Genomic DNA, 72089 nt, shown 5'->3' on the forward strand with positions numbered 1-72089 from the left:
TTGTCAATGGTAGAGAAGGGAAAAACCATCACCTTTGAAACAGAGGAGGAGGAGGAAGATTTGGAAGCCCTGATTGCCCAAATTCAAGCACAGGACAATGAGGCAGAGAATGTCTCCCAAGTGCCTTTGGTGATAAAGTTACCCCCCTACATCCCCCCATGGAAGGGGACAGCCAAGATACCGAAGGACCTGGAGGCCACGAAGAGTGTGCTCTAAACCCCGTGCCTTCCAGATGAAATAAGGTTTGAAGGTCCACCAATGGGATGGGTACCTAATATAAATTTCAAAGACTAGGACCTCGTGGACAATGAGAAGTTCCCATAGTTGGCCACGGAGAAATTACTACAGCAGAAATGGTTACGCGGTGTGGAGAAGGCTAGGTTACTCCATCTGCGGTGGATACCCCACTACCACCATGTGCCCATCACAATTTTTGTCATCCGGAAGCTACTGTTCCTAGTACATGATGGGTATCTCTGGCTGGATGAGTCGATTCCCATCACGGTCGATTTAATTCAATGGATTTCTCGGTTGCCCATCAAAGGAAACAATCCCGCAACCATAACAGGAAAGAGCAGCAACTTGGCCCTTGCAGAAGCTATGAAGGCCGAATATAAGCTAGAGAAGAGGAAGCAAGGCTATGTAATAGTGAGCATTAATGAACAAGGGGTGCATGTAGCCACCCAACTACTAGCTGGCAAGCTAATGAGGAAATGTACAGACGAAGTGCCAGCATCTGTAATTGCATTAGCAGAGCAATGCGCAGAGGGGGTCCAGTTCATCTGGGCACAATTTCTTTGTGATGAGTTTTTGAAAAATTGCAGGAAGGCCCAAGAGCAGGGTAAGTCCTTCCACTACATGTGGTTTCTCTTATCCATCCTGCTAGTTGCAGGGGAGCTGCCGAAGAACAACCAGTTTCCCACCATTGAGAGGAACCTACACAAGGCCGTGAGGTACACCTCACTCTGGGCTACGAAAGATGCAAGGAGGATTTACGAGATAAATGTGTTCTGGGTGTTCATGGAGGCGAGCATCTAAACATGGATCAACCGCATGCCGCACTTGTCCCCTATAGTATATAACAGTTTGCAAAGCGTGGTAGAGTTCAAGGCAGATATGCATAATCTGTATATCTAGACACGAAAGGATCCAAGCCGAACATGGGTGAAGCTTCCATTCATTGCAATGGATGATGCAATCTTCAATGTGATGGCATCATGGTCTTTGGAGTGGCATGCTCCAGACTTGGCAGAACTGGAAAAGATTGCAGCACAACAGCGGAAAAAGGAGACCAAGCTACGCATCGTGAAGCTGGTGGAGAGAAAGCACCAGGAACAGGAAGCAGCCACGCAGAGAAAGGTGTCTGAGGTAGCAACGACAACGCAGACGACAGAAACCACACCCACACCCACTGAAGAGATCGAGGAAGGCAAGGAAATGTCAATAGAGTAGGACATACAGGGGGAGGCTGAGACTGAGGAACGCATGAACCCTACACCAAAATCTACCCAACTCAAGAGGCCGCACATCCAGGAGAAGCCAACTGCACAGAAAAAGACAAAGGCAACAAAGACCTCTAAGGGAGACCTTCTTGACAATGGTGAACCAATTCGCGATGTCACTAAGGATGCTCTTGAAGAATTAATGTCGAAGCAGACAACTGTGTTGGGGGCGCTCAGAGCGTAGTTGCAGGCATTACAGGTGTGACCCCCAAGAATGATGACACCGCACCTTGTGGAAGGTGCATCCGAAGCTGAGAAGATGTTGCGTGCCCGCACAACGAACACTTTGGTGTTACCAGAAGGCGTAGTCTTAGCAAAAGCTGAGGGTGACATGAGGGGTTTGGGGTTGAATTTGGCTGCCCTTCCTAGAGAAACCCTATACCAACTACAAGATGGGGTAACTGCTGAGCTTCACGCCAGGGAGGGCCGCGCCCTCCAAGTCTTGAGCGAGCAGAAGTTAAATTTAGAACAGCTCAGTCTGCAGCATGACAAACTGGTTGCACAAAACCAAGGATTAGAATAGGCCGTGGAGGAGGCCTATAGTAGCATATCGTAGTTGGCCACGCCGGTGGCACTCCCCACTGTGGAAAAGATTCACCAACTAGCAACCGGAGTCTCCAAGACCCAGGAGGAGGCCACGAAGGTTCAGTTGGAGCTAAACTTGCATATCGCGAAGCTGCGACTGAAGGCACAACCCTCTACACCCCCGAAAGTCAGAGAACAGCGCCAATGAGCCATTCAATCGGGGTTGGAAGTGATAGCGCACACTGTACAAGAATGCAAGAGATTGTTGGATCAGTCCCTCTTCAAGCTCACTTCACTGTAGGAAGACCCAACGCTACAACAGTTAGAGACATAAGCACGAGAGTTGCAGCAGGCCTATGAAAATGTTCAGGGGACCGCACAAATAGTCGCCCTTACTCAACAATTGGCCAAGATGAGGGAGGCCCAGGATCTGAAGGAACTGGTGGATGCCGCATGCCAGAAAGAAGTAGGGCTCAAAGCACGCATCCAGCCTTGGCTCGAGGAAGCGTTCACGGTCACCGCCACGATTGAGGGGAAGCTGGACCAGATGTAGGATACATATGCACTAAGGCATGAAGGCGCCTCTGACAATGATGCATCAGAGAGTCACGTACAACTGGTACATTGGACAATGGAGGAATGTGTGGTAGACGTTAGCGAAGCATAAAAGTTGTTGGATGGACTCTGTGCAAAGATCACCACACCAGCTGAGTGACTCGGGACGAGTCACGATGATTGTGTTAAGGGCCTGTTGGGCAGCGGATCCCCCCATAGCAGATTTTTGGGGCTTAAAGCCGAGTTTTGGTCAATGTAATGTAAATACCCCGCAAAATGCAGGTGCGAAGTGTGAGATTCTAGGGTTGTCCGCCCAAAAATATTGTAATTTAATATAGAATGTGTCGGCCTACCCATGGTCCACGAACCATGGGAATGTATAAATAGAGTGAGGCTCTAAGGGTAGAGTTTAGTTTTTAGTCTTGATCTTAAGTAATATGGTTTTGGGCTAAGGAATTTGCTATGAGTTTGTAAGTCCGAGTCTTGGGTTATAGCAGTAGGAGGAGGCTCTGCAACTGAGTGCACAAAGGCTTGTTAGAGTCCACAACTGTGTGTGTGGACCCCTGTAGCTGAGTGAGCAGGGCGAAGTTGGGATTGTATTTGAACAAAGGCTTAATAAAAGATAAGTTGATTCTTAAATATTGTGCATCTGCTCATAGATTTGTGTGTTTATATCTATGCATCTCTTCACAGTTTATGATTTCACGCACTTGTTATGAATGTTGAATGATTGATGAGAATATTGGGCCCACAAAATTAAGTTAAGATCTATAATAATAACACAATAAGGATAAAGGATCTAGACAATGCCTCTTTGCGCTCTTTACAGAGCTATGCGAAGGTCAGACCGCTGTGTGGAGCAGCGCAAGCACGCAAGATCGGTTCGCGAACTTTCCAGAATTCATCAAGACATCCCTAGGGTGTGGAAACCTAGTTCCATCACACTCCCATACTACCTCTGGTGAGACCTCAGTCTGTGCTCCACGGATTGTTGCTGAAAGGGCCGGTAGTTCCGGGATTTGTTTGGCTAAATCACTTCTGAACCTAGGTTAGGCCCCAACAAGCCAACACTCAGTCTGCCTATTTTCAATAGATGCTAGGACATTTGAATCATTCCTAGCTGAAAATTTATTGAAGGGCCTTTGCTGTACATTCCTTCCATTGGTAACTTTTGTTTGCTTGTTTGGGGGTAAATTTCTCCCCCTTCGGTTCAAACCTCCTTTTGATTCCTCATTCTTCTGTTTCATTTTCTGATAACATATGCGGGCTTTCTTAACCACATCATCCATCATCTTTTGGTAATCAAATTACGGCTTTTCCTTCATAAAGTAGGTAGAATACTAATAAAACATTGAATCTTGGCCCTTTCCTCCTGCATATATGGTACATACCGTAACAAGGAGGTGAATCGTTTCACATATTCATCCATGGTCAAAGCTCCCACCCTTAAATCATGGAACTCTTTTTCCTTTTCATCATAATAACACTCTATTAAATATTTATCCTTGAAATTCTTTTGAAATTATTTCCATGTAACTTGCTCTTCGTCAATTTTCCTTACAGTGTTTATCTCTTCCCATCAAAGGGTGGCCTTACTTCTTAATTGATAAAATTCTAGTTGTGCCTTGAGTTTATAATTATAGTCACATATTTGGAAATATTTACTCATTTCGATTAACCATGCTTCCGCTTCTTCCTCATACTCACCTTCAAAGATTGATGGTTTTATATTTTTGAATCCCCCTTGTAGTTCAATTTTCTATCTATTTGTTTTCCGCTGGTCAGAAATATTGTCAGAATGTCCTTCTTCATCCTCCTCATGTCATTCCCCCAAATCAGCATTATCATCCACTTGATGGACCGTCGTGGTTTTCTCTAAATTACCAACATTGGGGTCTGGTTCCCATTGATTTTGTCGGTCAGAAAATTTTTTTAGGATTCTTTCTTGTTCTTGTAGTAACCTTCATTGTCTGTCCTGAAATTTTTCATTTCAGCACATAACTGCTAAACGGTTTCAAGTAGGGAAGCATTGGCCTATCGAGATTCTTCTCCTAGCTGTATATCAGGGTTAACCCCTACATAAGTCGTTCCTAGCTGGTTCGATGGTCTGGGACCCCTCTGCATTCTTCTCCTTCGTGCTTATCTCTGTGTTCAACCATTCACATTAACTTCATTTGTTTATATTATATTTATACATATCCCAGAAGCCTCAGTGTTGTGAATTGGGCTCTGATACCACTTGTAACAAACATTCTAGTAAAAAACTATTAACCCTAATACATACATATAAAAAAAAATATTAACTTCATTCTTTTACCATGTCACCCACTATGGCATACCATGGATTTGGGTTGAAAATACATGGTTCAATGGTTGTACATTGGTTTTACGGAATTTCTCGATTTGAGAAAAACCTGCAACTCTCAGTACACGTTTAAGCTTTGTGATTTAATGCTCTGGTTCTCAACTCCAGAAGAGTCTAATTTCTCGGGACACTTTGCAACATTTGCTCAGCGTGATTGTGGTTTAGGGATTTGACGGTCGTTGGAAATAAGGGTTTGTTGAGGTAACCAACTCCCTTGCCCTGTGCCACGAATGAAGTCATTTGGGTTTTCTGTGCCTCTATTTGCTTTCTCTGCAACTGGGTAAATTATTCTCTGCAATGATGAGGGTCTATGTCTATCCGAACCGTGCTTGTTGGCAAGCTGCAACATGTGCCATCCCTCAGGTACTACACATAATCGTTTTTTCTCCGCAAGTTGAATTCTCATTAATATCACTCCATCCTTCTCTTTTGAGTGCACAAATAAGAATTCTGACCAAATTTCATTGAACTGTGCAAATGGTTCCTACTTCTGCCCACTCGCTATCCCTGGATGGAGGTGAATTCGGAAATGTTTTCTCTCACCTAGCTAATGTTTGCGACACTAACAATGTTCTGGGTTTTAAGTCCCCATCTGAGATAAATGACATGAATCTAACTCTGGGTTTATGGCTTATCAGTGCAGGTGGGCCTTGCAACTCTAGGACTATCCCTCAGGTAACCTTTCAGTAAAGTTTTGTCTGCCACTTGTTACTGCTGTTAGTGGGGTTTCTTCTAATAACATTTTGATTTTGAATTTCAGGTACCTCCTCTTGTCGAACCTTCCTTGCTGGTGTATCGGTCTCAAGATTAATGTACTCATGCTTCGTTGGTCTCTACTGCCTTCCATGTTGGTTTTAATGATGAACCCATGATGACTCTGTCTTTCCACAAAACCTTTTGTTTTCCTCACTGCTTCATATGTGATTATCCAGTTGAGGCGTTGCCCTTGCTTTTCTGGGTAGAGATGTTTTGGAGGCTCTCACGCCTAGGGCCTAAATGGGTTTTTAAGAGTGGCTTGGAAGCCAACCGTGCTTGTAATTTTTAATTAATGTATTATTCTGACTACTTGGTGAACCAAGGCCAGATGCAATTCCCTCTGGGAACAATTCAATATATGGTGGATCACCTAACCAAGCAGAGGGTTTGATGTTGGTTTAATTTATTATTTTCTACATAGTTTTTCTAGTAAACTCTTCAAAAGTTGAATATTGTGTCTATGGCAGGGTTGAAAGTAGTTATGTCTTGGTTCATTTTTTATGATGTGTATTCCATTGAAACTTCTATGCTTGTTATGTTTGCCTGTCTCAGATTATCTCTGATCTCTGCAAAGTTTGATCATGGATTAATTTTTTGTTTAAGTTATGATTATGTGGAGGCTGCAACAACTTGTTATACTGGAACTTGACTGTGTATAGCTCAACCATTGATTCCACAATGATATTTTTTAATGTTGGTAGAAATGATTAGTTTTGCCCTTAACTTTCGACATAGTTTTCATGCATGCAGTTTCCCTTTTCCCTCATGTGATTGTTTGGGATATTTCAGAGTTTTATTTCGTGCTTTTAATATGTTATATAAATTTACAATTTGTTCAGTTTATAGTTGTGCACAAACTGAATGGTAATAATTCCTCATTCAAGTACATAGTATATTTCATTCTAGTCAAAGACACAGAACATATGACTCTTAAATACCTAACACGGACATAATCTTTACAATATTTCGTCTATTATTAATCATCTAAAACAATAATATCATCATTGTTTTATTAATCATTAAGACATAAAAGTTTGGATGCTTATTTGTTCACTGCCTTGTAGTTTGTAGTTCCTCTTTAGGAAGATCTCACCACCCATCCATGAGTCTGGCAATTACGTGAGACTCTCCCCCGAGCCCTTCCTCCTCCAAACAATAGTCATGAGCTCTATCACAGTCTGGTATCTTGAGGCATCAGGACTGGACTCGTCACATACCTTTATGACTGTACTCATATTTCCCACTGGTTTATTCCACCCAACTCAAGGAATCTCTAATGGCGGTATTCTTCTCTCTTGACCAATATGATATTTATCTCTCCTCCATTCTCCAACCCTTTAGGCCTTCCTTGAATTCCTCTTTTGAGGAGACAAGTGAGTAACCACCTTAATTGTCTCGGGGGGTTAACAACTATTTCTTTGAGTTCTTTTCAAAACAATCTAACTCTTAATATTCATTAATTGTAAAACAAAATGTTCTGGCCACCCAACCATAATTCTTTAATGTTCTAGATCGAGTATTTGATAACAAAGTCATCAATAGAAAATAAATTAATAAGTAAAAACAAGAACCCAAGTTAAATGTCCGTGTAACGTGGGGTGTTACAAACATCAACTTCATATATATATATATCTATATATATATATATATATATATATATATAATTTATCTCATCTTCTAAAGAAAAATAATAATTAAATTTAAAAATAAAATAAAAAATATTAAGTACTTCATAAAGGAATAATAAGAGGGATGTATCATTCATTCAATTTTCAATATAAAATTAATGAGACATTTAAAAATATTCATAAAACTCAAAAATTTGGATATGGAGGATTGAGTAATATTGACTTAAACTTAAAAATATATTAATAAAAAAAAACCATTTAATGTGGACAATGTAGTGCATAAATAAAATATGTGAATATACATGTTCATGTAAAATATATTAATGTCAACTATGTATATATTATATATTGTTTTAAAAAAAAATTATAGTTAAAATGTGTAGTTTCACTATCTTACAAGTATGTTTTTCCTTGTCAATTATCTTTGAAATCCAACAAAATGTTTTAAACTTACAAATTTAAGTTATGCGCCCTATATAACATTCAAATCTATCAAAAGATTAGAGAGATACAATTTATTTTGACCAAAAAAATAAAATATAATTTTACACTCTCAAATAAATAAAGTGCAAATATTTTCACTAAAAATAATTTATAATATTAATCATAATGAAGACTATTTATAACCGACTATATTCTTATTATTCACATTTTCTATCATTCAACACTATTACATGGTCACTTTACATTCAAAAATTTTATTTCATCATTTTTCATCATTAAAGTTAGTAACTAAGCAAATTTAAAATTAAAATGACCAGATTAATCTTAGACATATTTAACATATTTAAAATGATTATATTAATATTAGATGTATTTACATATTATTGATAAAATTAATCATATGTTTGTTAGATTTTATTTGGCTGCACACGACTCAAACCAACCTAAATCCATCTTAACTCCAGATATATCAAGCTCCTATCAAATCTCTCATTTGCACTCAAAAAAGAGGTTTGTACCTTGAGAGATTTGATCCCTGTAGATGCTTGATAGATCCATAGATCCAGAGTTAAGATGGATCTAGCCTATTACATCATTTTTTTATTTATTATTTTATGATTTATATAAAAAAATATTTAAAATTATTATTATTACTATTTTAATTTATAGAATTGTGTTTAATCATAAGATTCAAATTTCAAATCCTCTATAAATCAAGTCAAAAAACTAAAAAATTAAATATTTAAATGAAATTTCCTATATAAATGTAGCATGAAATTTAATTTCTTAAAAAAAGTAGAGAGTATAGTTTAACTATTAATGTTTTTGGTTAATCTTTGTATAATTTAAGTGGTCCAAAACTTTTTCAATTCTATCAAATCTATTTATTTATTCAAAGATTCTAATAATTAAATATACCCCTTATTCATACATAATTAGGCTAAGAGGCTTATCTTACAGCTATGAGATTCATGTGTGATTCAGTTTGTGCTTAATATCGAGTTGACATAAGTCCTTCTTAAAATAAAAATAAAATATTCTCTAAATATAAAAGAAATATCAACTATAATAAAATAAATATGCATGTTTAGTTGTGTTTAATATGGAGTTGACACATGTCTTTCTTAAAATAAAAATAAAATATTCTCTAAATATAAAAGCAATATCAACTACAACTATAATAAAAAACAAAAATGAATATGCATGCTTAGTTTAAGTCTAATTAAAAACATTCTAAAATATCAATAATCCCAACCTCACTATGGTCACTAGATTTGTTGTTCATATCACAATCTAAGGTGGTCAAAAACTTTGAGTCATAAATAAATTATTTCAATGTCCACATGACCTAATATAATTTTATATCAACTTTAAAAAGAGATAAAATAATTAGAAGTAAAAAAAATTGTGAATAGAATGTTTAAACCTTATACTTTTCAATAATATTTCAGCACAAAATTTAAATAAACTATTACTATTTGAAGATCTATGTTAACTAATATGTGAAGATGCCAATTTCATATATATATATATATAATAAAAAAAAAGTATTAAGAGAAAATCTGTTAATATTGTATATAATAAAATATTCAATGTGCGAAGAAAAAAAGTAATTGAAAAGTATAAATAAAATAAAAATATCTTGTATTTCATAATAAAAATAATAAGAATAATGTAATGTTGTATAAAATAAAATATTCAATGTCTAAAATAAAACATTATTGAATATTAAAAATAAAATAAAAAATAATATAAAAATAATAAGAGGGGATACATAATTCATTCAGTTCTTAATATAAAATTAATGTGACATTTCAAAATATTTATAATAATAAATTTTGTTAAATTGAGTTATTAATAAAATATTTTAATAGGTATGATTAAGTATTATTGATGTATACATAAAAATATATTAATAATAAAAAATACCATTGTAATATGAATAATGTAGTCAATAGATAAAATGTTTCACTACACATGTTAAATGAAATATTTTAATGTCAATTTTGCATATATTATATATTGTTTTAAAAAAATTATGCATATATGATATAAAAAAAATTTTTTTTTGTTAAAATATTGAAAGTAGTTTGACTATTTTATATCTTGGTCATTTTTTATTATATTTTTCTTTGTCAATTTTCAAATCTAACAATTCCTTTTTATTTTTACAAGTTTATGTTATGTACTCTATATAACATTCAAAAATACAATCTAAATAAAAAATTACACATTATATATAAATGATTTTTTTTTTTCAAAATTAACCCTTACAAATAAATTTACACTCTACAAAAAATTAGTAACACTCATACGGAATTCATAATCCTACGTGTTTCAATGTTTGTGAGAAGACTTGACATATTGTGGTTTTACGTTTTTATGATACACCATTACAAATCCGTCCTCGATGAAATATTCGTTCTCATTAAATCTCTCTAACTACCCCCATCGACCTCAAAATCTAAGGTCTGGTCATTTTGAATTATAAAGTTAAGTTAGAAAGCTAAGATTTATGTAAAACATTCAATTTCCTAAGATAAATTTCACAGATGCACACTATATTATATATTCATATCAAATAAGGTTACATATAAATATATTTAGTGTTGCTTCAAGATAGGTAAATTAACTTGGACACACAATTACTTGGTTGAGAGAATATCTCAACCACACACCAATCAAGGAAACATCTAGATCTTAACAACTCCTAAGAAATAAGAACATACTCCTTTACATAGAAAGAGTCACAACTGAGACAGGTAAGAATTAAATTTCCAAGTCACCCCCTTAATGACTACTTATCTCAATCTCAATATGCAAAGTCTAGTTGTGGTCAAACATGAAAAAGTAATATGTCAATGTCCATATAAAGAAACAACCATCCACTAGAATGTATGGGTGTCCATCCACTAGAATGTATGGGTGTCCAACTGCTACAACTGCTAGTCTACTAGGATGTCCTTCGTATACATGGTTCTCTCAATCGTTATCTATCTGCATACATGTACCTATACATGCAAATCCCCCTCCATCATCATGGGTTTTATGATATTACCCATAACCATTCTCTGGGTTTTATTGGTTTACCCTCAACCATGCCCATAAATGCTCTCAGCCACCAAGGCTCACCATAGACCCAACTCAACCAGGCCTAGGGTTTTCTCGGCTCACCCTTAACCATGCCAAGGGTTTCGTCGGTTGACCATAAACCATGCATACATGAATCCCTATCCACTTATCTCTCAAACGTGGTTTCCCGCTGACCACAAACCAACACTGAAAAATGGTTTCCGACTTACCACAAACCTGGAATTACAAAGTGGTTTTAAGATTACCAAGAACTTTATTGGGGTACACATGCCTCATCAGAATTTCATTACACACTCCAATTCTTGAAGTTACCAGGTATATACTTTCCAAAAAACACTACAAAACATCCTAGACTTGCTTACGATTAATATGTGTGTCTCATAATACATCATGCTAGTGAGTCTATTCCACAAAATCACACTAACTCACACAAACTTTCACCTAGTTGTCCATCATCCTTTAATATTTGATGCAGCTGTTGTGATGCCATATACAATGTCATGTCTTTAATATATATGGTAGTCAATAATTCCTACAATTAAATTTGTCTATTATTGGAATGACCAATTCCAACATAGACTCAAACTCATGATAATAGTTAGCGAGACTAAATATGACAACACCAAAGCTTACAATTCTTTCAACCAGATTTACACTAATGAGATGGCCAATTTTTGAACACTTAATCAAATTCAAATTTAAATTCAAACTAGTGAAGCCTTTAAATAGTTCCAATTCCGTGTAACTTATTAGGTTTGTATTAGATTCTTTCACAATCGAATTTGTGCACTTTAATAGCCTGCTTGCTTTGACACTTAGACGATAGATTGTTGGAATTCCTACAACATCGTAGACATCTCCAACACTAACATAAGTTTCCTTCAACGTCCAACTTTGATAGTTTGAAGATCTTTCCACTCAGCATTGTAAGGAGACAACTCAATTCCCCTGATGCAGCAGTTGAGCGTCCCTACTTCTGCATAAGGTGTTGAAGGACTGACGAAATTATTTTACGAACTTTCAAAGTGATCTCCAAGCATGAATTATGATTAACGAATAGTCAAACACTGACCGCTACATGTTAACCACAACAAACATGAACAACCCCACAACTGAGGCCAATTTTCAATGCATCGAAAGAAAATAACAAAGCCGTGCCAATTCTCTGGTGCAAAAACAGCTCTCTCTTGGCCTCAACGGACCTAAACACACCCCAAAAGTGATCCGCATTTTCATAAGTTCATTTGAATATTAATTGGGGAGCAAGTACACAACAATCCTTATCACATATGGTTTTTTTCTCCTACAGTGGTTAAGCAAATGGAGCCCAATCCAAATATTGCAGTCAAATCACTGGGTTTCACTTTTCTACTATCCCAGACATCTCTCGCGAATTTTTCACATTTCACCGACTTCGATGAGGTCAAATGATGAAGAATAGAACCACAACTGTGAAACACCTTTTTCCTCACGTTCTACGATCAATAAGACCACACCAGACATGACCATTGACAACCAGCATAATCGATGCCAACTAACAAAAACATCTGCTTCCATGCAAGCGAATCCTTGGCATATGATCCGGTCTCATAGATCAAAATGGGCCAACGTCCATTCCAAATGAAACCTTCTAGCTATTGTCATCAACTTGGATAAAAAAGAACAAAATCATGTAGAGCATCACAAACATGGCCTCTGAAACAACATGGCCTCTGAAACAACAGGTCCAAGCTTGATGACATGGCGTTTTTCAATCTTCACCATCATGCTGATAGCAATTTCTAACACAAAAATCGCTCACACAAATCGTATCTGACTGAAGAAGTCGCTCAATAGATCACGCGATCTTAGCCATAAACTTAATCACATGGCAGGCTTCCTCACTCACCGCACCAATTTTGATTTTGCGATCTTTATAAACAGAGATCAATTTCTCCACAACTTCTCCTCAGATCTAGTGACGGAGATGCCACGCGTAGACCACTTAAAGTTAGCCAATTTAAGACTAGGCACATGTTTTGATATATGATGGACAAACATACAAATTCATCAAACTCTTTATTTCCTTTGGCCGAGGAGGGGCCAAGGCCCGAGGCCCTCACGAGTTCTGATACCATGATAAATTTTATAAATGCATTCTATATTATATATTCACATCAAATAAGGTTGTTTATAAATACATCTAGTGTTGTCTCAAGATAGGTAAACTAACTTGGACACACAATCACTTGGTTGAGAGAATATCTCAGCCACACACCAATCTAGGAAATATCTAGATCTTAATAAATCCTAAGAAATAGGAACAAACTCCTTTACATAGAAAGACTCACAACTCATACAAGTAGGAATTAAATTTCCAAATAATCTAACTGCTAGAAAATATTAAAATTAGAAACAATATCCTTTGAATGTAAATTGAAACTTTGACCTCCCCCGACATGTATACTCATTTCCATCGGTTTCATCCTCAATCTATTGTCCTTAAACAAATGAAATTATTCCTTTCTAAATCTAGGTTGAGTTATTAAACATGAGGTCTTTAATATTTTTAAAGAATATATATATATATATATATATATATAAATGTTTTTTTTTTAAGTGTTTTTTATTACTATAAATTTAATTTAATTTTAATTTTATTATTTCACTGAGAGGCACATTATACAACTCAATATAAGGGTCATTTGAATATGTTGATTAAAATATAAATAAAATATTCTTTAAATAGAATATTCTTTAAAAGCAATATTAACATAATAAAAAAACGAAAATGAGTATGCATGTTTGGTTAGTTTTAATTGAAAGCATTATTAAACGACAATAATTCCAACCTCACTATGATCACTCTATTTGTTGATCATATTACAATCAAATGTGGTAAAAAAAATTCACTCCAATTTAGCCATAAATAAAATATTTCAATGTCCACATAACATAATTTAATTTCATATCAACTTTAAAAATAGATAAATTAATTAGAATTAAAAAAAAGGTGTGAATTCACGTTTAAATCTTATACTTTTCAAAAATATTTCAATGGTGAAATTAAATAAGCTATCTGAAGATCTATGTTAACTAATTTATGTAGACATTGTAACAAACATTACAGTATAATACATACATATATATATATATATAGATATATATATATATATATATATATATATATATATATATTAACTTCATTCTTTTACCATGTCACTCATTATGACACACTGTGGATTTGGGTTGCCAAGGCATGGTTCAATGGTTGTACATTGGTTTTATGGAATTTCTCGATTTGAGAAAAACTTGCAACTCTCAGTGCACGTTTAAGCTTGGTGATTTAACACTCTCGTGCTAGACTCTAGAAGTGTCTGATTTCTTGAGACACTTGGCATCATCTGCTCGGCGTGAGTGTGGTTTGGGGATCCGACGGTCCTCGACAACAAGGGTTTGTTGAGGTAACCAACTCCCCTGCCCTGTGCTACGAATGAATTCATTTAGGTTTTCTGTGCCTCCGTTTGCTTGCTCTGCAACTGGGTAAACTATTCTCTGTGGCATTGAGGGTTTTTGTCTATCTGAACCCTGCTTGTTGGTGAGAAGCAACAGGTGCCATCCCTCAAGTACTACACACAATATTTTTTGCCCCGCAAATTGGATTCACATTAATATCACTCCATCCTTCTCTTTTGAGTGCACATAAAAGAATTCTGACCAAATTGCATTGAACTATGTAAGTGGTTCCTACTTATGCCTACTCATTATCTCCAGATGGAGGTGAACTTGGCAATGTTTGCTCTCACCTAGGTAACGTTTGCAACACTAACATTATTCTGGGTTCTAAGTCCCCGTCCAAGATAGATGAGTATAATCTAACCTTGGGTTTATGGCTTATCGGTGCAAGTGGGCTTCGCAATTCCAGGACTATCCCTCAGGTAACCTTTTGGTTTAGTTTTGTCTACCACTTATTACTGTTGTTGGTGGGGTTTCTTCTAACAACATTTTGATTTTGAATTTCAGGTACCTCCTCTCACCAAACCTTCCTTACTGGTGTTTCGGTCTCAAGAGAAATGTACTCATGCTTCGTTGGTCTTTGCTGCCTTCTAGGTTGGTTTTAATGTTGAACCCATGACGACTTTGTCTTTCCAAAAACCCTTTGATTTGCCTGATTTCTTCGTTAGATATTATCTAGCTGAGGCATTGGCCTAACTTTTCTGGATAGAGATGTTTTGGAGGCTCTCACGCCTGAGGTCTAAATGGCTTTTTAACAGTAGCTTGGAAGCCAACCGTGCTTGTAATTTTTTATTAATGTATTATTCTGTCTACTTAGTGAACCGAAGATAGATACAATTCCCTCTGGGAACAATTCAATACATGGTGGATCACCTAACCCAGTCGAGGGTTTGATGTTGGTTTAATTTATGATTTTATGCATAGTTTTGCTGGTAAACTCTTCAATAGTTGAATATTGTGTCTATGGCAGGGTTGAAAGTAGTGCTTTCTTGGTTCATTGGTTAAGATGTGAATTCCATTTGAACTTCTATGCTCGTTATGTTTGTCTATCTCAGATTATCTCTGATCCCCACAAAGTCTGTGCATGGATTATCTTTTTATTTAAGTTATGATTATGTGGAGGCTACAACAACTTTTTCCACCAGAACTAGAATGTGTATAGCTCAATGATTGATTCTGCAATGATGTTGGTAGAAATCATTAGTTTCGCCCTTGACCTTTGACACAATTTTCATGTATGCAGTTTTGTTTTTCCCTCATGCAACTGTTTGGGAGATTTTTGTGTTTTGATTCATTCTTTTTGTACATTATATGAATTTACAAATTTTTCAGTTTATATTTGTGCACATACATAATGGTAATAATTCCTTGTTCAAGTACATAGTCTATTTCATTCTAGTCTAAGACACAGAACATATGACTCTTAAATACCTAACACATACATAATCTTTACAATATTTCATCTGTTATTAATCGTCTAAAACACTAATAGTATCATTGTTTTATTAATCATTAAGACATAAAAGTTTGGATGGTTATCTTTTCACAAACTTGTAGTTTGTAGTTCCTCTTCGAGAAGATCTCACCACCTAGCCGTGAGTCTGGCAATTACGTCTAGACTCTTCCCCAAGCTCTTCCTCCTCCAAAAAGTAGTTATGAGGTTTGTCATAGTCTGGTATCTTGAGGCATCAAGGCTAACTGTCCAACATCAAGTGACATACCTTTATGACTGTACTCAGATTTCCCAATAGTTTACTCCACCCAGCTAGAGGAATTTCTGATGGTAGTATTCTGCTCTCTTGACCAATTTGATATTTGTCTCTCCTCCATTCTCCAACCCCCTAGGCTTTCCTCAAATTCCTATTTTGAGGAGACAAGTGAGTAACCGCCTTAACTGTCTTAGGAGGTTAACAACTATTTCTTTTAGTTCTTTTCAAAATAATTTAACTCTTAATGTTCATTAATTGTAAAACAAAATGTTATTGCCACCCAACCATAATTATTTAATGTTCTGTACCAAGTATTTGATGACAAAGTCATAAATAGAAAATAAAGTAATAAGTAAAAATAGTAACCCAAGTTAGATTTCTGTGTAATGTGGGGTGTTACTTCTGCCACCCCCTTATGTGGAACTTTGTCCTTGGTGTTCTTCTCTAAATTATGAAAATAGTGTCGACAAGGTTTCCGCATGAAATCCTCTTCTTCCGAGGTGGCCTCTTCCATGCCAAAGTGCTTTCATTGCACTTTAACTTGGGAAATGGTTCGTTTCCACAAGGTTTTTTATCTCCTCTTGAGAATATGAAGAGGCTCTTCCAGAAACTCTCCTTCCGATTTGACCTGCACATTTTTACATACTGTCATTAGAAACTTGGAAAGAACAAATTATACACTACTTGTTCTATTAACTGATTTACCTATACATTTTCCCTGTTAATTATATGCTGAGGGTTGTACACATATTTCTTTGACAAGGAGACATGAAAAAAATTGTGAACCCATATATGGCTTGGTAATGTGGGCATGTATGCTACAGGGCGAATCCATTCCAAAACTTGGAAAGGACCACAGTATTGAGGTGCTAACTTAGCACAACCCCTCCATTGCAAGGTACTTTTCCTTGTCTTGACTCGCAAATACACATGATCCCCTACCTGGAACTCCCTGTACGTTCTTCTTTTATCCACATAAACGTTTTGTCTATCATGGGTGGCTTTTAAGTTCTGACAATTTTTTTAACTATCTCCTCCATCTCGGCTAACATATCAGGACAGAGTGTTAATCCGTTGATAAGACTATTCCAATATATCAGCACCCTACACTTTCTTTCATACAACACCTCAAAAGGACTCATTTCCAATGAATCGTGGTGTCTGTTATTATAAGAAAACTCCACTAAGTGGAGGTAATCTTCCCACTTATGCGACTGTTACATCACAAACATTCTTAACATATCTTCTAAAATTTGATTCACTCGCTCTGTCTGACCATCCGTCTGAGGGTGGTATGCAGTACTAAATTGGATCTATATGCCCAGTCTAGAAAAAAGGGTTTTCCAAAATGTGGATGTAAATTTTACATCCCTGTCAGAAATTACCACCTTGGGTATTCCGTGCAATCTAAAAATTTCTCTCATAAAAATATCTGCAATTTTAATAGTTTTGTAAGTGGATTTTACCAGTATGAAATGAGCCATTTTTCTTATCTTATCAACCACCACCATAATTGAGTCATGCTGCTTCTTGGATCAGGGAAAACTCATGATTAAATCCAAGGTAATTACCTCCCATTTCCACTTAGGAATGGGCAATGGATGCAATAGCCCAGATAGGTGTTGATGTTCCGCTTTCACTAATTGACACTCCAAACATTCAGCTAAAGATTTAGTAATATATTTTCTTACACCTGACCAGAAATAACCTTTCTTGATAGCTTAAAGTAGTTTTTGGTATCCTGTATGGGTAGCATATGGTTTCCAATTGTTTGACAGAACTTTGATTAGGAACATAATTTCAGTTTCTGAAAGTTAGCAGTTTATCCATATTTATGCCATATTCATATTGCCCCCCTTATTCTGAGCACCAATTGTGTGCTGCCAAAGAAAATCATACTCCAGAATTTTAAGGGATGCTTATTTAATTATATTAGGGAGATTTTATTTCACTTGACTGATTTCACCTTGTAGATACAATGCAATTTTCTACTTAATTCAACGGCAACCCGATTTTATTTCCCCTTAAGGTGCTTCATTTCAAAGTCAAATTCTCTCAAGAAGGTTGTCCACGTGGCTTGACAGGTGTTTAAGCTGGATTGGTTAAAGAAATTTGTAAGACTACTATGATCTGTCAATAGCAGAAATTTCTTTCCCAGTAAGTAGTGTCGCCACATTTTAAGTGCATGCACTACTGTTGTTCATTCCAATATCATAAGAAAATTATCGTTGCTCATATTCCTTGAATTTATGGGATTCATAAGCTATAACTTTCCTTTCTTGCGTTAATACTCCACCAACTGTTTCCTTACTTGCATTTGTGCAAAAAACAAAAGATTTCTCTGGGTCTACCACCTTTAGTACAAGTGTAATAGTAAGTAAATGTTTCAATTTTTCAAAGCTTTGCTTGCATTCAGTTGTCCACCAGAAAGTTCACCCTTTCTTTTGTAACGAGGATATGGGAGATGCAATTTTTGAGAATTCTTCAATGGACCAATGGTAGTAACCAGTTAGGCCCAAGAAGGATTTAATATAAACAACATTCTTTGGGGTGGCCCATTCCATAATGTTCTTAATCTTCTCCGAGTCCACTTCTATACCCTCCGCTGATATGACATGACCAAGATATTGTATCTGCATTTTGTAAAAGTCACACTTGCTAAACTTAGCATACAACTGATTGTCCCACAGGGTTGGAAACACAATTCTCAAGTGATTTTCATGTTCCACGTGATTTTTGGAGTAAATCAATATATCGTCAATAAAAATCATCACAAACTTATCTAAGTATTGCTGAAAGGTATTGTGCATTAGACTCATAAAAGTGGCTGGGGCATTCGTAAGGCTGAAAGGTAACACCACGAACTTGTAATGACCATAACGAGTTTGAAAAGAAATTTTACAAATGTCTTCTTCCTTAATCCTTATTTGATGATAGCCGGATCTTAGATCAATTTTGGAGAACACACTTGCTCCTTGAACTTGATCAAATAAATCATCAATTCATGGTAAAGGGTATTTATTTTTGATAGTCAGCTTATTCAATTGATGATAATTAATACACAATCTTAAAGTTTTGTCCTTTTTTCATACGAACAGTACATGGTCTCCCTAAGGGGACACAATGGGGTGAATATAACCTTTATCAAGTAGTTCTTGTAGCTACATTTTGAGTTCTGTTAACTCAGGTATGCTCATATGGTAAGGAGTTCTAGAAATAGGAGCTACACCTGGAACTAGTTCAATCGTAAAATCAATATCCTGTTTAGGTGGTAACCTAGGAATGGACTTAGGGAACACATCAACAAAGTCTTCAATGACGGGAGTATCTTCCATGGAAGTCGTTTTTCTATTGGAATTTGTGTATCCTACCTGTACAGCATAAACCTAATAGCCTTTCCTAATGCATTTCCCCAGCTGGTTAGCAGTAATAAGACGTAACTTAATATTTTTCTTAATTCCTTGAATTTCCTTCCTCTGTCCCAATTCAGTAAGGTAACTAACATTTTTTTCCTTACAATCTACTAAGGAGCAACATCCTTCCAACCACTCCATCCCTATTAGGACATCATATGAACCGAAAGGGAGTATATTTAGATTAATGTAAATCTATTGTCTTGAAATATTTACAGGACAACATTCTGTTTTTGCAACTACCCTTCTCTTTGCCCTTGTGGCTAGTTGGACTAACCAAGGTTTTTGAAATTTACTACTTTGCAGTTGGCACCTCTCTATAACCTTAGGACTAATATAGCTTATGCTAGCACCGAGATCAAATAAAACAAATTAGGTTGATTAGCGATCATACCTTCACACTCAATCATGGTGGGATGGTATTCTGCTTGATGATCGTCAAGTGCAGCATTAATTCTGGGTATGTCCTTGCCACCTTCCCAACTGTGGAATATTCATGCATGTTTGAAAGATGTTTCGTTCTTGCTCTATGCAGACAATTTTTGTAATAATGGGGTTCTCCACATCCATAGCACTGCAGAGGCTGTTTATGTTGTTGATCATTGATAGACTTATTAATCCACTCAGCATGCTTGTCTACAATAGATGTTAGGACCTTTGACTGATTCCTCACTGCAAATTTACCGAAGGGCGTTTGCTGTACATTCCTTCCATTGGTAAATTTTGTCTATTTGTTTGGGGGTAAATTCACCCCCCTTTGGTTTAAACCTCCTTTTGATCCCTCATTCTTCTATTTCATTTGCTGATAACAATTGTGAGCCTTCTGCACCACGTCGTCCATCATCTTTGGGTAATCGAATTCCATCTTTTCCTTCATAAAGTAGGTAGACTAATAATAAAAAGTTGAATCTTGGCTTTTTTCTCCTACATATACGGTACATACCATAATAGGGAGGTGAATTGTTTCACCTATTCATCCATGGTCAAGGTTCCCAGCCTTAAATCATGGAACGACTTTGCTTTTTCATCATAATAACTCTCTGTTAAATATTTATCCTTGAAATTCTTCTAAAATTCTTTCCATGTAACCTGCTATTCATCAATTTTTCCTTCCAATTTTAATCTCCTCCCACCAAAGGGTGGCCTTACTTTTGAATTGATAAACTTCCAGCCATGCCTTGAGTTTATCATTGTAGTCATAGATCTGGAAATATTTATTCATTTCGATTACCATGCTTCCGCTTCTTCCTCAGACTCACCTTCAAAGATTTATGGTTTTATCTTTCTGAATTCCCCTTGTAGTTTAACTTTCTGCCTTTTTGTTTTCCACTGGCTAGAAACATTATTAGAATGTCCTTCTTCATACTCCTCAAGTCTTTTCCCCAACTCAGCATTATCTTCCCCTCGATGGACTGTCATGGTTTTCTCTCTGTTACGAGCACTAGGGTCTGGTCCCTGTTGATTTTTTTGGTCAAAAAGACTTTTTAGGATTCTTTCTTGTTCTTCTCATAACCTTTCATTGTCTATCCTCAAATTTTTCATTTCAACACGTAACTGTTGAACGGTTTCAAGTACAACAGCATTAGCCTGTCGAGATTCTTCTCCCAGCTATATATCATGATCGGCCCCTACATAAGCCGCTCCTGGTTGGTTCGGTGGTCTGGGACCCCTCTGCATTATGCTCCTTGGTGCTTGTCTCTATGTTTAACCATTCACATTCACTTAGTTTGTTTATATCATATTTATATATATCCCAGAAGCCTCATTTTTGTGAATTGGGCTCTAATACCACTTGTAACAAACATTACAGTAAAAAACTATTATCCCCAATACATACATATAAAAAAAATATTAACTTCATTCTTTTACCATGTCACCCACTATGGCATACTATGGATTTGGGTTGAAAAGACATGGTTCAATGGTTGTACATTGGTTTTATGGCATTTCTCAATTTGAACAAAACCTGCAACTCTCAATACATGTTTAAGCTTGGCGATTTAATTCTCTGGTTCTCGACTCTAGAAGGGTCTGATTTCTCGGGACACTTGGCATCATCTACTCAGCACGATTGTGGTTTGGGGATCCGACAGTCCTTGGCAACAAGGGTTTGTTGAGGTAACCAAATCCCCTGCCCTGTGCCACGAACATAGTCATTTGGTTTTTTTGCACTTCCATTTGCCTTCTTTGCAACTGGGTAAACTATTCTCTGTGGTAGTGAGGGTCTCTGTCTATCCGAACCTTACTTGTTGGTGAGCTGCAATAGGTGCCATCCCTTAGGTACTACACACAATCATTTTTTCTCTACAAGTTGGATTCTCGTTAATATCACTCCATCCTTCTCTTTTGAGTGCACAAACAAGAATTATCACCAAATCGCGTTGAACTATGCAGGTGGTTCCTACTTATGCCTGCTCGTTATCCATGGATGGAGGTGAACTCGACAATGTTTTCTGTCACCTGGGTAAGGTTTGTGACACTAATAACGTTCGGGGTTTTAAGTCCCTGTCTGAGATAGATGAGAGGAATCTAACTATGGGTTTATGGCTTATCAGTGCAGGTGGGCTTCGCAACTCTAGGACTATCCCTTAGGTAACGTTTCGGTTCAGTTTTGCCTACCACTTGTTACTGCTGTTAGTGGGGTTTCTTCTAACAACATCTTGATTTTGAATTTCAGGTACCTCCTCTTGCTGAACCTTCCTTGCTAGTGTTTCGGTCTCAAGAGCAACGTACTCATGCTTCGTTGGTTTTTGCTTCCTTCCAAGTTGGTTTTAATGTTGAACCCATGACGACTTTGTATTTCCACAAATCCTTTCATATGCCTCACTACTTTGTATGAGATTATCTAGCTAAGGCATTGCCCTGGCTTCTCTGGGTAGAGATGTTTTGGAGGCTCTCACGCCTGGGGCCTGAATGGGTTTTTAACAGTGGCTTGGATGCCAACTATGCTTGTAATTTTTGAGTAATGTATTATTTTAACTACTTGTTGAACTGAGGCTAGATACAATTCCCTCTGGGAATAGTTCAATATATGGTGGATCACCTAACCCAGTTGAGGGTTTGATGCTAGTTTAATTTATGATTTTCTGCATAGTTTTGCTGGTAAACTCTTCCAAAGTTGAATATTGTGTCTATGGCAAGGTTGAAATTAGTGTTGTCTTGGTTCATTGGTTATGATGTGTATTTTGTTTGAACTTCTATGCTCGTTATGTTTTCCTGTCTCAGATTATCTCTGATCTCCGCAAAGTCTGTGCATGGATTATTTTTTTGTTTAAGTTATGATTATGTGGAGACTACAGCAACTTGTTCTACTAGAACTTGACTGTGTATAGCTTGACCGTTGATTCCATAATGATGTTGGTTAATGTTGGTAGAAATGATTAGTTTCAGCCTTGACTTTCGACACAGTTTTCATGTATACAGTTTCATTTTTCCCTCATGTGACTGTTTGGGAGATTTATGAGTTTTGATTCATGCTTTTCATACATTATATAATTTGTAATTTGTTTAGTTTAAAGTTGTGCACATACAAAATGGTAATAATTCCTTGTTCAAGTACATAGTCTATTTTGTTCTAGTCTAAGACACATAACATATGACTCTTAAATACCTAACATAGAGATAATGTTTACAATATTTCATCTGTTATTAATCACCTAAAACACTAATAGCATCATTGTTTTATTAATCATTAAGACATAAAAGTTTGGATTCTTATCTGTTCACTGCCTTGTAGTTTGTAGTTCCTCTTCAGGAAGATCTCACCACCCAGCCGTGAGTCTAGCAATTACGTCCAGATGCTCCCTCGAGCTCTTCCTCCTCCAAACAATAGTTATGAGGTTTGTCACAGTTTGGTATCTTGAGGCCTCAAGACTATACTGAAGTCACATACCTTTATGACTGTACTCAGATCTCCCACTGGTTTATTCCACCTAGCTCAAGGAATTTCTGATGGCATTATTCTACTCTCTTGACCAATATGATATTTGTCTCTCCTCCATTCTCCAACCCCTTAGGCCTTCCTCGAATTCCTCTTTTGAGGAGACAAATGAGTAACCACCTTAAGTGTCTCAGGAGGTTAACAATTGTTTCTTTTAGTTCTTGTCAAAATAATTTAACTTTTAATATTCATTAATTGTAAAACAAAATGTTCTGGCCACCCAACCATAATTCTTTAATGTTCTTGATCGAGTATTTGATGACAAAGTCATAAATAAAAAATAAAGTAATAAGTAAAAACAATAACCCATGTTAAATTTCTGTGTGTAACATGGGGTGTTACAGAGGTCAACTTCATATATATCTATATTACATAAAAAAATATTAATCTCATAATCTAAAGAAAAATAATAATTAAAATTTAAAAATAAAATAAAAAATATCAAATACTTTGTAATAATAATAATAATAATATTAATAATAATAATAATAATAATAATAATACATGTTGTATATAATAAATTTTTCAATGCAGAAAGGAGGAAAATAATGGAAATTAAAAAATAAAATGAAAAAATATAAATACTTCATAATAAGAGAATAATAAAAAGGCGCTACAATGTTGTATATAAGAAAATATTTAATATACAAAAGGAAAAAAGAAATTGAAAAAAAAATAGAGTAAAAAATGTTAAGTACTCCATAAAAGAATAATAAGAGGGATGTATCATTCATTCATTCAATTTTCAATATAAAATTAATGAGACATTTAAAAATACTCATAAAACTCAAAAATTTCAATATGGGCTATTTATAAAATATTTTAATATGTAGGATTGAGTAATATTGACTTATATTTAAAAATATATTAATAAAAAAGACAGTTTAATATGGACAATTTAGTGCAGAGATAAAATATCTGAATATACATGATCATGTAAAATATTTTAATATCAACTATGCATATCTTATATATCATTTAAAAAAACTATATATATATCATATAAAGCAATTGAAAAAAAAAATATAGTTAAAATATGTTATTTCACTATTTTACAAATATATTTTTCCTTATCAATTTTCTGTAATGCAACAAATTATTTTAAACTTACATAAGTTAGACACATTATATAACATTCAAAATTACCGAAAAAAATAAAATACAATTTTAGACTCTCAAATAAATATTTACACTAGAAATAATTTGATCCCTCTCTACCAGCTAAATCCATGCTTAACTCAAATTTGCAAATTCATTATAAAGTTAAACGGAGTCCTACACGTTTCAATGTCAGTGACGTTTTTATGATACACCATTACAAATCCCTGCGGAATCTCTCCAACTAATGACAGATCTAAAGGGCCATCCACTTCAAAATCTAAGGTCCGGTTTTTTGAATTAGGGAGCTAAGCTTTACGGCAATCATTCAATCCCTAATCTTACGGGGAGAAAATATTAGAATTAGAAAAAATCCTTTAAATCTAAATGGAAACTTTGACCTCCGAGGACATGGATACTCATTTCCATTAGTTTTGTATAACCTCCTCAATATATTGTCCTCAAACAAATAAAATTATTATTTTCTAAATCTAGCCAGTTATTAGGTTTTGTTTTTTTTTAAAGAATATATACATATATATATTATTTTGCAGTAGGTGTGTTTGGTTAAGTTGTTTGATTTCTTCAAAGATTATTTTAGTTTTGATTCGTGATTCGAGAAACCCTGATTCAAGGACATCTAAGTTGTCAAAATCACCTCGAGATCGAAGTGGGTCACACAAACCCTTAACATAGCTGGATTTTCCATGCAGTTTGTGACCTTCACAACCCCATCACCATCTATTCTATGCCCCATGGGCATTTTGTAGTGTTTTTTATTAATATAAATTTATTGAATTTTCGATTTGTATGACAACCAATTTTATAGTGGGATATGAGGGTTATGTGTGATTATGTCCACGTTCAATGTGGAGTTGACAAATGTTTCTTTTAAAATAAAAATAAAATATTCTCTAAGTAGAAAACAATATAAACTACGATAAAAACCAAAATCAATATGCATGTTTAGTGAGTCTCAATTAAAATTATTAAAAACATCAATAATCCCAACCTCCTTAATCTCACTAAGATTACTTGATTTGTTGTTCATATTTAACAATCCAATGTGGTAAAAATATTTCACTCACTCACAATGATAAATAAAATATTTTGACATCCACATGGCCATTAAAAAAAAATGTAATTTCATATCGACTTAAAAAAAATAAAGTAATTAGACGTAAATAAAAGAAGTGTGAATAGAATGTTTAAACCATATCATTTTCAAAAACATTTCAAGATAAAATTTAAATAGACTATTTGAAGATTTAGGTTAACTAATTTATGTCAATCTTTTTTTTTTTTTTTAATTTTGTATGTAATAAAATATTCAATATCTAAAGGAAAAAAAGTAATTGAAAATTAAAAATAAAATAAAAAAATATTATAAAATAATAAGAGGGGATGCAATATTGTATATAATAAGATATTCAAGTGCAAAACAAAAAATAATTTAAAAAATGTAAAATAAAATAAAAACTATCAAGTGTTTCATGAAGAATAAAAAGAGTTGTGTAATTAATTCAATTCTTAATATATAATTAATGTGATAGTTAAAAATATTCATAATAATTAAAAACTTTAACATGAGTCATTATAAAAAAAAATATGCAAGATTAAGTATATTAAAGTGTACTTAAAAATATATTAATAAAAAAAACCATTTTAATGTCCATAATATAGTTCATAGATAAAATGTCTCAATGCACATGCTATATAAAATATTGTACTCCATATAATATTTAAAAATACAATTTAAACAATGAAAAATTACACAATATTCATCCTGATAGATCTATAGAAGGATGAGACTCATGGTTAGAATTTCAAAATAGACCGACTCGTCAAATTTAGTTTAACAGTTTTCACACCTCTAACTCATCTTCATAATTTCAAAAAAAAATCTTGACATTTTTACAAAATTTTAAACTATATTTAAAAGGCAAATCCTTTTTTCAAATTTTATATTCTCAAATTAAAATTAAAATTAAAATTAAAATTAAAAAATAATAATAATCATCTTTATCCATACTACTTCTATACTTAAAATAAATCTACACTGATTTTTACAGAATTCCATATTCATGGAATGAATCCAAAAATTGGGAGTCCTGCACGTTTTAATAACCGTGACAAGACCTGAAGTATTGTGTTTTTACTTTTAATGACACCATTACAAATCCTTGGTGAAATATTCATTCTCCTCAAATCTCTCCAACTAATGACAAATTAATTATCTAAAGCGCCATCGACTTCAAAATCCAAGGTCCGGTCATTGTGAATTAGAGTGCTACGCGTACGTAAAAACATTCAATCCCTATTCTCACCTCGAGAAAATATTAGAATTAGAAAAAATACTATAAATCTAAATTGGAACTTCGACCTCCGAGAACGTAGATACTCATTTCCAACGGTTTTGTTTCGCATCCTCAATCGACTGTCCTTGAACAAAAGAAATTACTCCTTTCCAAATCTAGGCTGAGTTATTTAAACATCAGGTCTGTTAATATTTTTAAAGAAAATGGATTTTATAAAAAAAAAATTGGGTTGTTTTTTCGTTTGTTTTTTTTATTCTGCAGTTTTTTTTAATTACCTAAATTTATTTTATTTTTAGGTTTATTAGTAGGGTGAGAGGGATATTTGGTTTTATTGACAATTTAGTGTGAGGGTCATATGTAATTTTATTTGTGGTGGGTGTGGAGTTGATATATTTCTCCTAAAGTAAAGTTAAAATATTTTTAAATAGAAAACAATATAAATTATAATAAAAAATAAAATTGAATATGTATGTTTAATTAGTTTGAATTAAAAGTATAAGTGGGTTTAATGGTTAAGAACATGTGTTTCCTTTTAAGAGGTCAGGTCCAAAACCATAGGGGGGTAGAGTATGTATGCTTTCGCAGACTTAGGAGTCAAATCTGTGGGCGGAGGTGGGTCCCTTGTCCCACAAACAAGGGGTTCCATACACTAATTTGGTTATGACCTTAAAATTGTATAATAATAATAATTATAAAATATTTACACCGCAAGGTGTTTCCCTCTGAAATCAACTCCCTTCTTGTCTATTTGTCATCACCATGCCCCGTTAGATTATATGTTAGACGATTGGAAGGCATTTAGTCGTTGAATCATGCAAAGTTAGTTTGGAAAGGAGTTATTAAACCCTAACCCATCACTCTCGAACAATTTCAACTTTGTGTCTTCGATCGTAGGCAAACGAGGCTCACAAGGGATCTTCCATTCCTCCTGAACAGTTTTGACTTCGCATCATCAGGAACAATTTCAATTTCACCTCGTTGATTGCAAGCAACAGGGGGTGAGGTAAACCCTTTCCACAACAAAGAGCTCAGCAATGCTACCAAAGGATTCAACGCAGCGAGAGTTGCGGGTCATTGTGAATTTGGGACAGTTTATAAGGGGATTCTTCCTAATGATGGAGCTTTGGTGGCAGTGAAGAGATCTACCTGCAACAATAAAGGGAAATATGAATTTCTTGCAGAGCACTCAATTATAGGATGCCTTAGTCATCGAAACCTAATCCATCTACAAAGATGGTGTCATGAGAAAGGAGAGATTCTTTTAGTCTATGATTACATGTCGAATAGTAGCTTAGATAAGATCATTTTTCAAGAAGGTGGAGGACCAGTGCTGTCATGGGAAAATAGATGCAAGATAGTGATGAAGGGTTGCATCTGCATTGACATATTTACATGGAAGATGGGAGAAACAGGTGGTTCACAGAGATGTTAAGTCCAGTAATATGATGTTAGATGGAACTTTCATTGCTAGGATATTTTGGGCTTGCTCAGCTTATAGCGAACAATAAGAGCCCTGAAGCAACTTTAACAAAAGGAACAATGGGGTACCTTACTCCTGAGTATTTATTCTCAGGGAAGAACTTAGACAAAACAGACGTCTTCAGCTTTGGGGTAGTTGTTTTCAAAGTTTCTTGTGGAAGAAGAGCTATTGAGGCAGATACGCGACCTGGATAGAGAAATTTGGTTGATTGGGTTTGGGGTTTGCATAGAGATGGGAAGCTTCTTAAAGCCTCAGACTTAAGATTGAAAGGAAATTTTGATGAGAACGAAATGAGAAGAATGTTGTTGGTTGGAATTCTATGTTCACATCCCGATCCTGGAGCTAGACCGACAATGATGCATGTATTGCAGATCTTGATTGGAGAAGATCCAGTTCCTCATGTTCCTCAACGCAAGCCTAGCATGCCATTTCATTCTAACCTTCTTCTATGTCTTCAGGGATTTGTATCTGGTTGTGATCAAAACTAGGTTTCGAGTTCCTATGTGAGCATCAAGGACTATTCTTGAATGTCATTGATAATCTTTTAGAGTTTAGTCAGTTCATTTTTGATTCCCCTAATTTGTCATCTCTTCTTGCTTTATTTGGAATACAGAAGTTCATGTATTACAAGAAACTGGGTCACCAATTGCATTAAGAAGCTAGTTTCTCAAAGCTTGATGATATTACTGCGTGGATATTCTCCATTCAATACAGTCTCACCTGTTGACTTATTAAGGGCAACTAATTCCACCTTCATTTGATGATTCCAAAGAGAGATGTAAAGTCTCCAGAATCACTGACTCTCAGATATGTGTGCTATGCAAATTTTTTTAACAGATCCATTTCCCATTTTGACAAATAAAATTTGATTTTATGTATGAAAAAAATGGTTGAATTTCCGAAAAAAGGTTTGTAATGACATTTAGTTGCATTTCTAACAGGACAATACAACAAAAAGAAAAATAAAACCTATCTGCATGCATGTATATTTTGAGTATGTACCACACCAGTAGTAGTGGAAACCTTTAACTTCTTAGGAATTAACTACGTAGTTTCATGCACAAATTGTTGAACTTGGAATTTTATTGGAGGATTTGAATGCCACCTACAAGCAAAGCACATAAGGTTTTAATACGTCTGATCCTGAAAATATTATTCGCATATGCTTGAGAACATGATGTCAAAAACTACAAAGACTCTGCCTATTGGATTGTGCTTCTTTCCATTAATACTTGATTGAAACTAAAAATGATTCATATCTAAGACCATGTTTGCATTTTTTCGCAACAAATTATTACTTTAAAATTTTTCGTGATGCGCAAAATTTCTGAGGTCTGTGAAAGGATTGTTTTGGCTTTGAGGAAAAGGATTCGATTGGAACAAAATATTCTTCCTATAAGTAAATTTTGTTCAAGATTAACTGCCCTTCCAATTTCAGATGTAAATAATGGTATACATTCCATTTTGTGGGTATAATCCTATACACAATGGAAATTATGCTAGTGAGGAAATGTTGTCCCATTTCTTTTGTGATCACTAGTCTTCCAGAGGAATTTCAAAGATTGCAAGAACAGTAATCACAAAATTATTTCCCAGGTTCTTGTATGTGATTAGAAATTTGCAATATTATTGGGAAGTCAGTTCTATCTGTTACTAAGAATGTAATGCAAGGCTAGGAGATTTTGGGCTTGCTCGGCTTAAAGAGCACAATAAGAGCCCTTATCCAACTTTAACAACAAGAACAATGGGGCACCTTACTCCTGAGTATTTATTCATGGGAAAGGCCTCAGACAAAATGAAAGTCTTTAGCATTAGGGTAGTGGTTTTGGAAGTTTCTTATGGAAGAAGAGCTATTGAGGCGGATATGCGACCTGGACAGAGAAATTTGGTTGATTGGGTTTGGGGTTTGCATAGAGATGGGAAGCTTCTTGATGCCTCAGACTTATGATTGAGAGGAAACTTTGATGAGAATGAAATAAGAAGAATGTTATTAGACTGAAAATGATGCAGGTATTGCAGATTTCGAGTGGAGAAGCTCCAGTTCCTCATGTTCCTCGGGGCAAACCTAACATGTCATTTCATTCTAACCTTCTTCTGAGTCTTCAAGAGGTTGTCTCTGATTGTGATCAGAGCCAGGTTTCCAGTTCCTCAATGAGCATCAAGGACTATTCTTGAATGTGATTGATAATCTTTTAGAGTTTAGTCAATTCATTGTCTATTCCTCTTGTCATCTCTTCTTGCTTTCTATAGAATACAGAAGTGCCTATATTACAAGAAACTAGGTCATCAACTACATTAAGAAGCCAGTTGGTCAAATCTTGATGATATTATTGCATTGATATTCCCCATTCAATACAATCTCACTTGCTGACTTATTAAGGGCAGCTAATTCCAACTTCATTTGATGATTCCAAAGGGAGATGTAAAGTCTCAAGAATCATTGACTCTCAGATATGTGTGCCACACAAATTTTTTGAACATATCCATTTCCCATTTTGAAAAATAAAATTTGATTTTATGCATGAAAAATTGGTTGAATTTCTGAAAAAAGGTTTGTAATGACATTCAATTGCATTTCTAACAGGACAGTACAAGAAAAATAAAAATAAACCCATCTGAATTAGCTACGCAATTTCATGCACAAATTGTTGAACTTGGAATTTTATTGGAGGATTTGAATGCCACCTACAAGCAAAGCACATTAGATTTTAATACGTCTAATCCTGAAAATATTATTCACATATGCTTCAGAACATGATGTCAAAAACTACAGAGACTCTGCCTATTGGATTGTGCTTCTTTGCATTAGTACTTGAGTGAAACTGAAAATTATTCATAGCTAAGACCATATTTGCATTTTTTTTTGCAGCAGATGATTTCTTGAAAATTTTCCGTGATGCACAAAATTTCTGAGGTCTGTGAAAGGATTGTTTCGACTTTGAGGAAAAGGATTTGATTGGAACACAATATTCTTCCTATAAGTAAATTTCTTTCAGGATTAACTGCCCTTCCAATTTCACATGTAAATAATGGTATACATTCCATTTTGTGGGTATAAATCTTGTACACAATGGAAATTATGCTGGTGAGGAAATGTTGTCCCATTTATTTTGCGATCACTAGTCTTCCAGAGGAATTTCAAAGATTGTAGGAACAGTAATCACAAAAAGATTTCCTAGGTTCCTGTATGTGATCAGAAGTTTACAATATTATTGGGAAGTCAGTTCTATCTATTACGAAGAATGTAATGCAAGGCTAGGAGATTTTGGGCTTTCTCGGCTTATAGAGCACAATAAGAGCCCTGATCCAACTTTAACAACAGGAACAATGGGGTACCTTGCTCCTGAGTATTTATTCATGGGAAAGGCCTAAAACAAAATGAATGTCTTCAACTTTATAGTGATGCATGTTCTAACATATTATCTTCTAGCTGCAAACTTTCTCGCGCAGTTTTTTAATGTAAAGTGTTCGGCTTTTATAGGTGAATCCTAGGTTGAATAGATCATTTGAGTAGATGCTACGTATGAAATAGCGGGAGGCATGTTCTAAAATATCTATATATATATATATATATATATACTCATGATGTATCATTAAATGATGACAATGCCATGAGGATACGAAGGGTATTTATTCTATTTCTTAGGGTACATAATAAGCAAGTTGAAAGTCATGCATGTGTCGCTTCTCTTCTTTCATACAAGGTTGATAATTAATTTAGTTATTTCGTAGTTGAAAAACATGATTTAATTTTTGATGCTTTGTGGGATGAATAATTGTGATTAAGTTTGATTAAAAGGATAGCATGTATTGATGTTTTGTTGGCTGAAAAGTAGTGAATTCTTATTCCTGAAGCCTTAAAATTAATATCCAAGTTGGTTGATTCCGAAACCTCAACCTTATTAAAATGTGTGTATCTTCTACTTTCCTTTCCTACAATGGTATTTTCTATGAACACCTCAACTTTATTAAAATGTTTGTACCTTATACCTTCCTTTCCTACAATGGTATTTTCTATGAACACACAGAATGAATGACAATGGGATCTAATGATTTTTTATATGTCATGATCTTCTTGAATTTATGCCTTACGGCGTTTCCTTTGGAACATATGATGCAAATACTAGTATTAATTCCAGCCTCCCCAACCTTGGGTGGAGGTGGGTCCCTTGTCCCACAAACAAGGGGTCTCATGGTTAAGAGCATCTGTTTCCTCTTAAGAGGTTAGGTTCAAAACCATAAGGGGTAGAGTATGTATGCCTTCGTAGACTTAACAGTCAAATCCCTATGGGGAGGTGGGCCCCTTGTCCCACAAACAATGGGTCTCATACAGGCCTGGAATTTGACAGGACGTATTTCATGTTTTAGAACGTATTTGACTGCTGATAAATATTTTTCAATGTCAAGTTTGACAAGGCTCATAGATGGATAACCTGTGTTCGAAATCAAATTTAACCGGTCATAATTTATGGTGCCTATTGAAGCACATAGTGGGTACTAATTAATTAAATATCACTATAGAACATATATAATACCATTCTGATAATAATTTATTTTCTTGTATACCTTCCAGGCGTGACCATGCTAAGTTCCCATTTCGCGATTCTGAATCTTAGTTTCATAATATGATAGGAAAAGTCTTCGAAAATGGTGAGATTGGACCTTGCTAATAAAAATGCAGTTATAACATGCTCTTAACAGAGATATTATCAAGGTATTTAGCCCCCAAAGTAAATTAGTGTTTCTTTACATTAAATTCTGCGAAATCCTAAATGGATACAAGGCCACAAGGCTGGGAAAGAAAAGGTGTTGGTGGTTGTGGTCTGGACTTTTTATATATAGAACTTCTTAAATGTTTGCAGAGGACCATCTATTTCAGTAAACTGGGAATATTGAAGAAGAGGAGACTTTATTGGGAAGGTAAAGATTATTGTTTTGTGAATTCCGTTCATGGCGGGCATGTAGCATATTCATTAATCTCGTGTATCCTTCATCTCTGCCAGACCATATATTTCATGACCATATTTTTTTTCGTTCATTGGGAGGGTGTTGATGCGAATTTGAGATTGATATATAGAACTCTCGCATTATAGCTGTAATTTCTTAATAAAATCATATTTTCACAAAGGATTTATTGTTGTTCACCGTAGGGTTTAATTCAATAATGTGACTTCTTTCTCTTGTAATGGGAAAGGTTGGTTTGGATCAGACTCCACTACTAAAGAAATTACTCAAGGAATCAATGCTTCCAATCTCAGAGCGATTTTCATTGGTACAATAGTTTTTTTGTTTTTTTTTAAGTTATAATTTCATGAGTTTTTCTTATGTCTTTATTATGGTGTTTTGTTTCAACATTATCAAGATTCTACAACATTCATAGTATAAATTATCTAACTAATTTGAAACAGAGTCTATTCTGAACTTTACAGTTGCTTTATGTTGTAATGTGGTTAAAATTCTAGTTCTTCTTCTTAACCTTGGATCTTGAATTTAAGAAGAACAAAACTTCTTATATTTATCATCCTATGCAGAAATAAATGGTTCCCTAAATAAATGAACAATGAAAAACTTGTATAATACAAATATAAAAGAGACACATATTGCCTGAATAAATGTTTAGATAAATGGTCATTTCAATTTTGAATATTAACTTAAATTTATTATATACATGGGTTTATATTTATTATAAGATGGGGGCAAATAAAATAAAATCTAAAAATAAATGGTCATTTAAATTTCAAAGGTTAAGTTAATTTTTTTGTGAACATGCCTTTATATTTCTCATAAAATAGGGAAAATAAAAAGTGGAAAAAATCTTTTTTCCATGCCCCATCCTAAGTTCTTTATTAAACAATTGTATACACAAAATATATTTATTTTACTGTGATGTGATGAGATTTAATATAAAAAGTTTGATGTTGATTTTTTATTTATTCATGACTTTTTAAGTATGTTAATTTAGCAATTTAAAGGAGTAGTAAGAGCTTTTTTTTCCTAGTCATGTTTTATTTATTTTTGTTAATTTTTCTTTAAATTGGGTAGGGATTTCTTGAAATTGTAATTTTGAGTTGTAAAAATCTAAAAAATATTGAGTGTCTTGGGATTCTTTAGAACATATGGTGAACAACTTTCAAATTTGAAGTGCTGGTCATTTCATCTAGAAATTCATTTAACCTTTTAAAGGTTAATGATTATAAAAAATGTACTTTATTAAAAGTGTATATTAAATAAATTTTTTTATTAAAAAATGTTAGCATGAATTTTTATAGAAAACGATTAATGAAAGTTGAAATATAAGAGTAGTTGCAAAGAGAATTTTCGTAAAGAAAAATTTACACTCACAAATTTAGATAAAACGTAAAATGAGAGGCATGAAAATTGTAAAAGTGTCATCAAATTTTCATTTGAGAAGCAAAAATAATTTGAAATTCCAGCCTGGTCTCATACACTAATTTGGTGTATGTTTTGGCTATGACCTTATAATTGGATAATAATTATGCCGTAAGGCATTCCCTCTGAAATAAACATTTCTCTCTACCTATGTGTCATTAGTTTGCACCATTAGATGATATGTTAGATGATTGAGCCATGTTGAGTCGTTCGATTATGCTGAGGTAGTTGCAACTCCCTAACTGCCTGACCAGCGCAAATTTGATCCTCCATAACAGTTTTGGCTTTGCTTCTGGTTTCGGCTTCGCATCATCAATTGAAGGTTGGGAAACACTATGAGCTCTCTATCACAATACTTGGACTGCAGTTCTTTTGATTTGCTGAAATCCAAATTGCAGTCAATAGCAAAAACTCTCAGTGAAAGACGTCAGGCAATTTTGAAGTAGTGAAAGACGCCATGCAGTTTTGATGGAGATAAAATGACCAACAGTAACACAACCAATTCTGATGGCAAGTTTTATATTTTGGAGAATTCCTTTCTTAAGAAAATGGAAGCGAGATAAAATGTTTGCTACAACGACGCAGAGCAATTTAGGCAAAAAAATAATATTTTACTTTAACTGTTATTTCAGAGAAACGAAATGCAGACCTTTCGCTTCGGACCTTTTGCTTTAACCTTCTTCAATCAATATCTTTGTTCAGGGCATTGATGGTAATTTTTCTTTATTTTATTTCCTAATTTCTTCTTTCTTTAAAATTCCTTTCTTGCTTCGTCCGCATGGGGTAGCTCAAGTGGCAATGGCCGTGGAAATGAAGTCTCACCGAACCGGAGATCTTGGGTTCGATTCTTGTGCTACCCTCCCTGGAAATGGGGTGAATAACGGACATGTAAAAACTCGAAAATGAGAAGGTCCCACCTAAGCTTACAAAAAAAAATAAAAATTCCTTTCTTGCTTCAAGGTTTGATTTTAAAAAATTAATATGTAAATGCTTATTCCAACATGCAAACCAACCAAACAAAAGGCCAATCTTTCACTTTAAGCAGCGAAGTGCATTTCAGGCATTTCAACCAAACAAAAGGATGATATTTCACTTTAACTGTCTCGAATCAGTATGTTTGTACCTAGCATTGGTGGTAGTTAAATTCTTCTCAAAACGTCGTTTCTTGCTTCAAGCATTGCTTTGATAAAATTAATACAAAAATTTTAATGCTTTGTATTTTCAGAAATCAATACATGTACTGTTGGTGTACTCCTAGTTGGATGAACAGTCTGATAAATTTTCCTTATATGTTTTATGAATATAATGCTAAATGAATGATCTGCTATTTTTATTTTATTTTATTCAGGATTTCCATGTGTGGTGAATGATTATTTTCCTTAATAGGTTTTATAAACTAAATAAATACAGTCATATGAAGCTTGACAACGATAATCTATATTTCACAAAATTTCTATGAGATTCTGCTCCCTGGTCTAACATTTGTATCTGACAAATGTAAATCCCTGGCATAGCTTGAAAAAATTGATAGGTTGCTATGCCAAAATTGATAGGTTTTGTAAATTGGAATAAGGAAAATTAATGTACAGTGCCAGAAAGATTTGTACTTTATCATTGGGGACAGATTGTAAAGGCAATGGGTTCCTAGATTTCACACATCGTGCATGTTTCTCTGGGTTGTAGTGTAGAAGTAGATTCCTTGGAATATGGTGATGGGCCTGTCTGCTTTGAAAAGGTAGTAGTATACCATGACGGGTTAGGGCCTATCTCTAGTGAAAAGAGGACCATGTTGTTTGATATGATCGGCTGCAAGGCATGGAAATTATGCAATGTTTCTGCACGGAAGCACTTTATCAATGGTATTTGTATTGTTAATTTAATGCTTTTTGCACGGACTGGCAGTAGGTCATTCAAAAATGAATCAACTCTTGCATTTCAATGTAAACCACTAATAAACTATTTTAGTATATAAAAATAATTAATATTAACATATATTTAAAAATATATTAATAACAAAAAAAACCATTTTAATGTCTAAAATATACTTTACAATAGAATGTCTCAATACACATATTGTGTAAAATATTTTAATATCAACTATGAATATATTATATATTGTTTAAAAAAATTATGTATATATATCATATAAAGCAATTGAAAAAAATAAGTCTTTATGGTTTAAAGGTTTGAAGTAATTTCACTCTTTTATATTTTGGTTTCAATTTTCCCTGAAATTTAACTTGTTGGAATTCAGAGGCACAACAAGTCAATTAAACACACAGCAAAAATATCAAGCACATAAACACAGTTTTAACGTCGTTCACCCAACCAATCTGGGCTACGTCCACCAAACATAGGCATCAGGAATTTATTAATTAAATTGGAGATTACATCAAGAAATCCTCACACTCTCTTAGCAAACATCCGAATGGTTGCCTGTTATATAGCCTAGAGAATCTAACAGCCTCATAACTCCCTCACATCAAATATAGGAGGCATTAACTCCCTCCCAACAACCTGGAGTTAATCTAGGACCTGAATTCCTATTGTTGTCACCAGCTGAGATTTTTCCTATTTCATTACAAACAGATGATCTCAACAATCTCCACCTTGACAACAATTCGCCTGATGCCCTGTTATTATTATTTTATCTTTTCTGCAAGCCAAGAGAAGCCAAACACTAGCGTAGCTTCTCCAACAAAACTGGTTTCGTGAACATGTCTGCACAGTTCTCCTTTGTATGCACCTTTTCAAGAGAAACTCCCCTTTCAGTGATAACCTGTCTTACAAAATGATATTTGATTGGAATATGCTTTGACTTACTATGATAGGCCGGATTCTTAGCCAAATGTATTGCACTTTGACTGTCACAAAGTAACCTGATGTTATCCTGTAACCTACCAAACTCACCAAGCAAACCTTTCAACCAAACTGCCTCTTTGCAAGCATGAGAAGCAGCAATGTATTCTGCTTCAGTAGTGGATAAAGCAACAATGTTCTGTAGCTTTGACATCCAGCTTATAGCTCCACCTGCAAGAGTAAAGACGTACCCTGAAGTTGACCTTCTCTTATCCAAGTCACCTGCAAAATTGGAATCAACATATCCGCAAACAAATTCACTACTCTTATTTTAAGAAATACAATAACTACTTGTGCCTCTCAAGTACCGAAGCACCCATTTCACTGCTGACCAGTGTTCTTTACCCGGATTTGCCATGTACCTACTGACAACCCCAACTGCATGAGAAATATCTGGTCGCGTACACACCATCGCATACATCAAACATCCTACTACATTGGCATAAGGAATTCGAGACATATAATCCTTTTCTTCATCTGTATTAGGACATAAACTCGAAGAAAGCTTAAAATGGGAAGCTAAAGGGACTGACACAGGCTTCACACTATTCATACCAAACCTCAAAAGTATTTTCTCAACATACTTCTGTTGTGATAGCCACAACTTACCATTACTCCTATCTCTGAAAATCTCCATGCCCAAAATCTGTCTTGCGGCTCCTAGATCTTTCATATCAAACGTCCTTGCCATCTGAGTCTTCAACCTATTGATTTCTTCAATGCTTTTGCTTGCTAAAAGCATATCATCAACATATAACACTAAGATAATGAACATGCCATTATTTAACTGCTTAAAATACACACAATGATCATATTCACTTCTTACATATTTCTGACTCAACATGAAAGAATCAAACTTCTTATACCACTGCCAAGGTGACTGCTTCAGGCCATATAATGACTTCTTGAGCCTGCAGACAAATTTCGTATTGCGATGCTGAACAAACCCTTCTGGTTTTCCGTATATATTTCCTCATCTAAATCACCATGTAGAAATGCAGTCTTAACATCTAACTACTGCAACTCTAAATCAAGCAAAGCCACTAATGCTAACACAAGTCTAATTGAAACAATTTTAACCACTCGTGAAAATATCTCATGAAAGTCTATGCCAGCTTTCTGAGAAAACCCCTTTGCAACCAGTCTCGCTTTGTACTTGTCTTCCGTATCATTCACACCCCGTTTCAGCTTGAAGACCGATTTGCATCCCACAGTTTTCCTGCCTTTCGGAAGTTCAACCAGATCCCATGTACCATTCTTACCTAAGGCCATCATTTCTTCCTTCATGGCTGCTTTCCATTTGTCACTATTTGAACCTTCTACAGCTTCCTGATAACACAAAGGTTCATCATCATTAGCGATCAAAGCAACTGAAGTAACATGATCATCATACCTTCTCGGACGGCGTTTGATCCTGGTAGACCTCCTTAAGAATGTTTCTGGTGCTTCCACAATTGGCTGTCTATCAACTGTAGGAATTTCTTCATGATCGCCATCTGAGACCTGTTCATGTCCTCCATCTGAACCCTGTTCATAATCTGATTCTAAAACCTGTTCATGACTAGAATCTGAACTATGGTCGTTACGACTATCATTAGAAATGCTGTCAAACTGAATATGCTGGAAATCAGATACATCATCCTGTTTCAATCTTCTATCTACATCTAACTGTACAAGAGAGGATTCATTAAACTTTACATCTCTGTTGATGATGATTTTGCGGGTAGTAGGATCCTACAATCTATATCCCTTCGTTCCATCACCATATCCAACAAAGATATACCTTTTAGACTTTGGATCTAATTTAGTTCACTGATGTTTAGGCACTAGAGCATATGCATCACAACCAAACACTCTGAGTTTAGAATAGTCACAAGGGTGTCCTGTCCATACCTCTTGCAGAACCTTGCAGTCTATTGCTGTTGATGGAGATCGGTTTATCACATAACAAGCGGTTGCCACTGCTTCCGTCCACAACTCCTTCGGCAACCCGGCGTTACTCAGCATACACCTTGCTCTCTCTAGAAGAGTCCTGTTCATGCGTTCAACAACTCCATTCTGCTGAGGAGTATAAACCGTGGTCTTATGTCTTTCGATCCCTGCATCCTTGCAATAGCTGTCAAACTCGTTGGAGGAAAACTCTCCACCATTGTCAGTTCTTAAACATTTTATTGTTCTACCAGTGTTGTTTTCTACCAATGCTCTAAACTGCTTGAAAACTGTAAAAACATCAGACTTCTTTTTCAACATGTAGACCCAAACTTTCCGAGAAAAGTCATCAATGAATGATACAAAATAAGACGAACCACCATATGAAGCTGTAGGAGCTGGACCCCACACATCTGAATGGATATAATCAAGTATGCCTTTACTAGTATGTTTGCCTGTTTTAAACTTTTGTTTACTTTGTTTACCAAACAGACAATGTTTACAGAAATCCAATTTTCCAGATCTTAGATTAGGAAGTAACTTTCGGTCAGCCAAATTTTCAATCCTCTTTCACTCATATGCCCCAATCTTTGATGCCATAAGTGAATGGAACTACCGTCATGTTCAGACACAGACACATGATCTGACACGGTTCTACCTTCTAACTGAAATAGATTTCCTACTTTCTTAGCCTTCATCACTAGTAAGATACTTTTATAGATTTTCATAACTCCACCTTGAATTAGAGTTTTATATCCATTTGAATCACGTGCTCCTAATGAAATCAAATTTTTCCTTAAATCTGGTACATGCCTCACATCAGTTAATATTTTGGTTATGCCACCAAACATTTGTAGTTGTATGCTTCCAATCCCAACAATATTACATGTTACATCATTACCCATGTACACAACACCATCATCAATTGATTTATATGTTTTAAACCAATCTTTATGAATACACATGTGGTTAGATGCCCCGGAATCTAACAACCAATGTTGATCATGTTTTGAAACATTAACTGACAATACTTCATCACTCATACCTGAACCATATACTGAACCTGTATCTATGGTGTTGGCTTCCTTCTTTTCTGTCGAAGAGCCTTCTTTAGCAGCCTGCTTTCGCTTCCAACAATCCCTTTTCAGATGTCTAGCCTTGCCACAATGCCATCACTTCACCTTGGGCTTCTTTCCTTTGGATTTTGAGTGAGAGTCGCTATGCTTTCCCCCGGAGTGTCTCTCTCGTGAGCGACCTCTGGCCATCATTACCTCTGATGTAGAGGTGTCTGCATTCGACCTCTTCCTCGTCTCCTTAGCCAACAAGGCTCCAACAACATCGTCAAACTCAAGGATTTCTGATGTACTAAAACTTATGGAAGTAACAAAGTGATCCCAGGATTCAGGCAAAGAACATAATAGAGTTATTGCCTTATCCTCTGAATCAAATTTCACATCTAGACTGTTTAATTGCACCAGCAAGGTATTAAAAACATTCAGGTGATCAGCAATTGAGGTACCTTCTTTCATCCGCAAACTGTAAAGCTGCCGTTTCAGGAGAATCCGATTTGTCAAAGATTTTGTCATATAGAGCTTCTCAAGCTTCGTCCACAAGCCTGCGGCGGTTTTCTCTGACACAATGTTGAACAAAACATCATCCGCCAGACATAACCGAATTGTGCTCAGAGCTCTATCATCCATCTCATCCCATTCATCCTCCGTCATGGAAGGAGGTCTTTTGTTTTTCCCCAACAGTGCTTTCGCCACACCTTGTTGAACCAGCAGATCGTGCATCTTCACCTTCCAGATCTCAAAATTATTCTTGCCATTAAATTTCTCAATTTCAAACCAGGCACTTTGAGTTTTCGCCATTGTATCAACAAAAAACACAATAATCTCCAATATCAAACCAGCAATTTAAAAAAAAATTGCCTATGCCTTTGTTTTTACACAACAAAAATCTGCCTTTTTTGCACTTCACAAAAAAAAGTTTTTTTTCTTGTTTGCTCTTGTTGTTTTTTATTTGCACCAATTAATCAATCTTATGAATGCTTTCACTGCCTTTAAAAAAAAAAAATTGACTAACTGGCCCTGCGTTTTCATTTGGCTTTCTCTGCCAACGAAACTCACTAGAGTCACTGCGTTGTTTTAAAAAAAAATTGACTGCGCACTCTTGATACCAATATTGCTACCTCTGTGCTTTGTGCCAATCCGAGCACACCATATATAAAACAACAACATAGCGCACGTATTCAATTTATCCAGGCAGTTTTAAAAAACATATGAATGTTGTTTTAAAAAAAAAAATATACCCATGCTGTTTGGATACTATATCAACACCGTTTTACATCCATTACCACTCAATTTTCAAATATAAAAGTCCACGCAGTTTTGGAAATGAACATCCGCACCATTTGTAAATATATATAAAACCACGCATTCATAACATATCTCAACGCTGTTTTAAAAACATACCCCTTCGCTGGTTATGATATACACCCATTTCCACGTTGTTGGCAATATATATACCCACGCTATTTTGGTTTTTAATTTAATGCACACCGTTTTCAATACATCCATGCCGTGTTCTGAAAAAACATATATATGACTGCGCATACCTTTATGCTACCAGCAACAGCAATTTAATACGCACCAACAGCTCCAACAACCAGAGAAAAAATTCTCCACGCCAGCAACAGCAGCGCTCCAGCAACACCTGCGCTCTACCTCCAAATAGTGCAGCTCCAGCACAGCCAGTGCTCCAGGCAGCACCTCCAACATGCTCTGATACCAATTGTTGGAATTCAGAGGCACAGCAAGTCAATTAAACACACAGCAAAAATATCAAGCACATAAACACAGTTTTAACGTGGTTCACCCAACCAATCTGGGCTACGTCCACCAAACATAGGCATCAGGAATTTATTAATTAAATTGGAGATTACATCAAGAAATCCTCACACTCTCTTAGCAAACATCCGAATGGTTGCCTGTTATATAGCCTATAGAATCTAAGAGCCTCATAACTCCTTCACATCAAATATAGGAGGCATTAACTCCCTCCCAACAACCTGGAGTTAATCTAGGACCTGAATTCCTATTGTTGTCACCAGCTGAGATTTTTCCTATTTCATTACAAACAGAAAATCTCAACATAACTAAGATTTTTTGGACTTACAAGTTTAAGTTATGTAACTGGGACTTGTCAAGGGATGATTTATTTTTTTCAAAATTTGCACTCTCAAATAGGTTTGCATTTGAGGAGATTTGATCCCTCTAGGAGCATGCTAGATGGGTGCTTAAAATGGATCTATACTTCTATATTTATAAATATCAAGTTTATTTTAATTTGAGATTTAAAGAGACCAAATCTTTTGATGTAATGAACCTTTCTTGAAATATTTTTAAATTAATAAAAATTTATACATAAAAACATTTGATCGCTCTTGTGCATTATAAATCTTAAATTAAAAAGAACTTTATGCCTCTCATTGTATGATAGATTCACTAATCTACATTAGTGTGTATATATACCTACATATATGTCATCCTCTCTTTCGATATAATTTTTTATTTTAATATTGAAATATCTTTTTGTTATTATTTATTTTTTAAATGTTATTTGTACAAATCAAGTATACTCTCAATCTCTTTGATTTCTAAAAAATGAAATGGTTTATTTATTGTGAACATTGAAATAGTTTATTTATGGTCTATATTGAAATACTTATTATTATTATTTTTTTAATGTGGTGGCCATTATGTTCACAAAAATTATTAGACTATCTCATATCCACCTCTATAAAACCCCTTGATTGCTCTAGTGCATGATAAATATGAAACTAAAAAAAACTTTATCTCTCTCATCGTATGATATATCCAGAGTAATCCACAATATGTATATATCATTCTCTCTCTCTCTCTCTCTCTCTCTCTCTCTCTCTCTCTCTCTATATATATATATATATAATTGAATTTTTTTGTTATTAATTAGTTTTAAAATGTTATTTGTTGATATAAATATATTCCAAATGTCTTTGATTTCAAAAACATAAAATGGTTTATTTGTTGTGGACATTGAAATATTTTATTTATAGTCCATATTGAAATATTTATTATTATTATGATTTTTATTTTTTTAATGTGATTCAAAAACACTAGATAGTCACTATGTTTATGGAAACAATCTGACCAAAACATTTGATTGGTCTTGTCCATGAAATATGAAATTAAAAGGAATTGTATCCTTCTCCTTGTATGATAAATCCAAAGTAATCTACACTCTCATTATACATATAATTTTTTATTCTCATATTAAAATAATTGTTTGTTATTAATTATTTTCTAAATGTTATTTGTAGAAATCAAGTATACTCCAAATCTCTTTATTTCAAAAACATGAAATCATTTATTTGTTGTGGACATTGAAATATTTTATTTATGGTCCATATTGAAAAAATTATTATTATTTATATTTTTAATATTTTATGTAGTTCATGATTTCATAAAATATCAAAATTGTTAAATTTGGTCCATTGTTATTAGGATATGATACTGTAAATTTATCTTATTTTTACCAATAATGACATGCCTATCTCCAAAATAGTCCAAGTATTATAAGTTTTTTCTTTTTCTTCCAAATCCAACAATACATTTTTTGGTGATTATCTCATAAAGATTCAATTCCTTCAAGTAACATGATAAACTCTGACTACCAATACTCTTACTTGACAGCTTTGAAATTGGTTTATCCTCTCATAAAATATCAAAATGTTAAAATTGGACCATTATTATCAGAGTATGATGCTGTAAATTTATCTTACTTTTACCAATGGTGACATGCTAATTATTTGGAAAATAATCTAATTATTAAATTTTTTATTTTTTACATTTTTGAGAAAATTTAAATTATTGAAAATGTATTTTTTATATATAAATAAATTCAGCACATTTAAAAAAACCTTAGAAACACTCTGTCTCTACCAATCACATTACTAAAATTTAAGATTCCAAAAAAAATCTTTTTGAATTTCAATAAAAATTCACTTAAAAAGTTATGGAGAAAAAAGCAAAAACTTCTCACAATTAAACAACTATCTTGTTAATGAAATGTCTTTTGAAGGTACGCGTGTACTGTTCAGCTTGCGCCTCAACAAAAGCTGGATTGCAAGAAGTTTATTGAAGATTAGTACTTCCAATGTGAAACTGTGACATATGACAGGCCATTCTGAGAGCAGTGTTGTAATGAAATTTTTCAATTTTCAATACGAAATCAACCATTAAACAACAACTAGCGTATGTACATTTAGATGATTTAATTAATTTTCGATCACCAAATCGCCTAAGGTTGGTCGACCAGTTCCATCGACCATGGCATCGCGTGGCAGCCGCACTTGGTCTAGAGATTGGAGCACTGGTTGGTTCAGTCAGTCAGTCCGAATCCACCTCACGGAAAGGCAACGGAACAGTCTTCACAGCTCTGAACTTACCCACATTGTTCAAATGTTCATTCTCTAACCTGAACAACAACCACAAGCCATCTTTCTGGTTATATTCAAATTGGGATTCATAACTAAGCTTATAAAAAATTCAAAGTTCTCAAATATATTTGTTGCATGCGTTGCTTATACCTATAGAAGTTCCAATGGCCTCGTCGAATGACCTCAAGAGATGCCAAAACGAAGCCAGTCACCTTGTCCCCAGGCGTCTCCCTATACCCAGGACCAGTCATTTTCAAGTGCATCACCGATTGTACCCATGCAAGCCGAAGGACGAAATTCAGAGCCTGCAATGATTCATTTGGTTAGGGAAAAAATAAAAAACAGCAATGATTTATTTTGATGGAGGAAAAGGTTATTAAGAGAAAAATATCAATTTGGTTTGTCCCAAGTGGGTTAAGTCTGGAATTGGAATTCGTATTCGTATTCTTGATTCTCAAAATATCTCAAAAATGAAAAGCAATAAAGTCAAACAATTTGGATTCCTAGATATTTTCTTCAACCAAGATATCTAAAACCAATATCCATTGCATTCCCTCTTACAGAATAACAAAGAGGTTTGAACTTAGGCTTCAGCAGGACAATTAACATTAGCCTGAGATGATGTCAATTGCGGAATCCAATATTATCATCTCAATTGCAGAATCCAATATTTAATGGGCATGACCAAAGTTAATGTACATGGAGTAAAACTCCACCATTTTGATCTGGATTGCAAATTCTAGAATATTTTGTAAATTTGACTAATAAAAGCAAAAATAATTGTTTCACTTTACTTTTGTTCATTCATTAAATTTTTAGAATATTTCAAAATCTACAATAAAATTAAATTCAATAAAGTTAAGTTCCCATCTGCAATGCCCAAACCAAAGACTATACACATAAAAGTTTGGTCTAATCCACGACACTAACCCCCATATATATATATATATATATATAAACTGAAAATAGCAATCACTTTGAAGGTTGCTTACCATCGAGAGGAAATACACAGTCTTTTGTTTTATAATGAGTTCATCCCTGAGCCATGGGTTTTTTGAGCGCGGGTTAAGCAATCCCCAATCTCTCACAAAATCCCAATATAGTTGATATATAGTTGCAATAGTTGATGTGATCACAACTAGTGCTAGCAAGAAATCATTATGGGGCTGGTTTGTATACGATAACCTTGCTCCTGCTGCAATCATAGCTGATACATATTTTCCCAAATTGGCAAGATGCGACAAATCTCCTTCCTCAAACCATCTCCTTGCACACTGTAAAACAGTCAAACAAATCAGAATGGCCACCTTCAAATCGTTATATAGTTATCTTAATATCTGACTAAAATGTCCTAATTTATTTTTAGCTTTGGTAATTTCACTGAGAGAGAGGGAAGTGCTCTTACCAGCCGCTGAAGTCTAATGTCAAAAGGAAAAAAAAAAAACCAACCAATTTTAAAAACATGGTACATCTTAAACAGCGATGTATTAAGCTACTACAGGGTTTGCATTTGGTTTTTATTTATCCCCTTGGTTATTTCTTATGCTAAGACCATGAACATCCAAGATCAAAATTAATACAATAGTAACGTTTACATCTAAATTTAGAGAGGTCAGGACGGCCAACCTGCATGGCACGCGAATAATAGGGCAGGAATGAAATAACATAAGCCATCTGCCTGTATGACGTCTTATGATCGCAAGCACCATATTCGTGTTTTGCAAAACTTCCGGTTAGGTAATAACATGCTACGTACTCTACATTCCTGAGCAGGGGAATCTGGAAATCAATATTCCAAAAATGAACATTTATGTTAGCCACTTAATTTTAACACTAGAGCAATTGCAGGTTTTGAAATATTTTTAAAATTGAATGAAATTGTTTGATTTTTTTATCAAATTTCCAAAATATGGGAAATCTACCATAAAATTCTCCCTCATCATAAAAGTGAACTGTGAAGCAAATTACCTGACTCGTTAATTGATCGGCCATGAAAAAATCTGTCATCTCTACCTACAAAAATAGTGAGTGTTTCACTCAATGAACTTCTGACATATGAATTAAACAATACCACTAATTTTACTACATATTGGAAAATATCTATAAAAATCGCATTAATTAACCCCTTACCAATATGAACCCAATACACTTCCCAGTTTTATTGTAGGTATCCAGTTTTTCACTTTATACCCCTTTACCCCATATATATTCTTAAAACCCTTTACCCCATATATATCCCCAAAATATTAAATCATTTTTTCCTCCATATATATACCTCAATATGATATGATATTGGTACTCAGTGAAGCCCCGATAGTGTCAGTTACTCTATGAACATTTTTATCTTTAAATCAATCGAAAGAAACTGTAAAATTCATAAGGTCTGAGACTTACTTTATACAATGGCGCAAGCAAAATGTTTCTCATGATCCTAAGGAAGCAAAAGCGGCTTGATCTATATATAATATTAATTGGGCAGAAGAGCACAGCAGCAGAGACCTGGCAGATTCAAAGGTTCGGTCAGGGGATTTGATTTACCATAATATCGAACAATCTGCTTTTTAATCTCTGAAAGAAAAAAAAAGGTATTTAAAGTATTGTAAACATACCAGCAGAGTTAGTGCAGGAATTGAATCTATGACATCTGAAGAAAATCCCTTCAGCCGTAATGTTAGATGAGCCACCATACCCCCCATCACTACTGTCATAAAAGTCGAGCAGATCAAGAAAACATCTCGATATGTCAATTCTGTAGCTGGCGAAAATTCAAATATGAAGCTGTAGTTGATTCTCGTGCTCCTCCACATGTAGATATTGCACCCATACAAGAATAGATGCAGATTAAATAACACTAACGTGCTGCACACACACAAGTGAACAGTTTCATTCGTTAGATGACATAGAGGATTCACCGTGACACACAGGTGAACAGTTTCATTCGTTAGATGACATAGAGGATTCACCGTGATTATGATGATTATAACCAGCCAAACATTTAGAAACTTCCAATTGCTATACATCATTTCATTTATTTTCAGTTGATTATAACATAATGGCGGAGAATATGTGTTTTACCTCAAAGCCAAAAGGGAGTTTGGGGTGGCTGAAGCGATCATGGCAGGTTATGGATTATTAGGTAAACTATGAGATAGATTTATTTTGTAGTATTATGTTATGTCATTTGAGGTTTAGATGTTATTATGAAATATTATGTTATGAGATTTGAATTTAAAATTTTTCAATTAACTTTTGTTTATGGAAAAATGTATATAAATATTTAAAAATTATAATAATAATACATTTTATATCATGTCAATATAAATAGATCAATAGTAACATTCTTTAAATAATAAAAAGGAGAAAAATAACCAAAAGATGAAAGATAATATAATAAATCTCATATCATGCAACTACAAATGCGTCCAGTAACATATTTTTCTAAATAAAAAAAAATAAAAGAAAAAGATAATATGGTAGTGGTTATAAATAAAAAAAAATAAAAGAAAAGATAGTATGGTAGTGGTCCATATCACATGAGTACAAAGCAACTATTAAAAGAATCCAACAAATAATTAAAAGAATGAAGTAAAAAATAATATATATGGCATATTTATTTAAAAAACAACATAGAATCCGGCTTTTGCATTTTTTAAGCAAACCTAGAAAAAATATTGAATGGGAGGAATTCGCCTTTAGTTAATTTTTTTTAAATAAATCTAAATAATGTAGCATCAAATTTTTATTTGTGATCTCCTTTATTTATAATTTTGAACATATTATCATATTAGGTCTTTGTGTACTTTACTCTAAACATATTATCATATTTCTTGAGCAAATTCTACATTAATAAAAATATTCCTCGACTCAAAATATCATTCACAATATCCATGCTTTTTGAGCAAATTCTATATTCATGTTTTTTTTTTCAAATTCTTCGTTCTTAATTCTCCAATGTTATTATACTTGAAACAACACTCATGTCCCATGCTTCTTCATCTTCAACATTACTAATTTTCCATGCTCCTTTAGCAAATTCTAAATTACTTGAAAATGTTCTTTGACTCAAAAACATGGATCACAATATCCCATGCTCTACTAAATTCTACATTACTAATTAGTTCATCTAAGCAGTCGTTTTCATCATGGAACTTCAACTTGCACAATTTCTTTAAATTATAATGACCAACCATTTATTATAAATATATATTCTAAAAGGTTATTTGATATTTGACTAATCATTTCCTAGCACAGTCAAGGTGACATCAGGCGATGATAAGTCTGAGAAAGGACACTTTGTCTAAAATCAATTTTTTTTTGGTCTCCACAGTAAAAGGCTAGTAATCAAACCTGAAAATTGGGAAAAAGGTTGCGACATAGCCAGATTGATCGGAATCTCTGTACAAGCCGGTTAAATGAGCCAGTATAGCATACCCAACAAACAGAGCTAGGAAAAACCCTGTGAAGATCCCTGCAGTACAAGTCATTCCAATGATCATAACCATATTATATTTTAAAAATTCTACATTACATTCATGAATAGTATTAGCTTGAAGCTGTTATCATATTGCTAAAATGATCAGAATGAATGTACAGTAGCTGCGATCATGGAGGATATAAGTACTACCAATGAATAAAGTCACAGCATGGGAATCCTTTTTTTCCCTTGGCCTCAAAAACTTCATAGCCTTTTTGCGGTCATCTTCCATGAAATATTGAATGAATGTAGATTCAATATCATCTGCTAATTTTACCGCCTGTGCAGTATTACAAACCATTCCAAAATCAGTGGCCAAACGAAGTTGTGTTATTTCATCTTGACAATAATATAGTAGTAGTTTGAATTCACACACCAGTGCAGTGCTACCATATTTAAAATCAAAATTCCTGAAAAGCTAAATCTCCCACCTTATCAGAATGATTGAAATATGATTTCTCAACTGCTTTTAAGTAAACAGGAGCTGCTTGTTGTTCGCTTACCTTCAAAATGTAATCACAAACAAAACGCAAGTGAGCTTAAATATATAAGTGTATCCATTCAAATACCAATAGTCTTACATTGTTTTCCATTACCACAGGAATTGCGGTAGTCCCACTGTTGCTCAGAACAGTACAGTCAAATTTGAATTGGGGCAATCGAATTTACCAAACTTATATATAAAAGAATGAAATTCCAAAAAGGAAAAATGGAAATATATGTAATATGACACATTATCAGTAAAAATTAAAAATAATAAAAATTAAAAAAAGCCCAGAAAATTATTAAAGAGAAGAATTGAAAACATAACAAGTTTCATCAGATTTTGTTTTGAAATAGTTTGGAAATTTAATAAAAATGAGTGAATTCAAATGGAGTGTTTTATGTTATTTATTATATTTTTAGAAAAAAGTTGTATCCAAGTAACTATCCGAAAGATAAGATCAAAGTCAATTGTTTGATTTTATAAATATTTTCAGAATTTACAATCAGATGATCCGAACTCTTCTCCCATCTCTCTCAAAGAGTGAAAATCATATGAGGCATGCAGGATAAAGTCCTATAAGGCCTTAGGAAAAATCTACAATTTTTAAGAAAAAATTATTTGTCCATCAAATTCCAAAATATTCCCAAAATCTATAATCAGATATCTAAACTTTTCTCCAATCTCTTTGAAAGAACAAAAATCATATGCATTTGACCTCACAAATATTCTCAGAATCTACAATCACATGGTCCAACTCTTCTCGCATCCCTCTTTAAAGAGTGAAAATCATATGAGTCATGCAGGAAAAAGTCATACAAGGCATGCAAGAAAAATCTGCAATTTTTAAGAGGAAAAATTGTTTGACTATCAAATTCCAAAATATTCTCAAAATCTACAATCTGATGATCTAAACTTTTCTCCAATCTCTTAAAACAAATGAAAATGGTATAAAGCATACAACAAAATTTACAATTTTTAAAGAGAAAAATTTTAACTTAGATTACCTTGTCAAATTTCTTCAATATCTTCCCAAAGGCAACCATGTTCAAGGAACTGCCATGCCAAACAAAATCACTATCAATTAATCAATAAGTCACTGTTTAAACTTTTGATTGTTAAACTAATACATGCATTATTAATCTTGAACTTATATTTAATCAAACAATTTACCCTTCTCCTGATTATCATATTATTTCCTATATATTCCTTAAATCCCTGAAATCTACTATCACTTTCGCATGCCCCATTATTAATAGGAGCACTGGTGACCTCTGTAGGTCTGTATATAATATGACCAACCAACCTGTAGGTTTTCAGCAAGCCAAGGCCTTTGTAAAGCTCTACAAAAGCTCCACGTATCATTTTCTCGGCATGCTGCAGCTTCTTCTTATTAATTCTGGTGCTGCCTGATCCTCCCTGAAACGCTGCTTCATCCTTCTTGGCAGGTTGATTCTGCACCAAATCTTCCCACAGCATTTGCGTAATGGCCGAAACGGTTCGGGACGGAGTGGTCGCCGGAATGTCGACCCTCATCTGCCGACTTAAGGTGTTGCCGATTCTTGCACTGCCGGCGCTCCCCGATTTGCCTTTCAGATATAATTTGGTGTTCCCCTTTTTGGTCTTCGATCGATTCCCGGAGAGACGAGAAGGAGAATCTACAAATGTGACGCCGTTCTTTTCAAAAACAGATGCAACCACATCTTCGTCCTCCTTTTCGCCCTCCTTTTCGCCCGCGACACTTCCGTCTATAGAATCAAATTAACACCGAACATTGCTCAGACTCAATTGTTTCCAATAATACCAACCATGAAAAACAATAACCATATATAGGAGCGGGGCTGAACTTAGGTAGATCGTAGATTTGAAAGTATCTCTGAATTTGATAGTCAGAAACCAAAAAGGTGAAAACATTGATAATATTACTAGAATTTGTAATTGACCTAAGAAATGCCAAAAAAAAATACTCAAAAAATATCTTTCTCTTATTTTAGTTGGGTAACAGAATAATTAAAAGATATAGATGTTTTTATATATACTATAAACAATGTTCATCCAACATTTGGGAATTTGTAATGGATATTGTTTAATATGAATATTCAGGAATAAGGAATTTTTAGCTAGAATTTGGAGTTTTTATTTCAAAAAAATCACCATTGGAATGTTTGAATAATTTTTGTAATAGAAATAGATTCAAAAAACTCTTATATCGCCAAAAATCAAGCAGCCCAACCATATTAATAAACTTATTATACTCCAGACAATATCAATTAACAACATTTTTATATCCAGTGTTTCAGAGATATCTAAGAATCTGATGACAAAAGATCTATTGTTTAATCCCCTCTCCCAACCATTTCTCAAATATACAATCAACCTGAGTTCAGCCAACAGAGCCAAACACCATAGCCCTCATATATCACCCTTCCCTTCATATTTGTTTCATACTTCGGCACAATCGGAATAAGATTAGTCTGATTTTTCTGAGTGCTCAAGTTTTTTCTACACCCAACTATGTATATAGTACCATTAATACGCTACAGCTGAATACTTTTAGCACAGTATATATATAAAAGAAAAGGGCAAAGAACCCTACCCTCGCTGGGGATCGAGCGCCCTCCATATCTGCTGGAGTCTGAACCGCTCTCGCTCCCTCCATGGCCCGAAGATGATTTCTTGGACGACCCTTGATCGTTGAGGATGTCTTTGAGGTCGATCAAGATTTGCGTTTGCCTTTTCAACGTTTCTCCCCTTTCCAGAAACTCTGCTTCCTTCCTTCTGTAGAATTCATTTACTTTGTTCAACTCTGCATCCAGGCTTGCAAAGAAGGCCTTAGCAGCGTCTGCCTGTTCAAAGAGCTGTATCAACTCTGTTTCGTACACGTATCCTCTCCTTGAGGGCGAGATGCTGTGACGTACCTGCATGAACGTCCATGTCAACAAATTTTAATAAAAAAGAAAATCAGACGTTACAGTTAGCCTTCAACAACCACAACCACTTTTAAAAGAAATATTAAAAAGAAAGAAAAGCAATCTATAAAGTATCGACACATCACATCTCCATGTATGATCGCACTTTGGGCGTTAGTGCTTTAACGCAATTTTAGTTGTGAAAGCAATATTCTCCCAAAAGATACACGTAACTATTGTGCTCCTGGTGGTACACCTCTTAAAAGACCTTTTTCTTTTTCACCTATCTTTTCAAATTGACTATTTTTCCTTCACAACTACGAAATCAATGTAAACATTTTATATAAATCAAATCAGAGCATGCTGACAGTGAGCCCATACTAAATTAATTTCGCTGATTCACACAGGTTGAAAATGGCCAAAAAGTTGCCAATAGAAATACAATACTCAAAATTCTTTGCTGGATTCAAGTCACTCATTGACAGTGGGGAATGCTAATAGTCTTTACGTCTCCACCTCTTAAAAGAAGATATCAACAAACTATCAAGCTAAAGCTAATACTCACAATTCCATCTAAAAAACTATAAACAACGAAACAGCTTATTAAGGCAGTTTAATTAGTGATAGTTGTGATATAAGGCAGTTTAATTAGTGATAGTTGTGATATAAAATGTTATGTAAATTCTGAGATTCAAAATTCAAATCTCGTGAAAATTCAAATCTCTCGTAAATATTTATCTCACTGGAAAAAATTATAAAGAACAAAAGAAATTAGAAAAATATACTTCAACACCAATTTTTGTTTCATTTCTGATACCAATAACCCCATGAAAATCAATCTTCTCATCAACTTTCTCTAACCGACATAATTTTTTTCCTGAAGCAATTCACGGCCTGTGTAACCATACATCACAACAATTTGGAACAGGCGTTGTCCAGTACACATTGATCAGTACTGTTACAATTTGTGGCTCTGCAATAAACTTCTCACATGCAAATCAAAATCTTCAATGAAACAACTTCAAATGCCAGTATAAAGAGAATATTTTCATGGCCAGGATACCAAAATGCAATATGAATGCACTTGAGATGAGTCGTTCTTCAAAATACATGAAATGTGTTTAATAACATTATCTGCTTAGATTTACCTAACCAATATAATTCATCTTCCATATTATTTGTTTATGATTTTGATAGTTCACTTAAATTTAATGGTTCATGACTTTGTTCTTGTATATTCTATTCGGTTGGTTTTTATCTATTCTATTTTTGTTAGGGTTTTTTATGAAATCCTCCAATAATACTAACAATTGATAATTCATTTACATGTGATAATAGAAACACAAATTTCAAAATAATATAATTAAATATAACTAATTATATCTAGTAACATCAATCAACAAAAAAATTTGATAGTTCATTTACCTCTAATTATATCTAGTAACATTAGTCCATAAAAAAAATTGATAGTTCATTTACCTCTAATGATAGTAACAACAAAAATTATAAAAAAATTGATAGTTCATTTACCTCTAATGATAGTAACAACAAAAATTAAAAAAATTGATGATAAAAAAAGTGTAATTAAATGTAATTAGCTATATCTTTTAACATCCATCATCACCTTCAAAGTTTTGTACCCCGTATCATATAAATACAAGAAAATCATCACTTTCAAAGTTTACACCTGGTAACATATATATATACAAGACAATCTTGCAGACAGCAGTACAGGTATGTTATATACAAGACAATCATGACCTTCAAAGTTCACATCTTGTAACATATAAATACAAGACAATCTAGCAGGCAGGCGCAGTACAGGTTTTAATCGTTGAAAACATGAAAAACCACAAGAAGTTTCCTTCTACTTTCTTTCAAAAATAAGTAAAGCTGCACATAGAGAACAAAACAAATTCCTCACTGTAACAAATTCATCACACGCTATTTTCTCAGCTTGTGAGCGTGAGATCTCAACAAAACGCCAAATTCCACAATCTTCCAGAAAAGCTTATAATAGACAATCGATAGATCCAAGGCCACAGACAACCAAAACAAGTATTATGAAAAACAGCCATAATCACGTATCAGTAAACAAACCTCCTCCGCCTGAAAAACCAACGTAAAATTATTCACATTCTCCAACAATTTCGTGGTGAGAAATGTTTGTAAAACAAACAAACTTTATATGAAAAACTATTGTTGCCCATCAACATTCTGCAAGTAATATATATTTTATATATAGATCTTAGGGTCACCTGAATGGCATCACCATGGCTGGAGGCTTTTGGCAACCAAGCTTTGGTCTTTTCTTTCAAAAAATCTATAACGGATTCCAATTTTGAGCAGCTGAACCCCTCTGCAGAATCATGAGCTTTATTCCAAGATTCATTCTTACGAAGGAGCTTGATTTTCTTAATGTCCTTCTTCAATAACCTGTAATTAACGAATGCCCCTTTCCACTCTGGTATCAACTGGGCCTCGAGCTGCTTAGAAAACTTCACCATTTCTTCTCCTCCAGAGATTTAAGCTGCAGCCTGCAAGCTACCATAAGTCTGATATGCAGCAATAAGAGGAAGAAGAAGAAAGAGAAAGAGTCACACTGGAATCCAAAGAAAAGAGGGCTATCAGGCCAGAATTTATGTGCAACCCCACTATGCACAGTAACATTAAAAAAAAGAAAAGCTTTTGACACAAAAAGGCTGTTTGTGAATATTATTAAATAGGCCTAGATAGTGTCTCAAACGTGCACTGGAATTTCGTGAAGCACGCCTCTGTTTTCATCATTCATAATTCTCCTGCACCCAATGGCCCGGGAGATTCCGATTGGTATATAGTCGCTGCTTTTTCTTAAGGAATCCATTCTTTGGCTTGATTTTCGCATCAGATTTTCTGAATAGTAAACATGGGCCATCAGCATTTGTGAACCTTTACTCCACGGCACAATTGCATGGGTTAAAGGATTTGTTCATAACAAACAGTACATGTTGGTGCTTCCCCTGACTTTCTGAAAGGTATGTTAATGCCATTGCCCTATACAGTATCAGGGCAGCCAGAAAACCGTAAGGGATTCCATTCAGCCAACACTAGACCGACAGCACTGCAATTATCCACGTGGTGGAGGTGGCCCTCTATTCTTTTTTATATGATTTTTCCTCTCCCTCCCCACCTAAATCTGCATGACCACCCTCCCCATCAAACCTTTCTAACTGTAATTCACAGTTTGATTGGCCTTTGAATGGCGCGTGGAACGGTGGAGATTTGTTATTGGAAAGCCTTATCATGTGGCCATGCCATTCCCACGCGGGAAAAACAATTAATGTGGATAAGATAGATTTTTAAAGGTTAAAATGCCTCAATCAGCAAGGAGAAGTCAAATTAAATTTAATTATGGATGGAGAAGCTCCACTAGAACACTCGTTGCTACTGGAGGGACATGGTGGAAATTTGCTGGTTTGTGTTATCCAATGAATGGGAATTTAAGTTGCTTGTTGCCTTTTGGTGTAACCAATAAAGGATGGCCCTCTAGTGGTAGTGGTAAACAACAAGCTGGTCTAGCGTTTGCCTTGTTTATTTCTTTTTTGTGGTGTATGACTTGGACTATAGACCTTTGTAGTGGATTTTATCATGATAAATTACAAGTGGGGTGCCCTTTTCAGTGGGTCCTCTTTATCTAATTATATGTTGCAAAAGGCAATTTATATACCTCTAAAAACAATAATTCTTCAAACTCACCTTCATTTCTTTAAAGGGCACTTTGCGAAAAAAGTTAGGAAGTACCCTTCATAGGTTCCCTTAGAATCTTTTCTATCACTATTTTAGGAATGAAAAAGTTACACAGATGTCCTTAGAATTTTTTTAATTATTGTGTTTTTCCCTTCCTATATGCCCTAGTGCAAAAGTTACAAAGATGTCCTTAGATTTTTTTAATTATTGTGTTTTCCCCTTCCTAGATGCCCTAATGCAAAAGTTACAAAGATGCCCTTGGAATATTTTATAAAGGTTTAGTGTGTTGAGGATTTGGCTGTGCGTTTTGTATAGGCACGCACCAATGGCCCCACCATTTTGTACCTTGAGTTTGGGAGTTATTTAAATGTTGAGATGCCGTGATCATATCTTTGGGTACTTATTGTTAAATTATATTAGTGATGTTGGTCACTCTTTGTACATTGGGTTTTGGAATTTATGTCATATGTACTTATAGATGTGTTAGATTAGGTAGATGGTTGTTATCTTATGTAGATGGTCAGTGAGGATACGTGTGATCATTTAATGGTTAGATAGATATGTGAGTTGTAATTTTTTTTTCAATTTTAAAGTGAGAATGAAACATTGTTGTAAGAAGTTGTGTTTCAGTCAGTTTTTATTGGAGTTGTCTATAATGCGGCGAAAAAATTGAGGTCAAATCTTGATTTCTTGCAGTTAAAATGGTTTTTTAACTGCATATTTGGATTCAGCACCCTGAAAAACCCCTGGGACGCTTTCATTGTGCAAAAACTAGCTATCAAACTTGCGATTCCAATAATTCTTGCCGGATTTCGACCGGAAAAATCCGCCGGAAAGGCTTTCAAAAAGTCGCGTTATAGACAACTCCATTTTTATTTTTATTATTTATAATGTTGAATAAAATATATATTTTTTTATATTATTTATTAAAAGTATTTTAATGATTTATTGATAGATCAATGATTTTGAATGTTATTTTTTATATTATTTGATAGTTATTTTTTTATTTGGTTTATTAGTAATGAATCGATTGTTCTCTTTTTCTTTTATATACATATAGGAAAATTGTTAAATATTTTCCTTCAATTTAAAAATAATATTATTATATAATATATTAATTAAGACTTCAAAATATTATTTACAAAAATTAAATTTAAGTAAAAAAAATAAATTCAATTAACATTATATATATATATATATCCCTATTATTTTAAAAATTTAATTTCATATAATAAATGAAGTTAATTTTCCACCTTATAAATTATTCTTTTCATTAAAATAAATATTATATTTATAATAATTTCTTTGATACTTTAAAATTCTTTAAAAATATTTATTATTTAAATTCAATTAAATATATATATTAATATTCGTAAAGATCTTTATGATTCATGTCCATTACATTCCCGTCCAGAAACATGTTATTTAAAGCTCAATCACTTTTATTTTTCCAACCAAGTAACCGACTTATTATCTACATTCATGTTATATCTATGCATGTCTTTAAGTGACCAAGCAAACATTGTTTTCCAAACCATGTCACATTTCTATGAAAAGTAAACAATGTTCACATGTTTATTGAGGACATATAATATAAGAACATGCTTATGTTATTTAAGGACATGTTAGTTTTAAAAGCAAATAAAGGTATTCATGAGGATCCTTAAAAACCCTTCCTTTATGAATGAGCTCAAGTGCCTTCATTTAAAATCATAGAACACCTATGCTTTCTAAATCCAAGTAAAGGACAAAATTCATTAAAAATCATTCAACACTTACGATTTTTTAACCAAGTAAAGGGCAAGATAAATGTAAAACAATGATATTTTGGGAAATTATAATATATATGCCCTCATTTTTAATGAGTTTCTTTGTAAGAATAATGAAAATAATGATATTTTGGGATATTAAAATATAATAAGAAAGCATAAAAAATATATACTCAACCATTGTTTCAATTATTAAATAAAGAGTAGGAAGTATATAAAGTTGCATTAAAATAAAAAAATATTTCATAAAAAAATTCAATGAATATTATAAAAATTTTAATGAATAATATAAATAAAAGTATAAAATTTAACATTATATCATTTTTATATATATAATTTTAACATAAAGTTTAAGTTAATTTCTACCGTCTTTGGATTTAAACCTATAACTTTTTGCAAAGAAACCGTCTTTCCCTTACTCATCATAAAATTAGATACCAATTTTTAAAAAACTTAATAAATGAAGTATACTTGCTACCAACTAGTTATTTATATTTATATAATATAAGCTATTTATTTTTAATTAAACAATGGACATATAAATTTATGTTTTAATAGCTAAACTATATTATACTTAATATTATAATTAATATATATAATTTAAAACTTCATTCATGGCAAAGGGGATTCACTCAATGAATCTATGCCATGGTGCATGTGTACATGGCATATTAAGCAATATCCTTAATTTGACTACATATTGGAAAATATCTTTAAAAATCACTTTATTTAACCCCCTACCAATATGAACCCAATACACCTTTCCAATTTAAAAAGTCTCTACTTTCACTAGATATTGTAGGTATCCATTTTTTCATTAACATTTTTTATACCCCTTTATATTTATATCCCTAGTATAGTGACATGATGCCTCTCTTATGACCCCACATGCATTCTACAATGCACCTTTCTTCTTTTGATATACATTGTAGAAGATGAAGGATTCAAAGGTTCAGGGAGAAGATGAAGGAGATGTACAAGTTAAATTGACAGAAGGGCCCTTAGATCAACTTGGTTTCCAAATGCAATTGGGAAACCTAGTATGCACTGCTTCTTCTTCTATTTCTACTGATCTTGCAACATTTCCAATTGAAAGGACTCCTTCCCCAGTAGATACATTGAAAAAGGATTACCAATATATTAAAGAGACAAATTACAAGGTCAAAAGTAACATGACAACTCAACTAATAGCACAAATGACCCCAACCTATCAAACAAGGCTACTTTCTGCTATGGAATTAAAAAATAATTAGTTGAAACTGTCTTTAATAGATCCTGGTATTTAATTTATTCCTTTAAGACTTGATTTCAAAATGTGTTATATAAACAATATTTTATAATATACATATTTCTATACAACATATAAAAACCTTTTACCCTTCTATTTTATATTTAATATATTATTTCATTTTTTCCTCATTTGGTATGGCATTGCTTTGTCAGTAAAACCCCATAATCCATTGCTACCATTTTGTAAAGATATTTAAATAATACATTTACATTACTCATTCTATGTTGAAATTTTTGCTTAAAATAAGGTAAAGCAATTTTTTGTTAAATTGTGATTTTTTTAATTTAAAATATGTTCCTATTATATATAGATTCAATGTTCTAACCAATCTTTGAGATATTTTTTTAGCTCAAATTTATTATTCCAAAAGATACATATTAGAAATACAAAATTTAAGAAAAAAATAACTACAAAAAAAATATATAAAAAGACTCCACAGCCTATACTAGTTACTTATTATTCAAAAATAATGCTGCGATAGTATAGTTGAAACATATGATCTACTCTTTAAAGAAGGGGCATTGGCCCCACTACTTTGTTCTATGTAGGCATCCTTTGTAGAAGAAATAGGATTTATTTTCAATACGAGTTATGAGCTATTGTTCGAATAAGAGATATTAATGTAGGATGATTTAATTCTCGAGCGTGATCTATAGATCTAGAATAACTTATTAGTCCAAATTCGTGTAACGACAGCATTATTTATTACTCCAAATTATGGTATTTATATAGCATTAGTCATTAATCTAGTGAGATATCGTTTGGCATGATTTATTGCTCTAAATTTACAATCAAATTTATTATTATTGGTTTGATTATTCCCGCGAGGAATGATGGAAAAAGAAATATGAAAGGGAATTTAATGACGTAATAGTTACTTATTTCTAATTTTCTATTGTGTGTTTTAATAAAAATCAGAAGTAATGATTTTAATATATATTTTTTATCTTCAGCATAACAATAATTAGTACAGAGAAAAAAATAGCTTTCACTTAATTGTGATTAATAAGATTTATTTAGGGTTATGGGTAGATTTTTTTTCTTAATTTATACCTATGATTTGGTTGATTTCAATAAGGTTTAGACGATGATTAAAGATAATGGTTAATTTTTTTTTGGTAATATAATGAAATTTTTTTGATTGTCATTATTCATTGGTCTAGTTATTAGTTTTTTCATTAATTTAAATATTCTTCTATGATACTTGAGAGTGTTTGAAGTGATGTGTATAGTGTTTTGATTACCTTTTGTTATATCATGATGGACATATATTGAAAATAGCTTAGTCATGGATGTTGATGGACATATATTGAAAATAATTTAGTTATGGATGTTGATGTGGTGTATTTCTTTAGGATGTTTGACACCTATGCGGTTTGGTTACAATATTCACGAGGGGTGCACATAAAGGTTAGTTTTTTCTTAGAGTATTATTAGGAATCTTAAAGGAGGGAATTAATCCCTAAGTAACATGAGGACACTTGGCTTCTTACATGGAGAATAGTGCTTCACATAAGGATGTTTGAATTGAGAAGCGATTATGTAGGTGTGGTGGACTTATAGGTACACATGGCTTAAGAGGGACAATTAGAGCATGGGATACTTTTGAAGGAGTGTTGTACACTTCTTGTGGAGGGTTGACTTATGGGCCCTTGTTTGATGGATGTGCATATCTCTGAACTTGATATGTGTCATCTAAAGTTGGATCACATCACATGTGGACCTATCTAATGTTTTTTATAATTTGTAATTTTTAAAATTTGTTTGTGGACATGATCCATTTTATTATTCCAGACCTCTCTCATTTTTCATATAAATAAAAGGAGGGATGATATATTCTTTTAATTCACAATATCAATCACATCAATGCATTATATATGCAGGGGCTTGAACTAGAACAAAATCATCCTCTTGGTTTGGTTGAAGAAGAAGACTAAGGTTAACATTTTCCCTAAGAAGATTAGTGAAACTAATGTTTGAAAGATACCTTAGAGGAGAAAAGGGAACACCTTTTCTTGTGGTTTTTGTGAGATAGGGATTTATGGAATTTATAATCCTTGATACTACTTAGAGTACATGATGTGGAGAAGATAGAGGGACACTATATTGCTTGGGACACTATATTGCTTTGTATTATATAATCATGGCATTTAAGTGTAGGTTCCAAGAATAAATTTATAGTGTGTATGCTAGATTGTTGGGAATCCTTGGAGGAACAATGAACTTTGGTTGGCAATGATTTTACGCTAGGAGGAGTTGATGGCTAGGGTTTTCTTATGATTTCCTTAGCTATGGTTTTGATAACAAGACTTGTACTAACTTTTATTAGGCTGTTAGTAAGCATTTGTAACTCCATGTGTGTGTTCATGTTCATATTCATATATATCTATATATATATATATATATATATATATATATATATATATATATATATATATATATATATATATATATATATATAATGTTAGAAATACACACACACACATAACATGCTTTAGTACCCAAAATTTACGTAATTATAGATTTGATTTTCAACTTAAAGTTATCAGGGTGATAGAGTAGTTTGTAGTGCTATTTATGCATGTTTGTTTGGCATAATGAATAGATTTTAATAAGTGAATTGACAAACACATAAAATCTAACTTGAATAGATTAATGTTGTAATAAATATTTGTAATAATTTATTTTTGGGAATTGGCTTTTGTTTGAAAGTGTGCATTATTCTCTGGAAGTATGTTTATTCAATATTTGAATGGATTTCTATGCCTTGACTTGATGCTTATATGGTGCACCTCCTTAGGAAAATGGAGACCTTTAGGCTTGGTGATGTTCTTCATGAGGCACACACATGGTGGTGGATTGCTTGCATAGGATGAAAACAAATTTGTAGGTTGATCATTAGGCATATAGAATGAGGGAAATGAGTCCTCAGTGTCATACAAACACTTTCCAGTTGCTTGCATGGCACCTTGTGCTTAACTTGAGAACACTTGGGTTGAGGAATGATCATGGAAGTGTGGTGGACTTGGACGTACACATGGACTAGGATGAAACATTAGAGGATTAGAGGCATTTGGAAGATGAGTGTTGTGCATTTGTTGTGGAGTGCTCACTTAATACCCTTTCTTTATGGATGCGTATACCTTGAAGATTTGTGTGCATCACTTAGAGTTGGATCACTTCACATTTGGACTTATCTAATGTTTAGTTAAATTTATTGTTGTGTACATGGTCCATTTTATTATTGTTGGTATCTCTTATCTTTCATATCAATGAAGAGAGGAGAGAGTCCTTTTATTCATTATATAAATGTCATCAATATATTAGAAATGTGAGAGATAGATTGAACTTGACTCTTTCACATGTGGTCTTATTAAATGTACTATAAGTAATAGGGTACTTGATTAATTTAAGAAGAAGTATAGGGTGATGGTTTTCCATAAAAAGACAAGGGAATCTAGTGTTTGGGAGAAATAATAGAGGAGAAAATGGATCACTTTTTCTTATAGTTATTATGAGAGAAAAAGGATAGGGTTTGAGGCATTTGGAACCTTAATACTACTTAGAGTGTTGGATGTGGAGAATATAGAGAGAGACTATGTTGTTTTCTTTTGTGCATAGTTGAGTCATGCAAGTGTAAGTACCAAGGATGATTTTCTAGTGTTATGCTAGCCTATTGTGGATCTTTGGTGGAGTGAATAGAGCTAGTTGTGGGTGACCTCTACCTAAGAATAGATGGTGGACAATGTTTTATTATGCTTTCTCTAACTAGGGTTGGGATAGAATTAATAATACCAATAATCCATATTGGATCATTATATTATTTGCAATCCATAATATCACTTTTAGAGTGGAAATATTGGAGGAATAAACTCACTGGACCATTTTTACTAGCAAGTTCCACTTTGGCAAATTAGAGTTTTAAACCTTTCAAAGGTAGTTTGAGGAATTTATTGAATTTCTTTTGGATTAAAATTTATCACTTGTTCTATAACCCATACCACTATTCTACACTCAGATACCTTTCCAACAATGTAATAAAGACCTCAAATGGAGTCTGTATGCAAAAGTTATGCCAAGTGAAAGTTGAACTTCTTGTTTTGACCACCATGATTTATGAGGATGCCACATTAGCCCCATTACTCATGGAAAATTGTATACACATGTGAAATTATGAATAATACTCTAGAAGGGTCAATATTGTAACTCTAGTTAAGATTTGAAGGAGTAAAATTTAACCACTAGTATGTTATTGGGTTGTGTTATAACTACATGATTAAGAGGAAAATGGGTTTCATTCTATTCTAGTGAATTTTGTTCCACAATTGAGTAGAGAGGCTAAGAGTGGATAGAGAGAGAATAACATAGAGATTTTGTGTTTTGTAGTATCCCATAGGCCACTTGTCCCATTCCTTTGTGTTTGCACCATTTTCAATTCAAAGAAAGAGAGAGAAGAGCAGCCTAACATTCTAGCTAGGTTTTCTCATGAAAGGGTTTCCTAGTCTAGGATTTAACCCTGTATAATTGATTTTTGAAAACATATTCTTGGAAAACAAACTCATTAACACAAATATTCTAACATAGAATCCCAAATAGGAAAACTAGTAAGATTTTTTCTTCTATGTTCTTTTGTACAATATTACATTACAATGTATATCCCGTGACATCGATAAACCATCAATCCATTTACCATGGATTAGAATACAACTTTAGTTCCTTAACCAAAGCTATAAAACCAAGGGAAAAACCACCATGAGCCCCAAAATTTCTAAATGAGAAAACCATGTACTAAAAACTACCAAAAACAGAAGAAAAAAACCACCATTGTTTTTTGGGTTATACCTTTGAACTCCCACATAGGGGGGATTTTCCCCCCATATGAACCCCTTGAATAGGGAGTTTTTTCACCCCTACAACCATGTCAAACAAATGGGGATTCCACCCCACTGTGACCCCCCCACTCTATTCCTTATGCAACATATAACATATGGAGATATTAATGAAAATAATATAATATATACCCAATATTTTCCTACTTGTTGTTTTCTTTGCACATAGGTGGTTGGAGGAGTACATGATCATCGTTCTAGGAAATAATGCCTATTATTTCTCTACACCATGAGAAATTTTTATTGCTCACAATTTTGTTAATGAATCTATAAGATTCTTCAAAATGTCCACCTTCACTAGCAACACATTCTTTTCTTTAACCAAATCTCTCACAAAGTGATATTGAACATCAATATGGCTTGTATTATAACGGTGCATTGGGTTCTTTGCTAGTGTTACACATTATTTTATAGGATTCATGGAAATTAATTTCGTACCCATACTCATTGTCATCCAAAGCATTATTTTCATTAATCCCTAAATAAGATGGAAGAAAATCCTTTCCCTAAAAGATGAAAATATTGTTCAAATCCCTTTAAAAGCCATATTTCAAGATGATGTCGCAGTTTGTACATTGACAATGTGCAACATAGTTGATTCTTGCATGTTTCATTATTGTTAGGTGTGACATTGTTGCAGGTTGCTCGATTACAAGGTGCAACACTTTTTTTTACAACGAAAAAAGAAAAAGAAAAAGAAGCTTCTAGAAGATAAGCCTCGTGGAGGGAATCTATCCCAATCAATTTGGATCTGACTCACATCCCTAATTTAGATAGATCTTAAACTCCTCTTCTTATCCTCCTCTAAGCTTATAAATACAACCATCTTTCATTGAGAGAGGGATCTTGGATTCTTTTAGAAAGGTTTTGGCTCTAATATTTTCATTAAAAATCTACTAAAGTATCCAACTTATGATCCTAAATCTTTGGAAAGAAAGACATTGAGATGAGAAATAGTTGAAATGGGACTCTATGACATCAAGGCATCAGGTTGTAACAACTTCCTTATGATAGTATAGTTACATATTGTTTTCCCACAATCATTTTTTATGTTTGGTGATTTTTGGTATATATATCCTTGATGATATATATAAGTCTTGTGAGATCGTATTTGGATTAGATGTGTTTTTATTCTTGTTTTCTTATGTTTTCTACAAGCTTTTTCTTCATGAGCACTGAGGACAATGTTGGAAAATATGTGATTTCAAGAAAATAGTGAGGACATTAACAAGTATGAATCACTAATCTCACTCCTTTCTATAGTTTTTTCATCTATGATTTGATTGCAATAGACTTAAGGAAAGTCATATATTTAGTTTTTGTTTTTTTCTAAATCTAGGTACCAAATCTAGGGAGATCAGTCTTGTCCGCAAAAATGATTTATTCAATAACAACTAGTGATATTTCACTCTAACTGTCACAACCTATTCTCATAGCTCACTAGATCAACCTTATACCAGAATATAATCTTTGCAACCATAAAACTTCCTTGCCTGCATAAGTGACTTCCATGTATTCAACTTTTATAGTTGAGAATATCTCCATAGACTATCTCTTCCTCATTAAATTGATTTCTCCTTATATAGGTTAAACACATACCATCTTGTATATATTCTACAATATATATCTCCAACCCAGTCTGCATCATTAAATCCATGTATGTCCAACACTGTCCAATCCTAGTCTTTGCTGGTAGCATAATCCATAGCCAATAGTGACATGAAAATACTTGAAAACCCTCTTTATTTTTGTCTAATGCTCCTTCCCTAGTTTCAATGGATAACTACTCAATACTCTCACTACATGTGCAATGTCTGGTCTAGTACAAACCATTGCATACATCAAACTTCTGACCACATTGGAATATGGAATACAAGACATGTCCTCTTGCTCTTCTTATGTCTCGAGACTTTGATTTTCAAATAACTTTACGCCTACATGAATAGAAACCTTTAATTGTTTACATTCTTGCATATTAAAGCTCTACAAAATTGTCTCAACATATTTCCTTAACCGGATTTTCCTTTTTTCTCAATATTATTTAATTTCCATGTAAGAAATGAAGTTTGTAGCACCAATATCCTTCATGTCAAATTTAGAGGAAAATTGAGTTTACAATTCCTCGATGATTTCCCTGTGATTTCAAGTAGGCTACATATTATCCACATACAATACCAAATCAATAGCATGATCACCAACTAATTTGAAATACACAAATTGAACCACTTTTCTTCTTGTGAAGCAAAGTCCCAATATATAAGTATCAAATTTCTAATATCACATCCCTGGTGATTGCTTTAGCCCACACATGGAATTTTTAAGCCTACATACCAACTCTTTATTTCATTTTACATTACATCCCTCTAGTTTCTTCATGTAAATTTCTTTTTCCAAATCCCCATGTAGGAATGAGTTCCTCACTTCCATTTGTTCTACTTCCAAAAAATAAAAAGAAGCAACAATAGATAAAATAAATCTAATAGTAGTTTGAAACACAAGAGAAAATATCACCAAAATAAATTCCTCTACTTGGAAATAACCTTTTTCTACTAACTAAGGATTTTATTTCCCAATTCATTTTTATACATTCAATTTCTTCTTAAACACCCATTTTCTTCCAACCAAATTCCTTCTAGTCAGTAAATCCACTAGATCCAAAGCCTCATTCTTGTCTAAGGATGCCATTTCTTCAAAAATGGAATTTTCCCATAGTTTTCTGTCCTTTCAGTCCATTACCTCCCTAATAGTTACAGGATAATCATCAATAACAAACAAAGAAAAATTTGAATGGAAATTAAGTGGAGTATACCTTTCTAGCTACCTTCTTTCTTGAACTGATCTCCTCAATACCTGAGTCTATGTTTCCTATTCTTATTCATATTCTTGTCTAGAGTTAGACTCATTATCGTTTAATTCAAACTCTATCCTTTTGGTTCTTTCTCCCTTGGTAAGACTCCCTATTTGAAAACATATTTGACTACTTTAAATACCACGTCTCTATTATAGATAACCTCCTTAGGTTCTAGGCTCCAAAACTTATAACCTTTAAGACCATATTCACATCCAATAAAGATGCACTTTTCAACTTTCTTATCTAGTTTACTCCTATTCTCCTTTGGAATGTGTATATAAGCATGAAAACCAAATATCCTAACATGTTTAAGAGAAGGTTTCTTACTGGTCCATACTCATGTCGATTTTAATCATCTAAGGCTTATGAGGGTGATCTATTTGCCAAGAAACATGTAGTATTCACTATGTTTCCCATAATTTGTATCCTAACTCTACACCACTAAAATTGTTGCTTTCTTTCTCCATTAATGCCCTATTTCATCCTTTCTGCAACTTCATTCTACTGAGGTGTGTATGAAGTAGTCTTCTACCTTTCTATATCACAGTTCTTATATAATTCTTCACTATTATTTTTCCTCGACACCTTAATTTTCTTCTTTGTCTGATTTTCCATAAGAGCCTTAAACTCCTTGAATTTGTCAAAGACCTCAAATTTCTTCCCAAGGAAATAAATCCATGTATTCCTTGAGAAGTCATATATAAATGAGACACATTACATATTCTTACCTAGTGATGGAACTGAACAGGTCTAAATACAATATTGTGCACCAATTGTAATATATTTTATGACCTTGTAGAACTAGAAGATACTCTTACCCAATTTTTCTTCCCATACTAACAATGTTCATAGAAATCAAAATAAAGAGATAAATTTGACATACCTTCTGCCATACCATTACCGATCAATACTTGAAGTCCCTTCTCTCCGATATGTCCTCTTTTTGATGTCATGATGTAATATTTTCTCCTAAGAACATAGGCATTTTTTTCTTCCTAAACACCACTCTCAGGAATAATGGAACTATTGCACTTGTCACTACTAGTGCTTCCCAACATCTTATATAGAGTTCCTATCTAAAATACCCTTAGTATTAACATTTCTCCTAAAACCATCATATAGGTATCCCTTTCAAACATTGTTTTTACACTTGTAATATCACTCATTTTGCTTATAGAAATGAAATTTCTAGCCAATTTTGGGATGTGCAGAACATCAAGTAGTGTTCTAATCCTTACACCAATCAACTTCAACATGAATTTTACTTTTCCTATTATTCTAATTTCTGATTCATATTGTTGGCTTGATGGGTCTTGACCTAGGTTCAGAAGAGTTATTAGCCAAACAAATCCCGAACTACTTACCCTTTCGATAATAGTCCATGGAGCGCAGACTGAAGTCTCACTCGAGGTAGTAGGGGAGGGTGCTGGAACCAGGTTTCCGCACCCTTGGGATGTCTTGATGTGGTCTGGATGGGTCGCGAACCGATCTGCAGCCTCGCGCTCCTATGCACCGTTGTCAGGCTTCCGCGTAGATCTGCACTGTGGCGTTTTATTATTAATGAGTTTATTACAGATTTGATCTCCTCCCTATAGTATTTAAGAAAGAATTTAACAATACTAACCAGTGTGCACAATCATGAATAAGCATAAATTCAGAATATAAGCAAACATATATATTTGTGATAAAACACACAACTGATTCAGAAACTCTTATCTTTATTTATCTTCTGTCAATACAACCAGATCCGCCATGCGCACTCAGCTGCAAGGGTCCGCGCACATAGCTGCAGACTCTACCAGGCCTCTGCACACACAACTGTAGAGCCTATATCTATCTACTAACACCCTCGACTTGGACTTACAAACGTAGAGAGAATATTTCCTTCACAAACCCATAACATTGAAGATCAAAACCAAAAAATTGACTTCTAACCTTAGAAATTTGCTCTATTTATACATTCCCATGGTCTGTGGACCATGGGCAGGCTGACTCACTTTCTATTTTCTTACATTATTTTCGGGTAGACAACCTTTTTGACTTGACTCATTACAATTCGCGCTCTGCGTACCTCGCGGAGCCTTTACCATACTATTTCCAAAATTGTGGGCTTTGAGCCCCAAAACCATTACGCGAGGCCTCTACTACCCAACAGGCCCCCAACACAATCATCATGACTCGCCCCAAGTCACTTGGCTGGTGCGGGAATCTTCGTGTGGAGGTCTTTCAGCAACTTCTGCGCTTCGCTTACACTCGCAACAAAATATTCCACCATCTACTGTACCTGTTCTATGCGAGCCACCGATGCATCAGTATTAGTTTCAGTTGCTTGGCCGGGTTCATATACTGCCTGCATGTGTGCCATATTTTTCTCAATGGTGGTGGAAGCCACGAATTCCTCATCAAGCGAAGGTTGGATGTGTTCTTTAATCATTGCTTCCTTTTTCCAAGCATCATCAACTTGTATCTTGATAGCCTGGGCCTCCCTCATCTTGGTCAAGCGCTATGTAATCATAACCATCTGCGCGGTCCCGCTGAAATTATCATAGGATTTTTGTAGCTCCCTTGCTTCTATTTCCAACTGTTGTAAGGTTGGGTCTTCCTGTAGTGAAGTGACCATAATAAATGACTGATCCAACAAGCCAACGCACTCCTGCATGGCACATGCTATTGTTTCCCCCTGGATTGAATGATGTCTTTCTACTACTCGGTGACCTCCGGTGGTGTAGAGGGCTGTGATTTCAGTTTCAGTTCTGCAATTTGCAAGTTGAGGGCCAATTGGATCCTCACTGCTTCTTCCTTTGCTTCGTGGAACCCACTGGCCAACTTGTGGATCTGTATGCCGACAAGTAAATCTGCCACAATCTTGAGCTTAGGGGCACGATAACATGCTTCCCCCACAGTTTTCTCCAACTGCTGATTGTGTGCTACTGCTTCATCAAATTAGAGGCTCAACTGCTCTATGTTAATTCGCTATTCACTAAGTACCTGTACTGCATGTCCTTCCCTAGTGCGGAGCTCCATCGTTGTGCTGTCTTGGAGCTGGTATGAGCTCTTGTGTGGGAGGGTAGCCAAGTTTAATCCAAGCCCCGTAAGCTAGCCTACCACAACTCTGTTCACGACATTGTCTGCTGTCAATCCTCCTACTGGGAGTCCGATAGTATTAGCCATTTTGGTCTGTAGCAGTTGCTCAATTACTGACATACCCGTAGCTCCATGGGTAGCGACTATTCCCGACTATGAGGCCCGTGCTCCAAGTTCCTGCAACTACACCGCTAAGCGCCCCTAACATAGTCTGCTGCTCTATCATGTCTTCGTCGAGTGCATCCCTGGTGGCTTTGCGAACTGTATCCCCGATGTCACATAGGTCGCCCTCAGTTAATGTGATAAGTTCCTTATCCAACTTGGATGCCTTGGTCTTCTTCCGTGAACTTGATCGTTCTATTGGGCGTGGGCATTTTAGGGGCAAACAGGTAGTGGTTGGTGCCACACCTTCCATTACTATATCCGACTCTATGGTCACAGTCAAGCCACTTTCGTCCTCTGTTGTAGCAGCCCCTCTTGTTGGTGCCTTGCTTGCAGAAGCCTACACTGCCTCCTAGGATGCCCGTACTTCCGTAGCAAGCTTTTCATTCCACTTCTACTGTGCTAAGGACTTGGCCTTAGCCTTCTATTTTTGGATGGCGGTCTCATCACGCCCTACCGCATTTGGGCCGTGCCACTCCGGTGGCTAGGTATCAAGCACCGCGAAGATATCATTTTTTATGACAATGAAGGGAAGCGTGATCCACATTTTCTTTGGGTCCTTGCATGCCCGGATGTATACATGGTGCATATCCACCTTAAAATCGGCCACATTCTTCATACTGTCATATACCTCATCAAATAGATGGGGCGGCTAGTTGATCCATTGTCATATGCTCACATCCATCAGTATCCAAAAAATCTTGACTTCTTGGATTCTTGTGGCATCCCTCGTCATCCATAGCGACATGTATTTCGCGGCCTATGGCCAATCCTGGTCCACGGACAGAAACTAACTATCCTCAGGTAATTTGCTTGTAACCAATAGAATTGATAAGAGCAACCATGCATAGTGGAAGGCCTTACCCTGCCCTTGAGCCTCCCTACAATTGGTCAGATATTTGTCGCGGAGGAACTACGCCCAATTGAACCATTCCCCTTCCGCGCATTTCTCAGCTAATGTGACGACCATTACTGGGACCTCACTGCCTCAACATTTTCTCATTACCCTTCCTACCAGCTGTTGGCTTATATGGGCCTAACCCAGGTTCGAAAGAGTTATTTAGCCAAACAAATCCCGTAGCTACCAGCCCTGTCGGTAACAGCCCGCAGAGCACAGACTGAGGTCTCACCCGAGGTAGCAGGGGAGGGCGTTGGAACCATGTTTCCGCACCCTAGGGATGTCTTGGTGTGGTCTGGAGGCTTTGCGCACTGGTTTACAACTCCACGCTACTCGGTATTCGCACAGATCTAGCTTCAGTATATCTTTCTTATTAGAGCACTATTCTATTGGAGGATGTGGTTACAAATTAACAGGGTCTTTAAGAAAACATTTAACCAACACAACTGATTTGCGCATTAAAATGAATCCAGATTTACATTCATTCAAACCATAAGCAGATTAAATTAGGCAGAGATTATAACAGCTCAGAAGAAACTTATCTTTATTTCCACTTTATCCTTAATACATCCAA

The 72089-nt window shown here is 34.4% G+C and overlaps 1 protein-coding gene across 1 annotated transcript; it reads right to left on the minus strand.

Annotated features, from left to right (window-relative positions):
- Positions 1–44574: 44574 nt before the first annotated feature.
- Positions 44575–55485, minus strand: LOC149251712 (phosphate transporter PHO1-like). The gene is made up of 14 exons (XM_089459544.1): positions 55104–55485; positions 52533–52854; positions 51243–51684; positions 50944–50992; positions 49884–49955; positions 49603–49732; positions 49326–49446; positions 47588–47837; positions 47373–47477; positions 46947–46991; positions 46605–46757; positions 45971–46252; positions 45129–45283; positions 44575–45016 (listed from the first exon to the last, which is right to left on the minus strand). The coding sequence occupies exons 1-14, from the start codon at positions 55350–55352 to the stop codon at positions 44929–44931; spliced, it is 2463 nt and encodes an 820-aa protein (XP_089315670.1). The 5' UTR covers positions 55353–55485; the 3' UTR covers positions 44575–44928.
- Positions 55486–72089: the final 16604 nt, after the last annotated feature.

Source organism: Pinus tabuliformis, chromosome 7 (genome assembly GCF_031772625.1).
Source record: "Pinus tabuliformis cultivar Carrire ecotype Pingquan chromosome 7, CPIR1, whole genome shotgun sequence".
Taxonomy (NCBI): domain Eukaryota; kingdom Viridiplantae; phylum Streptophyta; class Pinopsida; order Pinales; family Pinaceae; genus Pinus; species Pinus tabuliformis.

Bases quoted from the DNA above. Each gene is read 5' to 3' on its own strand.
- LOC149251712 (XM_089459544.1), bottom strand. From the start codon at position 55,352: ATGGTGAAGTTTTCTAAGCAGCTCGAGGCCCAGTTGATACCAGAGTGG. The intron at 51,685-52,532 runs GTAGGGTTCTTT...TTGATTCTATAG, and splicing joins GCGCTCGATCCCCAGCGAGG to ACGGAAGTGTCGCGGGCGAA. The intron at 46,253-46,604 runs GTTGGCCGTCCT...ACTGTTTTACAG, and splicing joins ATTATTCGCGTGCCATGCAG to TGTGCAAGGAGATGGTTTGA.